This window comes from Myotis daubentonii, chromosome 15 (assembly GCF_963259705.1).
Source record: "Myotis daubentonii chromosome 15, mMyoDau2.1, whole genome shotgun sequence".
NCBI lineage: Eukaryota > Metazoa > Chordata > Mammalia > Chiroptera > Vespertilionidae > Myotis > Myotis daubentonii.
The window spans coordinates 26,280,003-26,347,266 of record NC_081854.1 but is presented as its reverse complement, the minus strand read 5'-3'; the positions used below and the strand labels follow the sequence as shown (position 1 = coordinate 26,347,266).

General features: G+C 50.9%; 5 protein-coding genes and 1 long non-coding RNA gene across 21 annotated transcripts in view; 2 read left to right on the top strand and 4 right to left on the bottom strand.

Moving 5' to 3' along the window:
* DMKN (dermokine) overlaps positions 1 to 6,987 on the bottom strand; it is a 14,405-nt gene extending 7,418 nt beyond the window's left edge. For 2 of the 6 annotated variants that reach the window (XM_059666828.1, XM_059666829.1), the window contains exons 1-11: positions 6,456 to 6,985; positions 5,962 to 6,177; positions 5,820 to 5,879; positions 5,505 to 5,555; positions 5,109 to 5,351; positions 3,950 to 4,012; positions 3,663 to 3,713; positions 1,636 to 1,689; positions 717 to 767; positions 552 to 596; positions 297 to 344 (exon numbers count right to left, since the gene is read on the bottom strand). In XM_059666828.1, the coding sequence (XP_059522811.1) occupies positions 297 to 344; positions 552 to 596; positions 717 to 767; positions 1,636 to 1,689; positions 3,663 to 3,713; positions 3,950 to 4,012; positions 5,109 to 5,351; positions 5,505 to 5,555; positions 5,820 to 5,879; positions 5,962 to 6,177; positions 6,456 to 6,761 (1,188 nt within the window). In that variant the 5' untranslated portion in view covers positions 6,762 to 6,985. Of the gene's footprint in view, positions 1 to 296; positions 345 to 551; positions 597 to 716; positions 768 to 1,635; positions 1,690 to 3,662; positions 3,714 to 3,949; positions 4,013 to 5,108; positions 5,352 to 5,504; positions 5,556 to 5,819; positions 5,880 to 5,961; positions 6,178 to 6,455 lie in introns of all 6 variants that reach the window. The other 4 variants (XM_059666825.1, XM_059666827.1, XM_059666830.1 and 1 more) reach the window with 3 other exon arrangements.
* Positions 6,988 to 14,240: 7,253 nt separating this feature from the next.
* Positions 14,241 to 19,030, bottom strand: SBSN (suprabasin). 3 transcript variants are annotated; one of them, XM_059666819.1, is made up of 5 exons: positions 18,521 to 19,030; positions 16,945 to 18,358; positions 15,466 to 15,531; positions 15,313 to 15,357; positions 14,241 to 14,421 (listed from the first exon to the last, which is right to left on the bottom strand). In XM_059666819.1, exons 1-5 carry the CDS (start codon positions 18,967 to 18,969, stop codon positions 14,398 to 14,400), a joined length of 1,998 nt encoding a protein of 665 aa, XP_059522802.1. In that variant the 5' UTR covers positions 18,970 to 19,030; the 3' UTR covers positions 14,241 to 14,397. The 3 variants fall into 3 exon arrangements, with proteins under 3 accessions (XP_059522802.1, XP_059522803.1, XP_059522801.1); XM_059666820.1 differs by having other exon boundaries at positions 16,945 to 17,190; positions 18,595 to 19,020; XM_059666818.1 differs by having other exon boundaries at positions 16,945 to 19,028.
* A 351-nt stretch (positions 19,031 to 19,381) lies between these two features.
* LOC132216997 (uncharacterized) lies at positions 19,382 to 34,316 on the bottom strand. Of its 8 annotated transcripts, none has more exons than XR_009448830.1 (8): positions 34,175 to 34,316; positions 33,817 to 33,932; positions 33,071 to 33,212; positions 31,909 to 32,258; positions 31,300 to 31,589; positions 28,792 to 28,856; positions 26,605 to 28,192; positions 25,356 to 26,366 (listed from the first exon to the last, which is right to left on the bottom strand). It is a non-coding gene; the product is annotated as an uncharacterized LOC132216997 (long non-coding RNA). The 8 variants fall into 8 exon arrangements; XR_009448832.1 differs by having other exon boundaries at positions 31,465 to 31,589; XR_009448829.1 differs by lacking the exons at positions 25,356 to 26,366; positions 26,605 to 28,192; positions 28,792 to 28,856 and adding exons at positions 19,382 to 19,478; positions 19,509 to 21,488.
* On the top strand, positions 23,908 to 34,175 carry GAPDHS (glyceraldehyde-3-phosphate dehydrogenase, spermatogenic). Its single transcript, XM_059666824.1, has 11 exons — positions 23,908 to 24,276; positions 26,804 to 27,011; positions 27,805 to 27,901; positions 28,061 to 28,167; positions 31,230 to 31,320; positions 31,416 to 31,534; positions 31,942 to 32,023; positions 32,325 to 32,476; positions 32,636 to 32,798; positions 33,838 to 33,935; positions 34,014 to 34,175. The coding sequence occupies exons 1-11, from the start codon at positions 24,210 to 24,212 to the stop codon at positions 34,084 to 34,086; spliced, it is 1,257 nt and encodes a 418-aa protein (XP_059522807.1). The 5' UTR covers positions 23,908 to 24,209; the 3' UTR covers positions 34,087 to 34,175.
* Positions 34,317 to 34,354: 38 nt separating the features above from the next.
* Positions 34,355 to 36,118, top strand: TMEM147 (transmembrane protein 147). Of its 2 annotated transcripts, XM_059666822.1 has the most exons (7): positions 34,355 to 34,548; positions 34,619 to 34,688; positions 35,122 to 35,181; positions 35,267 to 35,403; positions 35,541 to 35,625; positions 35,715 to 35,836; positions 35,920 to 36,118. In XM_059666822.1, the coding sequence occupies exons 1-7, from the start codon at positions 34,472 to 34,474 to the stop codon at positions 36,041 to 36,043; spliced, it is 675 nt and encodes a 224-aa protein (XP_059522805.1). In that variant the 5' UTR covers positions 34,355 to 34,471; the 3' UTR covers positions 36,044 to 36,118. The 2 variants fall into 2 exon arrangements, with proteins under 2 accessions (XP_059522805.1, XP_059522806.1); XM_059666823.1 differs by lacking the exon at positions 34,619 to 34,688 and having other exon boundaries at positions 34,409 to 34,548.
* Positions 36,119 to 39,013: 2,895 nt separating this feature from the next.
* ATP4A (ATPase H+/K+ transporting subunit alpha) lies at positions 39,014 to 52,611 on the bottom strand. Its single transcript, XM_059666817.1, has 22 exons — positions 52,524 to 52,611; positions 52,281 to 52,421; positions 52,134 to 52,193; positions 51,382 to 51,585; positions 50,077 to 50,190; positions 49,590 to 49,842; positions 49,030 to 49,298; positions 47,970 to 48,168; positions 47,488 to 47,597; positions 47,271 to 47,405; positions 46,459 to 46,651; positions 45,591 to 45,766; positions 44,388 to 44,524; positions 44,150 to 44,300; positions 43,886 to 44,054; positions 43,640 to 43,794; positions 42,174 to 42,297; positions 41,624 to 41,769; positions 40,212 to 40,345; positions 39,760 to 39,861; positions 39,577 to 39,668; positions 39,014 to 39,413 (listed from the first exon to the last, which is right to left on the bottom strand). Exons 1-22 carry the CDS (start codon positions 52,533 to 52,535, stop codon positions 39,385 to 39,387), a joined length of 3,105 nt encoding a protein of 1,034 aa, XP_059522800.1. The 5' UTR covers positions 52,536 to 52,611; the 3' UTR covers positions 39,014 to 39,384.
* Between the last annotated feature and the right edge of the window lie 14,653 nt (positions 52,612 to 67,264).

Here is a 67,264-nt window from a genome sequence, read left to right as displayed (position 1 = left end):
TCTCCCACTAACCTCCAGGTCTCGGAGGGGAAACTGAGGTTTAGACCTGTGCAAGTCTGCATGTTAGTATATGAAAGAGGCCCATTCATTTCTCATCCTCAATACCCAACTGTTTGCAAAGTCTCCCTCTCTTCATATCTCAGCTGTTCTTCCTCCTTGTTTTCGTTCTTTTTTTTAGCACTAGCCAAAATGCTCTTCATGGCCATCATCATTATTTCACCTGGCTCAGAGGTTTAGCTTTCTTCTCTATATTCCTCTCCCACAAAGATCATATGACATGGCCTTCCAGCCCTTACCTTGTTTATGGCATCCCAGTTAATGAAACCCAGCTTGGCTTTAAAGTTCTGCAGAGAAGAGACAAAAAAGAAAAAAGGCGACTGGTCAAATTGGATCATAATAATGTAATTGGCTTGGAGCCTCAGGACAAGAGAGGTCAAGGACCACCACTGACAGTAGTTATAGAAAGAGGACTTTATCCTGTGAGGTCAAGGGGACAGGATTTTGGCTTTCCAAAAGAGAATGAATGAGCAGAGCAGTCTTGCTGAACTCACCTTCCAGAAAGTGTCGAAGTTGAAGGGCCCAGAAGTCTGAGAGTTCTAAGGAACCAATGAGAAATGGGATGAGAGTAAGAACACACTTCGTGAGCAAGAGGCAGGGGCAGGAGCTATGGATGTCTGGAGGGTCCTGGCTTAAGGTGGGGTGATGCCTCCACTCACCAAGTTATCGATTCCACCGACAGCTTCACCTCCCCCACTGGACCCTTGCCCCTGGGTGGGGAAAGGGGACTGATGTTCAAGGCTCATGCATCTTGTTATGCATACCACCCATCAGCCTGCTCCTGGCCCACTCATCTTTGCCTTTGCTCAAGCACCATGAACCCTCTGTAAAGCCACCTCTCTTCTTTACACAGCACCTAAGAACCCCACCTCCAGAAAGCCATCCTGGAATGACTCATTATTTGCTGCCTAGCATAACCATACCCGCTTCCTAATATATAGCCTCACTGGGTGCCAAGCACTATGCCTTATCCTGCCATGTCCTTTGTGGAGATGTCTCCATTTGACAGATGAAGAAACTGACACTCAGAGCTGTGCAGCAGCTTGCCTCAGACCTATCTCCATGCCAGAGTTCAGTGTCTGAATCCTAAGCCCCCCTGGTTGGGATATGATGCCGAAAGCTCTGCAGTAGCTGTGGGGATGAAAAAGTTGGGCTTCACAGTGCCCATTTTATCCAAGAGGAAGGCCAGACTCACACAGGTCAACTGACTTGCCTGATCACAGATGACAAGTGATCTCCCATTTCTAACTCAAAGTTCACTGCCTTTATGCTTCTCAACACTGCCTTCTAAGTATGATTTTTAAAATCCCCCTTAGCTAGCCATTCTTCTGTTATTTTAATCTGGTTTTTTTCCCCTCACAGGGTAATAGGATTGTGATTGCAGTTGTAAAAAGGGAGAGAATGGGTGAATCAAGGAGAATGACAGGGATCGTGGACTGCTGTTGATCTCCTGGCAGTCACCTGACAGATTCAGAGAAGCTGGCATGAAGAAACTGACAGTTCCCTTTCTTTTCCCAAGCCCTTTGCATTCTATCCCCACACTCCACCATCCCTTCTCCTAAAGACATCCCTGCTCACCTGATAATTGCCTTGGGAGTTCCCAAGGAGGCGACTACCTTCCCTGCTTATTCCCTGAGGAGAGAGAAAACGGAGAAGAGTTGGTGGGGAGGCAGGCAGGATGAGAGGTGAGAAGTAGGTAAAGGATTCCTGAATCGGGGGACTGAGGCAGGAGCAGGGCGGAGTCCTTCCCAGGACCCCAAGAGAGGCCCTTCTCTCTGGGTAGCTCTATCTTTCCTGGCAAATCTTGTTTCACCCCCTGGTGGATGGGGCTACTTCTCACTTAGGATGCTCATTGGTACCACCACCATCTGTTTCTATTCAGTCTGCCAGTTGTCCACAGTTCAGTGGGAATAGCCTTTGCCACCAAGTAGGACCCCGCCAGGCTGCTGTACTAAATTAATTCACAATGCAGGCTGGGCTGATGTTTTGCTTTAGTCAGGAAGGTGATGCCCGCTGGAAGAGTCCCTGGGAGATGAGCGGCACAGAAGTCAACTGCTAGTCTCATCCTATGGCAGAGGTCAGCTCCTTTTGAGTTCTGCTTTCACTGTTTGGTATGGATCCCAGACCCATTGGCCCCTCTTCATTCCCAGAGCTAAAATCTAGACCAGGCTGGGAGGTGGGACTGTCTGCCCTGTGAGTATTGCCGCTGCCACAGTCCCTACTCTCCTCACCCTGATGTCGCCAAGCCTCTGGGGCCTCTGAAGCCCTGAGGGACAAGACAGTGAGACCCAGGTGATTGTTTTACCAGGTCCATCCCTGCAAATTCATATGTGATTTAATATGATTCCTCTCAAAATCCTAATGGAAATCTCTTTGGAACTCGTCAAAATCATCTTGAAGTTCATTTGGAAGAATAGATGCCTAACAATTGGTAAGAAAACACTGGAAAAGATGAGAGCAAAGGGACTTGTACTGGCAGATATTAATGTACTATAAAGCTACCATGAATAAAACTGTGGCTCCTGTCCCAGAACAGATCAACCGATTAATAGAACCCCCAGAAGCTCCCCCCAAATATTAAGGTATATATACATGATGTTTTAAATCAGTGGTAGAAATGATTCAATACAGGGCTGGGAATACCAGTTATGTTTTGGGGGGGGGAAGCTTATTTAGACCTCACAGTTTCCTCCCTCTGTTTTTATCTGCTTGCCCCCTACAGCAGCTCACAGATCAGATTCGAAGTGTAGGGCCTGCCTAGTTGGATCCAGGAGCGGACTAGACAGAATACACCAGAAGACCGCCCCGGTGGATTAAAGAGTTAAGTTTAACAATGAAACTATAGAAGTGTTAGTAATGCTAGAAGAAAATAAAGACCTTTATTTTCAAGAGAAGACACCATAGAAAAACAGACTTTGGTATGTAAAAAACTAGAAATAGAGTAACAAACTGGGAGACGTTTTCTTGAAACCTGTCTACCCATAAAAGATTACTATCCCCAATATTTTAGGAGCTCTTCAGAGAGCCTTGTCAATGTAGCATCATAGGGTCATGCTCCTCGCCCTGCAGGCGACACACCAGGTGTTGCTGCTCTGCACCAGCCTCCCCCAGAGCTTGTTAGAAGCCAGGATCTTGGCAACACCCCAGAGCTGAAGCAGAACCCGCTTTTTCACAAGACCTCCGGGCCATTCGTGGGCACCTTGGTGTAGCACTTCCTCTGTCAGTGCTGCAAGTTCTGACCGGAAAGCCCAAATTTCCAGAATAACTAGGAGGAGGATGCATGCAAACCAATGTCAAAGGGGTTAGCAAATTGTGTTCACTAGCCAGGTATAGGACATTTGAAACATTTATGTTTCTAAAAGGACTGGTCTTCAGGTGACTTTCACAGCCCTGTCTGTGGGGGTATGTCCCATAAGGATTTGCAATGAATTATTCCTTTGGAGATTGTTAGTAATTTTATGTGCTTGGTCTCTGCCCCTAAATTGTAATTCCCCACAGACATGGTTGGGGTGAAGATAAGCATTAGGAGTGGAGAGCAGAGCTGGGTTACAAGGAGTGGCACAGCGGCAGTGATGAACTGTGGTAACCACAAGTTTGGCTCTCACCTGACCCCCAGATCCTCCGGACACTCGGACTCCATTTCCTGGGTTGTCACACTGTGGGTGAGAGAAAGAGAAGACTTCCTCTCAGTCTTTACGCAGACGCCAATTCCAACCCTCAAGTTGCAGTCTTTTAGCCCCGAGGTTCACACACGTCAGCCCCACCCCAGCAGCAGTCCACCCCATTCTCAGCCCCAGCAGTCACTCTCCCACCATCCACGGGGCCTCCTCTTTTCCTTCCCACAGTTTCAGTTTCAGGGAGATTCATGCAGGTGCAAACCGTAGACACTCACCTCGGGTTTATTTCCACCACCACTTCCTCCGCTGCTTCCTGAGGAAGAGCTGCTACTGTGTTCCTGCAAGGGAAAGCAAGAGTCCATCTGGTGTCGTCAAGGTACTTGGAAGGGACCAAACAATTCACAGCCAAGTTAACCCCCTCCGCCTGCCCTCCGTCTTCAGCCAGTCGTTCACTGAGGGAAGTTATGGGAGCACAGGGAAGACCAGGTGTGGCCAAATGCATTTGGGAATGTGGGATAATCGGGGGATTCCGAGCTGTTGCTCCCACTTCCCACCACATGCCAGGGGTGGAAGGCCTCTGGAGCCTAACTGCACAAAAGTCCCCTGACACCTGAGGGCAGGCTGGCCTCGTGCTGCCCTGCCCCGTCTCTCCTCTCCCCTGCCCTCTCCTGGAACCTAGAAAGGGGAAATGGCCACTGTGAGGGAGCCTGATCAATATGCCTAGAATTTTCTATGGGAAAATCAGATGGGGCAAAAGCCAGCAGTACAAAGAGCAGTGAATTAAAGCAGCTCATGTGATCTGGCTTGTTCTAGTTGCCTCCCTCCTCTTGCCCGACACCTTTCCCAGACTCCGAAGGAAGCCAGTAGTGTTCTCTCTCTTCAGGCGCCCCTCCTGGAGATCCCTCCTAGTCCAGCTGACAGGTTGTGGTCCCTTCCTGGTCCTTTCACCATCAGGGAGGGGCCTCGTGTGCAGCATCTGTATTAGTTCGCCTGTGCCACAGCCCTGTAGTGCCTTAAGTCTCCACGTGTGCAGGCTTGCCCCCATTCTCCCGGCCGGGAGCATCCCTGACAAGTATTATGTTGTTCCGTGCCCACCTCTCTTCTTCCACTCGTCACCCCCAGCGGTAGTCAGATTTCCAAGTGGCCACAACTGCAGGAGTAGGGGTTAGACAGGAGAGAGAAGATCCCCACCGTCATGGAGCAGAGATAAGGGACAGAGTGAGCAGAAGTAGGGAGGGCACCTCTTCTGCAAGCCTGCTTGGCGGGGCTGGGAAGGTGGGAAACAAAGTGAAGGAGCCACAGGATGACACTGCCAGTGACGCCACCCACCCCAGGCTGGCAGCGTTCAGGAAGGCCTTGGAGCGCATCTCCTCGGCCGGGACCTCCACGGGCCTCAGCCTCATCTCTGCCTTTCAGCATAGGAGCAGAACTCACCCAGTTGCCCCCAGAACTGCTGCCGCTGCTGCCACCATTGCCGCTGCTGCCACCACCACTGCTGCCACCGCCGCTGTTGCCGTAGCTGCCACCGCCGCTGCTGCCACCGTTGCTGCCGCCGCTGCTGCCACTGCCGCCACTGCTGCCACTGCTGCCACTGCTGCCACTGCCGCCACTGCCGCCGCTACTGCCACTGCTGCCACCGCTGTTGCTGCCACCACCGCTGCTGCCGCCACTGCTTCCCTGAGGGACCAGAGCGAGGACTAAAGGTGAGAACACCAAGATTGCTTCCCTCCATCCCCTTGCTCTCTTGCTCAGGCATATTCCTGCCCAGTCTGAGGAAAGAGAGTCCTGTTTTCTCCCTGTGCCCAATGCTTCAGGTGGCCCGCCTCTTACCCAAGAGTTGCTAGAGCTTCCACTTGAGCCAGAGGGCGGAGGGTTGGTGCACTGCAGAAGAAAGGGGACAGGTGGGTTGTGAGGTTTCAGTTAGGGCCATCGCCACGCCAGGCTCTCCTTCCTCATGTGGCTCGGCTTTCTTTCCCAACGTGTTCCTCCCCCATCCATCGCATTGACATCCCGCTCTCCCTTGCCTCCTCTCACACTCATCTCTCCCTGGCCAATCTGCCTCCCCATCTTTTTTTCCTCTTTGTCTCTCCTACTTTCTGCCACATGCACCCAGACACCCTCTCCTCCCCCGACTCGTCCTCTTACCTCCGTATTTGGGTTGCTGTTGCCCCTCGCTGAGCCATAACCAGGTTGGGCCACAGCTCCCTGCAGGGAGGATGAGACTAAGTATGAGAGTGTGGGCCTGAAGGGGAGAAGGTACAGGATCAGGGCTGGGTGCTTACTTTACCTGAGTGTTGGGTCCCAAGTTGTATGGCCCTCCATTGCCTCCTTGGCCCCAGGAGCTTCCCTGAGAGTTGGTTCCGAAGCTGCCACCTGAGCCTCCAGCATGTCCACGGATCCAGGGATTGCCTGGGCCTTCGGGATTGCCCTGGCTGTGGGCTCCAAGGCCACCCTGAGAACCAAAGGTGCCCTGGCCTCCAGATGGAGGCTGGCCATTGGTTCCCTGCAAGGACAACATGCATGCACTTAGTGTGTGTGACCTTATCACTCATGATGGGGCAAGGCAGGCAGAGCAACTAAGATAGAGAGGAGCCAGAGCAGGGCAGAAGGAGAGGCAGGGAGAGACCCCAAGGTGGTAGAGAAAGGATGCATAGCATGGACGGAAATTGCCCCAGACGGCCACAAGTAAGACTCCTTCACCTTTCCATTGATTCCCAAGATTCTCAACCCAGCTTCCTACAGCCTCCCGTTCCCACACCGAGCTTCCTTCCAGCCACTCACCCAAGCACCGTTGCTGCCAGGCATCCCCTGCCAGGAGCTGTGAGCAGCATCTATTCCATGTCGAATAATGTTCTCAGCCTGTCTGCCAGCCTCACTCCCAGTGTTTCCGAGAGCATGGGCTGCCTCTCCGGCCCCTTGGCCAATGGCCTCCCTGATTCCATGACTAATGGCATCTCCTGCCGCATGTCCAACGGCTTCCCCAAAACCTGCTTCAGCGCTTGCCCCTCCACTTAACAATGGGCCAGCCTCCCCACTGCCCAGGTACAGGGCCAGCAGGAGGCAGGCCAGGGACCCCTGTAACTTCATCTCTGCCTCACTCCTTCTCCCTCCTAAGTGTCTTTTTCCCACCCAAGTTTCCTTCTGTTGGCCCTTTCTCTTCTCTGTGTCCGTGTGCCCTCCTCTGTTCTCTTTTTCCTTCTGACTTCTTGTTCTCACTCCTTCTAGGTCTGCAGCCTCCTCTCTCCTTTCCCAGACTCCCCTGCCTTCCCAGAGGCCTCCTCCCTGCCACTACTCCTTATACTGCAGCTTGGGAGAAGGTGACAGGGCTGGGCAGCCCGGAGTCCCTCCTCCCAGTGACTCAGGGCCAGACACTGATAGGGTAATGAGCTGTAATTGTGAGTCTGAAAGTCTATGTTGAAACAGAGAGGGAGCCCATGCATCAGGGAGGGAGGGAGAAATGGAATGAGATGGCTGCAAAGTGTTTCAGTTTCCCAACCCCAGGAATTTGGGGCGCAGGGTGGGGATGGGGGCACCTGAGGAGATAGTCTGTTGGTGTCTCCTAGAGGTGGTAGGTGGAGGGAAATTACAGGCCGGGTCCTACCAGTGGGGCAAGGATACGAAACTCAGTGGGAAAGGGGACAGGTGAGTTAGGTGTCAGCTAGCCTAGGTCGGGGGCATCAGAATAGAGTCAGGTGACTTTCTCTCAGTTTCAATTAGCCTTTGCCTCTCCCATTTCCCTTCTCCCCCAGGCTGCCATCTAAAGGTGCCTGCCCTCACCCTCTTCCACAACTCCAAAGAGCCTGGGAGCTATGAGACTGGCCTGAGGTTTCAGTAGAGACCCCAGGCCTCTGGGAAGGAAGTGGCCACGACCCTGAGAGTGGTCATTAGGGTGTCTCAGTTAGCATCCTGGTGGCTCTTGGCTAAGAAAGCTGGGTGTGGAGCAGGGGAGCTGGGCGGGCCAGCCACCCCCAGGGAATGAGTGGGAGGGAAAGACCTTGGGAGGGAGCGGCTGACCCAAGCACCCATCCTGTTTACCTATTACGGAAGGGACACGTGTGTGAGTTCATGGCCTCCTGGGAGGGCTAGGACTGCACCAGCTCACCCCACCCACCCCCCGCCTCCCCCCAGGGACCAGGATGACTCTGGAAAGGGAGGAGGGGTCAGCACAAGGGCAGGAACTCTATGTCAGCAGCATGATGCTCTGCGGGTCCCAGCTCAGGATGTGGAACTTGGTCAGGTCTCATCCCTGCTTAGCAAGCATGGCTGCCTCTGTACTCCCAGGAGTCCAGGCCCTCCCACTTGCCACTGCCTTGTATCACCACGACTCATAGCCCAGTTAGGAGGGGTCAGTTTCCATCTGCCTTTCTCAATGTCTCCCAGTTAGTCTCTCTCTCCACCCCAGCACCCACACCCCAACTTGTAACATTCAACACCTCTTACCATGTGAAAACAATCCCTGCCTATCCTCAGCAGCTCCTACCTCCCTGTTACTCCATCTCTGACTCTTCAATGATGATAATAAATGTGGTGGTAATAATAATAATAATAATAATAATAATAATAATAATAATAATTGCAGCTCCAATCTACCAAGGGCTTTCTATGTGTCCAGCACTGGACTAAACACTTTAAGGCTCAGACAGCCCTGGAGGTCAGTCTTATTATTACCCCATTTAGAGATGGAGAAGTTGGGGTTCAGAGAGGACATGTGAATGTGTGGTAGAGCAAAACCCAAGCCCAGCCTGCCTCTCTCCTAAGCCCTGATCCCCAGCATTTTCTGTCACCTCAGTATTTCAGACTTCCCCCTGCTTTTCAAAGCCCTCATTCTTCCCTGGATAAAATTGGTTTTGGTTTTGCCCTGGCATCTTGTGGGGCGAAGGGAGCAGGAGTAAATCTGAGGCCTCCAGAATTGGTGATGGAGACCCCAGTCCTGAGCCTGCTGCTTCCACTGGCCGAGGACAGGACGTTGGCAGGCAGCAGAGTGCCCACTGACTCAGAGTCCTTGCCACACTTCCCTCGTGGGACACACCTTCACAATGGCATATATCTGCCCTCTCCCTTCTTTATTGCTAAGACTTTTCTTTAAGCTAGCTTACTTTCTTAATTTTAAGAGAATATTTTATATTGCTGCTGGAAGTAGAAAGCCAGAATCACTTGCCCAGAAATAGAAAGTACCAGAAAAACATAGAGAGAAGCAAACAATGGTATTGCATTATAGATGGCTGCAGTTTCTGCATCCTCTTTATTAGCAAGTCTGAGAGATGTTTTAAGGCGCACCAGCACAGAAACTGAGTCTTTCTCTTTAACAAATCAGAAAGCTTCAAAGAAAATGAGAAACGCGTTTCTCACTGAGTGTTTCAGAGTGATCTAAAGCCATGTTCACAGACCACCTAAATTTTCCCCTACAACCAGCAGGTTCATGTTCCACCTTCTGAGAAAAACTGCCTCAGACATCTCTGTACCTGAGCAGTCATCTCAAATCAGTCTTAAGGCATAGTTATTATATACCCAGCCCAATAGATGATGTGGTGCTTTCACATGCATGATCTCATTTAATCCTCACTATAACCTCAGGAAGGAGGTTATTCCCATTTTACAGATGAGGTAACTGAGGTCTAGAGTTTTAAACACATACACAGGATCATATGTGAAAAGATTATGGTAAAATGGAGTTGTCAGAATTTTACCCAAGTCTGTTGGACTCCAAACAGCTTTGACCCTACATCACCATGCCTCCCATGTTTTATATATGATAGCATTCACAAAGCTGTCATGCCCACATCATGTCCACGACCCTCTGATTTCATCTTTTCTCTCTCGTTCACCACTTTATTCATTCAACAAGTATTTATTGAGCACCTACCCTGTGCCATGCCTATTCTAGGCATGTAACAAGATCATCAAAATCTCTTTCCTTAGGGAGCTCACATTCATTGTGGGGGAATTTGGACAATAAACCTCTCAGGTGGTGATGAACACTATGAAGGAAAACACAGTGGAGTGAGGGAATAGAGAAGACAGAATGGGTATTTTAAATAGGGTGGTCAGGAAAGGGCTCTTTGAGGTGTCACCAATGAGCTGAAACCCAAAGGAAGTGAGAAACTGAGCCAGGTGGATATCTGGGGATAGTGTATCCCAAGCAAGGAAATGGTTGTGCAGAGGCTTTGAGGCTGAAGCAGGGGGAATGGGAGGAGTTTAAATCAAAGAGGTAACCATTTTTTAAATTTAACTTATTGGGGTGACATTGGTTAATAAGATCATATAGATTTCAAGTGTACATTTCTATGGTACATGATTTATATAATGCATTGTGTGCCCGCCACCCAAAGTCAAAGTATCTTCTGTCACCATATATTTGGCCCCCTTTACCTTTTACTACCCCCCCCACCTCTTCCCTCTGGTAACCACCATACTGTTGTCTGTGTCTATGAGTTTCAGTTTTATATCCCACATAATGAGTGAAATCATATGGTTCTTAGCTTTTTGTGACTGACTTATTTTGCTTAGCATAATACTCTCAAAGTCCATCCATGTTGTCACAAATGTCAATATTTCATCTTCTTTATGGCTGAGTAGTACCACATCTTCTTTATCCAGTCCCCTATTGAAGGACACTTGGGTTGTCTCCTTGTCTTGGCCACCGTGAATAATGCTGCAATGAACATAGGGGTGCATATATCTTTGCAAATAAATGTTGTCAAGTTTTTCGGGTAGATACCCAAGAAGAGGGATTTTGGGGTCATGTGGTAACTCTGTTCTTGATTTTTTGAGGAACCACCAGACTGCTTTCCATAATGGTTATACCAGTTTACATTCCCACCAGCAGTGAATGAGGGTTCCCTTTTCTCCACAACCTCTCCCACACTCATTATTACCTGTCTTGGTGATCATAGCCATTCTAACAGGCACAAGGTGGTATCTCATTGTAGTTTTGATTTTCATCTTCCTAATAGCTACTGATGTTGAGCATCTTTTTGTATATCTGTGAGGCATTTGTATGTCTTCTTGGAAGAGGTGTCTGTTCAAGTCCTCTGCCCATTTTTTAATTGGATTGCTTGTTTGGTGTTGTATGCGTTCTTTATATACTTTGTGAAGAAGTAACCATTGTGAAGACTTTGGCTTTTATCTGACTGAGATGGAACCAGCTGAGGGCTTGGAACTGAGGAAGGCTGTGATCTGACTTGGGTGTGAACAGGGCTCCTCTGGGGAACAGACTGTTGTGGGGAGAGAGGAGTACAGAGATCAGGGAAGGGGCTTGAGGGGGCAGGTTTGGAGGTTGAACTCAAGTATAGAGAGGAGAGGGGGCCTTGGGTCTGGACAGTGTTTCTGCTCCCTCCTAGGGGGTCCTAGGCCTCCAACTAGCACCTACTGGATCATCTCTTCCACAGTGTCTGTCCTGGAGTCTAGGTTGAAATTCTAGGTTCACCACTTACTAGCCATCTGTATAGCAATTTTAATCATCTGTATAGCCATTTCCTTCTCTGTAAGAGAGGTGAATGTGAGGGTTAAATGAGGTAATAATGCAAAGAGCATAGAGCAGTGCCCGGCACACAAGAGCACTCAATATATGTTGGGCGTGTTACCATTGTTGTTGTAATGCTTTCTTGACAGTTGTTTAATTTTGAGACATACACATGCACTTCCTGAAAGAGCCAAATATAGAAACTTATTTTTAAAGAGGACTTACTTTGAAGCAGCCCACTCCCCAAGGGTCCCAGGGAAGCATGCCACCTCACTAGCAGAGATCACCAGCAGGGAAGTGCTCTTGAAGAGAGCCCGCCATCACCACTTACTAGCTGGGTGGCCTCAGGCAACTCTCTCCCTTCCCTGAACCTCAACTTTATCATCTGTAAGGGGATAATCATGGTACCTGCCTCATGAGAGGTTGTGAGGCTGGAATGAATCACGTCTGTAAGTGCTTAGCATAGACATAGTAAGCACCCAATAAAGATGGCTGCCCGGTCCCACCCAAAGTCCTCTCCTTGTTCTTCCACATCTGCAGAAACTGGCACCTCCTGTCTTTGTTACTCCCCAGCCTGGCTCCACCTTCCTGTCTCAGGTGCCTCATTCTTGCTCACACTTATTCCAAGGCCTTTCCCAAGTCTTCTCAAGACTTCCCTCTACCAGTTGCCAGCCATGTGTGCCTAGCCTGACCTTTCCTTTTAAACCTCTTAGTCTAGAGGGAAAATGGATATGAAATAAGTAAATACAGGTGTCCCCCCAAAAAAAACATATATATTGAAACAGCTGATTGCTCAATTTTGAGAATGAAATGTATTTTGATAAACATTGCCTTTATAATTATTCAAAGTGTGTGTACACATTTTGGGGGGACACCCTCTATATAACTACAAATTGTCGTATGTGCTATGAAGAAAAAAAATCAGTGTACCATGAGAAAGAATAACAAAGGGGGTCTTTTGTTCAGATTGTGTGGTCAAGGTAGCTGAGACCTAAAGAGCGAGGAGGAACTAACATAGGGGACAAAAGGGACATGGAGGTTTTTACCTCTAATTCTCCTTCACCTTTTTCACCTATGCCCCCACCCCTCTCTCCTCTGGTAGCTATCAATTTGTCCTTTGTACCTATGTGTGTTTCTGTTTTGTTTGTTCATTTGTTCTGCTTTTTGGATTCCACATGTATTGAAGTTTTATGGTATTTGTTCTTCTCTGACGTATTTCACTTAGCATAATGCCTTCTAGGTCAGGTCCATTCATGGTGTTGCAAACAGTCAACTATACTTTAATTTAAAAGGGGGGAGCATATAGAGAATATTCCTAGCAGAGTGAACAGCATGCAAGGCCTCGAGGCAAGAATGTGCCATGCTCCTTTTACTCTTCAAAACCAGCTACGATCTTCTTTTCCAGAAGCCTCCCAGTGTTGACTCCCAGTACATAATGATTTACCCCATACCTCTTTGGCAAATATATTCAGCAAGAAAATGTGCATACAAATAAAATCAGTGCAAGTTTTTACTTTATGACAGGGTGATTCCCTTGAGTATTCCCTTTCCAGAAGGGAGTCCTCCAGTCCATATGAAACAATGTCCAGCACAGAGTAGTCTTTCAGTAATGTGTGCTATGAATGAATGCTTCTCTTTTAAAAAATGCAGGAAATAGATGTCTGAAATTTACTTTGAAATGCATAAAAAATGTATTGATAGATGCCTAGATGGAGAGATGTGTGTGATTGATGGATGTGTGATAAAGCAAGCATAGAAAAATGTTAGTGGTAAAATCTAAATAGTGGGTATGCAGGTGTCCACTCTAAAGTTCTTCATCTTTGTGCTAAATTAGAAACATTTTCAATATAAAGTGTCAGGAACATCACCTTTATCGTGCACACCCTCCCTGGTGTGTTATTTGTTCTTACTGCTGCATTGCCTTGCATTTGTTTTCATATTCTGTTTCTATGCCTTGTCTCCTCAGGAAGCCTGTAAATTACAGGGCAGAACACTGTCTCTTTTTTTTTCTTTTTCTTTTGGTCCCACCATTGATGGAATTTTGATGCTGGGAGCCATGTTTACAGTCCTCTTCTGCAAACAAGCATCCTTGTTTATAGAGGAGGAAATTAATGGCCCCTGTGGGGGCACAGGATCCTGATTGGAATGCAGGTCTCTCAGCAGGTTCTGGCAATAGGAAGGCCTGCTGCTTTCTCATGGGCCACCCAGGGCAAGTGCTCTGCACCTCTGAGCCTCAGTTTCCTCGTCCATACAATGGGGATCATAAGAGGACTTATGCCTTTGGGTTGGGGGAAGTTTAAATGGTTACAGAGCATGAGCACTCGTCACAGTAAGTGCTCAATAGGTAGTAGCTCTATGATGACTCCACAGGCTTTGGTCATCACAGATCTGAAAGCTGGGCCTCCTCCGTCACCATTCCTGCCTCTGTGAAGAAGCTCTCCCTCCTGCCACCAGTGTGCCTTTCCCCTGAACCTTTGGCCTTCCTCCCAGAGAGGGGACCTCCCAAATGCATGTCTTTCCTCTCTCCTTATTCACCGATTCCCATAGCTACTGATGCCAAACAAGGGAAGACCTCTTTGTTTAGAATATCCCTTGTAGCTGTTAGGCTGTTTCTCCCTCCAAATACTAGTCATGTTCTTAACCTGTGCAAGCCTCTACATGCTTCTCAATAAAATGGGGCAATAACAGTACCTCTTACCTAACTGGTTGGGAGACTTCAGTGATGTCATGCATGTAAAGCACCCGTCAGGGAGCCTAGCAGGCCTAACTGCATAATAAGTCCAAGTAATCGTTGTTATTCCTTTGGCGCAACATCCCCTGAATGAGGATGCTGAGATGGCTTCTGCCATCTCTTCCCTGGTTTCCGCCCCCACTACTGGCCTGAAGTGGCTCTCCTTCATGATGCTCCTCCCAGTGCTGACCACGAACCTTGCACATGAATGGAACTCGGTTTGTCTCTCTAACCGCCTTCTTAGATCTGATCAGCCTGAAATCTCCAGCTCAACCTGTCCTGTACATCAGACCCCCAGCTCTCAGAATAGAAGCAAGAAGAGAAAAGACAAGCCTCCCCTCACATCCCTCCTTAGGAAGCATGTGGACCATAATGAGAGTATGTTGTGTCATGTTTATTCACAAATCTCAGTACAGTTCCCTCAAGGGACGCCCGAAATCTGCCCGCCCCCCATCCCTAGCTCCTCCAAGTCATTTCAGCTGATATGCCAACAGGAAAGCCAGTCTGCTCAGCAAGGCCAGTGCATCAGTTTAGGGAATGATGTCGGCGACGCTCTGGAAGAGAAAAGGAGATAGGGAGTGAATGCAGGGTATGCAGTCATAAGGGCAGTGAGACCTTTGCCCTCATATCCTTCCCTAGAGAAATGAGAGGGAGACTGGCTACTTTGGCCCAGTAATTGCCTATGTTCTTGAGAATATCTTAAGGAAGGTAGCACCTAGATTGAGAAAGAACAGGGAGCCAGTACTCCCGGGCAGAGATGCCAAGAGGGGGGACTCTGTAAGAACTGAGAAGCCTTGTCTGCTTTGCCTCAGAGAATCCCCTGCCACCCCATAGCCCAGGAATAAGCAAGGTGTGCCTTTGGATTCCAGGAGCAGTCTAAAGAGCTGTTTGTTACACACCCTTAGCCTTCCGCCCAGCCTCAGGCAGCTGAGGTACTCAATCCAAAGAGTACAGCTAGGACTTTACTTTGGATGAGGATCCCATGGGAGTCTTGATTCAGGGAAAGGACAGAGCTACAGTTCCCACCACCCAGCATATTGCTGTAAGACAGCAGGGATGCATAGCAGGGGTGTTTACAGTAGGTTGAGGTAGGGAGGGAGTCACAGAGGAAATGATGAGGAGAGATGGTGGGCACATGGAGGGGATGGTTCCAGCCACCCCTCTCTCCCTGGCTCATAGATGCACATGTGCCACTGGAGGTCTTTTCTGCCAGCTTGTGTTTGCTTCAGTGGGAATGAAAAACACCCAAGAGGTAAACGCAGGATGCAAAGGGTAAGGAGCAGGTGAAGAAAGGGACAAGCAGGGCTGGGAAATGGGTTGCATAGTCTCTGAAAGGCTGAGAGTCTGTCCACAGTGAAGTTGTCTATGAGCAGGCAATGGGAAGGGCAATGTACAAACATCTCCCAAGACAGAGAGCAGAAATCTAAAACCATGTGGGCACTTACCCTCCATAGAGCTGGAAAGTTGATGAAGGGCTTGTTGACCGAAGCCTGGAATTCAAAGACAAGAGGGTCAGTGCCCATCATCCACCCCAACACCATCTTGGGAGGGCCTCCATTCCCCCACTTCCAAGTCTATGCTTTGCTCGTGAGACTTACTCCAGATGTTAATGTTGTGGTTGCGCCCCCTCCGTGATGGCCGGTGGATCCGCCTGGGTGACCGCCCTGTTGACAAAGCCCAGACCATCATTACAACCCCTCAATCCCTGAGGGTCTCCCAAGTTCCTTTTCCCCAGTTACCTGCTGCCCCCTAGGGTGACTAACCCACTATCCCTCACTGTCCAGAAAGAAACCCAAAAGCCTTGTTGCTGTGGTAATTCTGTAAGAGATGGGGAGAAAAGCCAGTAAGGATGTCTGCCCCTACTGACTACTCTTCCCCCCATTCCCTTTTATTTTAGTTAATGAGATGCTTTCAGTCCCTGAGAAGTGGCCTGGCTAGAAAGGGAACCCAGAAGACCCACACAAATGCCAAGACCATAGTTAACCTCAGCCTTGACCTCAACTCTATCCCCTTCACACACACTTGAGCCTGATCCCTAACTCAGGTTGATCCCTATCTTCAATCCTGTCCCCAGATACTCAGCAGTGCCACTCTGCTGCTGCTGCCGGCCTGGAGCCGTATCACAAACCTCCCTCTCCTGGTCTCTACATGGTGAATCCTGCTGTCTGTCTCAGAGCCTACCATGCATGCTTTCTACATAGACCCTTCCTCCCCACCCACATCCCTGGCTCCCTGCCTGGAAGCCAATGTGGTTATAGGCTTTGAGGCCTGGGCCAGTCCCTCAAGATAGTATCCCAAAGCCTCCTCATGGAGATTAGAGTGGAGAATTGAAGCAGGCAGGGGACTGCCTTCTATTGCCAAGCTCCTTCCTTGGTACCTGTTCAGCTAAGCATAGTGCTGCTTGCCTCTCCTGTCCTCCAGTAACTGTTCCCTCTACCTAAATGGGGATCAGAAACCCTCCAGGAGACCTATTCTGATGAGGCATGTGAAGAAGAGGAAGAACCCGGGCCTGTGATTTGCCGAAGATGTGTGCTAGCCACAGGACCCTGGCAAATCCCCTTAAACCTCACTGAGCTCCAGTTCTCTCATCTGAGAATCAGGGAGTCAAGACAGCCTCCTCGCCCTGACAACCTCAAAGGCTCGTTATGAAAATTAAACAAAAAAGGGCTTATCTCCAAAGCTATTCCTCATGTTCACACTCATATTCTGCCTTTTCTCAATACCCATCTGCTCCCACAGTCACAGATACTGGCTCAGTAATTGGTTCCTGTTCCCCAGGAGCGGCTTCATGTTCCTCCCTCCAGTCCTCCTCAACTAGGAGGGCAGCTCCCGGAGGCGGGGCTGGGTCACATTCACACTATCTGGTTTAAAGCTTTGCAGATAAGACAGCTTGATCCATCTGACCATCTGACCACCAGCTCCTTTGTAAAGAAGGAGAGGAAGGAGGGCACGGTTATATAGCTGCCTAAGCTTCTTTCACCACATGAAGGTTACCTGGGCTCCCCAAATGTCTTAAAGGTTTAACCTCTCCCTCCCCCAGCCCCCTTCTCCCCATTTCCCCACCCCTGTTCACCTACATTCAGCAGCTGGTTGGCCTCCTTGCCGTCTTGGTTGACCCCATAATGAGCATTCTGCTGCAACCTGTCCACCTCCTTCCCGGCCTGGCCAGCAGCATGGTGGACACCTTGGCCAAGTTTCTCCGCTTCCTTTCCAGCCTGGCCAGCAGCGTGGTTGACCCCTTGGCCAAATTTCTCTGCCTCCTTCCCGGCCTGGTTGACCCCATCGTAGACCCCGTGGACTACTTTGTCTGCCTCCTTTCCGGCCTGTTCAACAGCATGGTGAACTCCCTGGCCAAACTGATCCACCTCCTTCCCAGCCTGGTTGACTCCATTGTGAACCCCTTGGACCACTTTTTCCCCCTCTTTCCCAGCCTGCCCTGCTGCATGGTGGACCCCCTGACCAAACTTCTCTGCCTCCTTCCAGGCCTCACTAACCTCATGGTGGACCCCATGGCCAAACTGTTCCACCTCCTTCCCAGCCTGGTTGACTCCATTGTGGACCCCTTGGACCACTTTTTCCCCCTCTTTCCCAGCCTGCCCTGCTGCATGGTGGACCCCCTGACCAAACTTCTCTGCCTCCTTCCAGGCCTCATTAACCTCATGGTGGACCCCATGGCCAAACTGTTCCACCTCCTTCCCAGCCTGGTTGACCCCAGGATGGACACCTTGGACTATTTTGTCTCCCTCCTTTTCAGCCTGTCCTGTGGCATAATGAGCATCCTGCCCAAACCACCCCACCTCCTTCCCAGCCTGGTTCACCCCATGATGGACCCCTTGGACTATTTTGTCTCCTCCTTTCCCAGCCTGCCCAATAGCATGGTGGACCCCCTGGCCAAACTTCTCAGTCTCCTTCCAGGCCTCACCAATCCCATGATGAACCCCCTGGCCAAACTTCTCAGTCTCCTTCCAGGCCTCACCAATCCCATGGTGGACCCCCTGGCCAAACTTGTCTGCTTCCTTCCAGGCCTCACCAATCCCATGATGGACCCCCTGGCCAAACCTCCCTGCCTCATTCCCAGCCTGCCCAGCGGCATGGTGGAGCCCCTGGCCAAACCTCCCTGCCTCATTCCCAGCCTGCCCAGCGGCATGGTGGAGCCCCTGGCCAAACCTCCCTGCCTCATTCCCAGCCTGCCCAGCGGCATGGTGGACCCCCTGGCCAAACTTGTCTGTTTCCTTCCAGGCCTCACCAATCCCATGATGGACCCCCTGGCCAAACCTCCCTGCCTCATTCCCAGCCTGCCCAGCGGCATGGTGGACCCCCTGGCCAAACTTGTCTGTTTCCTTCCAGGCCTCACCAATCCCATGATGGACCCCCTGGCCAAACCTCCCTGCCTCGTTCCCAGCCTGTCCAGTGGCATGGTGGAGCCCCTGGCCAAACCTCCCTGCCTCGTTCCCAGCCTGCCCAGCGGCATGGTGGAGCCCCTGGCCAAACCTCCCTGCCTCGTTCCCAGCCTGTCCAGTGGCATGGTGGAGCCCCTGGCCAAACCTCCCTGCCTCATTCCCAGCCTGCCCAGCGGCATGGTGGACCCCCTGGCCAAACTTGTCTGCTTCCTTCCAGGCCTCACCAATCCCATGATGAACCCCCTGGCCAAACCTCCCTGCCTCACTTCCCGCCTGGTTGACCCCATGATGGACCCCCTGAATCACTTTGTCTGCCTCCTTCCCAACCTGTCCAGCAGCGTTGTTGACCCCATGGATAAACTTCTCTGCTTCCTTTCCTGCTTGTCCGACGCCATTGTTGGTACCATGGGCTACCTTGTCCAAGCCGTGGTTGAGCCCCTGGATGTCCTTGTCCAGCTCCTTGCCGGCCTGGCTCCCCATGTTGCTAAGTCCATTAAAAACTTTCTCCACTTCCCTTCCAGCTTGAGTGATGCCATTATTGATGCCTTCCAGGGCCTTGCCCACCTCTCTCTCTGCATTGCTCAGCCCTCGGTTGATCCCTTCAATGACCTTCTCAATGGGGTCATCACTGGCTGCCCATCCAGGCAGGGCCCCCAAAAGCAGTAGGAGGGAGCAGGAACTGATCAAACTGGCAAGATGCATATTGTTGGGAGGGTGGGGAGGATGCAGAGAGGAACCAGTGAAGACGAGCTGCTATTTATCTTCTGCTTCCCTCCCTCTTCTCCACCCTTCATGACTCAATTACCCCCGTGAGGCACTGACTTGGTCTCCAGTCAAGGAGGTATTTCCCAGGGAGATTTGAGGTTGAGCAATGAAGAGGAGGAGGAAGAGAAGGTGAGTCATGAATAAAGAATACTCACATGGCATCTTTGCTCCCTGCCCCGTCCAGGCCCTCCACCCCAGAGCCTAGATGTCTGCCCTTCCAACTACCTCCTCTTTTCATTCCTCACCCACTAGCCAGGCCTCCGCTCTCCCAACCCCACCTTCAGTAACCCCCCATCTCTGGCTCCTCAGCTTCTTCACTCCTCTCAGGGGATCAAGGATCCAGCTTCCCAGCATTGAGATTCTAGAAAGATAAGAGGTACAGTCAGGGGGACGTGAGCACTTTCAGGGAGATGAGGAAATCATCAGACCTTGTTCCTGTTGACCCACTCCACACACACACACACACACACACACACACACACACACACACACGCACTTTACTACGCTTCAGCCACACAGGACTTCCCCCTGGCCTTCAAAACCACCCAGTTCATTCCTGCCGTTGGCCTTGCCCTTGTTGTTCCCCCTAGTCCTGAAACACACCAAGCCCATCCCTGCCTAAGGGCCTTTTCCCTTGCTAGTCTGTCTGGTATCAGTACTTAGATCTTCACATGGCAAGTTCCTCCTCATTCTGCTTTTGGCTCAAATATTACCTTCTCAAAAACTTTCCTGGCCGCCCCCCAGTTATACTCTGTAATATCATCCTTTGGTTTTTATAGCACTTAATTGATCCAAAACTACCTTTTTTATTGTCTGTCCCTCGTATCAGATTATAAACATCCAGAGGACAGGGCTTTGTCTGTGTTAGTTACTGCTATATCCCCAACGTCTAGAACATTGCCTGGAGTTCAGTAGATATTTATAAATTGGACAAATGGATGGATTAGAAGAAGCCAAAGGAAGGATAGGCTTAAGTCTGAGTCTCAGAGGGTGCTGGGGGGGAAGGGTGCCTGGGTCCCCAGAGTAGCCTAGAGTCCCTTGGGAAAGGTTGCAGATTTTGGAGCCAGGATCACATTCTCATCACAGAACCCTAGCCTCCTGCCTCCCAGCCCTTGGGCAAGGGCAGGGGGCTGATTGCCAGGAGCTGGGACAGGACGCAGTGCCTCCTGAAAAGCCGGTTAAGGCAGCCATGGGGAGGGGCTGGAGACCCAGAACAGCAGGAGACTGTCAGCCAGAACCTGGGCTGGGGGCCAGGAGCTCATTCTTCCTGACCTCCTCCCCCTGGAGACTCATAAGTCCCAACCTGAAGCCCAGGTGCCGGCATGGCAGCGTGTCGGAGGAAGAGACTGCTAAGAGGTGGCCTCCGTGTGAAGAGAGGTGTCAGGAGGAAGCACAGGCAGCGGTTTGCAGATCTGTGGCAGAATACCTATCTGGAGCTAGTTTAGAGGGAGACAGACCAGAAGGACAAGAGCCAGTGGGTGGGTACAGTTGGGTGAAGGGGTGTAAGATATTTGGGTTTTTGTGCCAAGGGGAGAGACTGAGAGAGGGGGTGGAGGTGGGATTGCAAGTGGGAAGGCCAGGCAGGAAGGAATGTGCAGGGTGTGAGCAAGTGGGGGTGGCAGAGTTATGTGTGTGGGTGCCCAGGTGTGGTGAGAATCTGCAAGTGTGTTGGGTCTTTGCTGAAACAAGGACAACACGGCCCACTTCCCTTGGTAGACCCAGGTTCCACCCCAGATCCTGGACACTTGGCTCTATCCAGAACCAGGCATCCGAGACCCAGAGGCCCAGGAGCTTCTGCCTTCTCTGTGCTCTGCCTATAGAGGGTGACTAATTGTGCCACCTTTCCATGCTTGAGTTCATCGTAGGTTTCCAAGTTTCACGCTCCAGGAACAAAGCCAAATCCCTGGGCAACCTCAGGTGTGGCTTTTCTGTCCAGTGCCTAAATGAGGGAGTTTCCCGTGCCAGGAGATTGCTGGGTGGGGAGCTCCAGAATCCTAATCCTCCCTGAGATTGACAGGTGGGGTTTCTCCATTTGTCTTTCCACCCCTCTCTCTGCCCTACCCTACCATCTTCTGTCAGCCTCAGGCCCCCTCCTCAGTGCTCCATTCCCATTGGCCACTATTTGGTTTGGATTTTGGCATCTATCTCTGTGAGACTGGCCTGCCATCCTCTGCTGATTTTGGCTACATGGCTGTGTTGCTTTCCTAGAATGAGGGGTGGAGCTTTCAGTCATGGAGCCATCACAGCTCCCCCAAAGAACTCCCAAGAAGTTCGCCATGAAAGTACACAGTGTGCATGCCAATCCACAGGGCCTCTGAACATGCACCCTGCCCGGAGCCTCTCTGCACAGGAGCTGCCGCAGGCTTCCCAGCTCTGGTTAGGATCTGCAACATTTCCTATAGTCTGGCAAATACTTGTTCCTGGTACTCTGGCAGATCTTGTCATAAAATCAGGATCTGAAAAAAAAAAATCAGGATCTGAATCAGCCTTTGGGATCTTAACTCTTTGTCTCTTGTTATTGACCTACTCAGATCTGCCATTTCTTTTTGTACCGATTTTGGTCCTTTATATTCTCTAAGAAATATTTTAATTTCATCAAGCGTTTCATATTTATTATTGTAAAGTTGTACAAAATCGGTCCCTTTTCAGTCCTGGCTTTATTTGTATGGTCTTTCCACCCCTCTTGATCATACATGTAAAGTTCGCCCCCCCTTTGTTTAATCACTACTTTTTTTTATTGAGGTCTCCCTATCTGTATGTACACCCAATTTAGTAGATTCATTCCCACCTCTCCCAGGCCATCCAAGCAGGAAGGTCTCACCCTCACCCTATCCCATGGCAGTTGCTTTCCCATGGAGGGTTGGGGAAGAGGTCATATCATTGTGCCCCTTCTTGTTTCCACACCTCTTTCTGGGATGGTGACTCCTTCCTGGCTCCAACCCCCACACCCCTAAGTCTTGGTCACAGTTGTGTGTCAACTGGCCCTGCAGGTGCCTGCCTGTGAGTCACAGGTGTGCAAGCAAGCCCCCACCCACAGTGCTTTAGGGGAAGGGGACCATCTGTCCTTTGGTTCTTCCCCAAACGTTTGTGGAAGCTTGCTTTGTTCCAGGCACAGTTCTAGGTGCTGGAGGCCCAGGGGTGAACAAAATAAACAAGAATGCATGCCTTGTGGGAGACAATGAACAAGTAAATCATAACTAGGTCATGACAAACTACAATTCAGTGGTTCTCAACCTTCTGGCCCTTTAAACACAGTTCCTCATGTTGTGACCCAACCATAAAATTGTTTTCGTTGCTGCTTCATAACTGTCATGTTGCTACTGTTATGAATTGTAATGTAAATATCTGATATGCAGGATGGTCTTAGGCGACCCCTGTGAAAGCGTCGTTCGACCGCCAAAGGGGTTGCGACCCACAGGTTGAGAACTGCTGAACTACATGAAAAGCCACAAGGAAAAGAATGGGGTTTAGAGACATCTGCTGTGAGTGAAGTGTGGTAGCAACCATCTCAGGTGGAAATTATAGTTTAACTTTAACCCTGCTGTTTGGCTTATGTACCTATTTGCTTTGTTTAACATGGACAATTTTGATTTTCTGAATTATATAAATCATCCCATTCAATTAAATGTCTTATTGATTGTAATGTGAATATCCCATGGGTTGTGGTCATACTGGTCTTAGAAAGCACATTTTTCCTTCACCTGGGAAGGACAGCACAGTTATACCAAGGTCAGAGGGCTCTAGTCCAGGGGTGGGCAAACTTTTTGACTCGAGGGCCACAATGGGTTCTTAAACTGGACCGGAGGGCCGGAACAAAAGCATGGATGGAGTGTTTGTGTGAACTAATATAAATTCAAAGTAAACATCATTACATAAAAGGGTACGGTCTTTTTTTTTTTAGTTTTATTCATTTCAAACGGGCCGTAGTTTGCCCACGGCTGCTCTAGACCCAAAACTGTAATTTAGATAAACCCAGGTTACCCAAGGGCTCTAGATAATGTGTTTATAACATGCTGTTTAAACTGCTTTTTGCAAACTAGGTTTTGCAAACCCGAGGGCTCTAAATAATGTATTTCTGTCAATTCAGTGACCCCGAGACCCAAAACTATAATTAACATGCTTAATTCTGCTTCTGTAAACTGCTTTTTGCGGGCCAGGTTCCTCATTCCAAACCCTGGGATGTAATCAATACCTTTGTGATTTTTTGCCTATATAACCTTGGAGCTGCCACCATCTTGTTACTATGAGATTTGGGGAATAGCCCCTCATAGTCCCGGACTGCAATAAATGTGACTCTTTAATTCGAGTTCTTGAGGCGTCCTTCTGTGATTCGCGGGGTACATTACAACATGAGGAAAATAAAAGAATAGCATAACCTTTGAGTAGTTTTAGACATTGGAACATCTAACCTAGGATGGGAAGTTAAACAGGCTTCCTGAAGAGTGAGTACATTGAGGGGGTGAGGCTGATGGGAGGTAGTGACTGAGAAAGAAGAGAACTTTAGATGGGGAGTCAGGAGGATCTCTTTTAAAGGGTAACACCTGCCCTGACCCCTGGCCAGTGTGGCTCAGTTGGTTGAGCATCATCCAGTGCACCAAAAGGTCACTGGTTTGGTTCTCTGTCAGGGCACATGCCCAGGTTGTGGGCTTGATGCCCTGTAGGGATGTGTGCAAGACAACCTATTGATATTTCTCTCTCCCTCTACTTTCCTTTCTCTCTAAAATCAATAAAAACATGTCTTTTTTAAAATAAATAAAAATAAAGGGCAACACCTGAGGGAAACCAAGAGGCAGCCAGCTGAGGGGAGGCCTCCGCAGAGCTTCCAGGCATAAAGGAACAGCTGGGGTAACTATGGGGAACGGGGTGTATGTCAAGGAACAGCAGGGAGCCAGTGTGCTTAGGGAGAGGGAAGGGTTTTGAGGACCGGTGTAAAAAGTTGGATTCCATTCTAGACGCCAGCGGCGGCATTGGAATGGTGGTGCACGGTGCGCAGACAGCACACCTCCCCGGGGATGGGATGGGCCCTTTTCGCCACCGCCTCTGTGACATCACTGGACTGTGACGTCACGGCAGAAAGCTCGTGCCCCACTAGCCCCGCGCCCCGCGTCGCAGTAACATCGTCGCAGTAACATCGCCGCGAGTCCCTGGGCAGCCAGGCCATGAAATTTTAGGAGGCCATGCGGAAGCGCGACATCGTCCTCACCAATGTCACCGTGGTCCAGCTGCTACGACAGCCATGCCCCGGTGAGGGAGTAGGCGGAGCCCGCTGGGGAGGTTGGGGGGAGGGAAGAGGGGGTACAGCGCCCGCTGGGTCGGAGCCCCCTCATAGAGCGTCCGCAAAAGAGGGTCAGAAGGCGCGCTCTGGCCGACGGGCTCTACCATCCGGGCCGCTTTCCTCCCACCCTCCAGCCACCCCTCCCCAGTCGGCCACCAGAGTTTGCTGCCAAGTGGTTTTCATGGCGATAGTGGAAGGGAGGATGGGCTGGGCGCCTCGCGCGCGCGTGGTAGAAGGATAGAAGCAGGGGCCGGGACGGAACCTGGGGCCGAGTTTATGAGGGGGCATCTCTGAGGACAGCCGCTGGGTTGAGAAGCTCGGCGAGGGAGGTTTCACCTAAAATTGACGCTCCCGTCGACCAGGGCGGAAGGGCCGCCGGGAGTTGGTGGGCTCCCTCCGTGTTGCACCCAGCGGGGATACTTGCCCCTCCCAGGGCTGTGCCCAGCGCTTCACAGGCGTGCACTTACTGACGCCTCGCAACCACATAGCGAGGTCAGCGTATGTACCGTCCGCTTGTGAAGGAGCGCAAACCGCTTCCCGTGGGTCTCTCACTGGAATCGTGAGTTGGGACTCGGAGTCCCGCTCGCGGCCACTGGGCAGCCCTACTTGACCCAGTCGGAAGTCGCGCGCACACACTCCAACCCAAGGAACCCAGGTCTTCGGGAGGCCACCGTGTCCCCTCCGGGCCTCCTCACTGACCGAGGGGAGTGGGGGTGAGAAACAGCCAGGAAGCTCCTCCCCAAGGGGCTGGGCGTGGCCAGAACCCGCTGCCTGCTGCAGGTGCCCGGCTCTGTGCCCTCTGTGCCCTTGGGCCTCGGCTTTCCCTTTGTCAAGTGGATTTGTAGCATCTGTCTCACAGGATTCTGAGCCCATAAACTAGAGCTCAGCACAGCACCGGGCGTCACCTGTGACAGTGTTTCACCTACGGAAGCTCCGCTGGGCTCCTCCCCGCTCAGTGCAGCAGCTTTTCTCCAGCCCCGGTCCCGCACCCCTAGAATGGAGGGGAAGGCTAGGCGACGTTGGGAGAGTTTAGGTAGAGTAGATTCATCCCTACTCTTAATCCAGATGGACAAATCTCCTGTTATAGCAGGAACAGAACCCCAAGGAATGCAAACATCCTAAGGTCACCAATAATCACAGGGCCTCTGCCACCAATAAAGACTAATACTTTTATGAACTTGTACTAACTGCAAACACCCACAGCCCAGCCTCAGGCCACAAGGTCTGTGGCAGCCAGAGAGGTCAGGGAGACAACAGGCCAGCTGGCCGCTGGCTCCCAGCCACACCACCTCCCAGGTGCTTTTGATTCTAGTAGTGCCAAAGCCATCTCCCACCTTCATCCTCGGGCCTCTCCATCCCCTTCTCTCCCCCTTTCCTCATGAATACGGAGTATCAGACTTCCTCCCCTGTATAAAAATCAGCACTACTGGACCTTGAGATCTCACTGCGTCCTCCCAAAAGCCCCCAAGGAGAGGGTCGGATGTGATGACAGGAAACTTGCGCAAGGCCAGATGCCAAAGTAGCCGAGGCAGGGATGACAACTGTGCCTGATCCCCAGTATGAAGCCCTCTGCCGGGCAGATCCCTGACTGCTCTCTCCACATCTCCCCTCCTCTCAAGTCTTTACCTGGAGCTCAGATGGCACACCTCCAAGCACAGATGTTCAAATATGCTGTAAGGGAGTGGGAGTATGTTTAGAGAACCGGGAGCTGATAAAGATCTCCATTTGTTTCATGTTCTGGTATATCTGTATTTCCTAAACTTTTCTGAGGGTAAGAATCACCTGAAGTGCTCCTTCGAAACACTTGAGCCTCAAAACAGACCTACTGAGTCAGATTTCCCTCGGAGGCACTTTCTGGATGATGCTTATCAGAACATTTTGGGGACCAGTGGGCTACATGAATTATCAGACCATTTGGGAAAAGGCCTTTGAAATACTAATGTATGTGGAATGTTCCCAGACTATTGTCATAAGCGCTACATATATTATTACTTCATTTAATCCTCACAGTGACCCTCTGAGAGTACTATTATCTCCATTTTAGAAAGGAGGAAACTGACTCAGTGTCATCCCAAGCAACTGTTTTTTTTGTTTTTTTAATATTTTATTGATTTTTTACAGAGAGGAAGGGAGAGAGATAGAGAGTCAGAAACATCGATGAGAGAGAAACATCGACCAGCTGCCTCCTGCACATCTCCTACTGGGGATATGCCCGCAACCAAGGTACATGCCCTTGACCGGAATCGAACCTGGGACCTTTCAGTCCACAGGCTGACGCTCTATCCACTGAGCCAAACCGGTTTCGGCCATCCCAAGCAACTGTTAAAGATACACAGTACCCACTGAATTAGAATTACCAGGGAAGGCCCTGGCATTGATATCTTAAAGCAAGCCCATCCTCTGTTCATTTTGTGGATCAGGTAAGTTTGGGAAACACAGCTCATTTTCTCTCACTGTGATGGTGCAGTTCATTGCCACCCCCACTCCTTCCAACAGTAACCAGACCACCACCGCCGCCGCCACCACCCAAAGTTGAGCCAGAGCCAGAGCCAGAGCCAGAGCCAGTGGTAGAGCCAGACCCAGAACCAGAGCCAGAGCCTATCAAGGAGGAAGCCCCACCTCCTCCACCTCCACCACCTCCTCCACCTCCTCCTCCACCTCAGAAAGTTCCTGTGGTTCGGGAACTGACTGTTGGCATCAATGGGTGAGTCAGCCCTGGCCTCTGAGCCTTCCTGAAGCCATAGGGCCCAGGCATTCCTCCAGTTACTGAATAGGGCATCTCCACATTTCACACCATCAGTGCTTTCACTCTGTCCACCTTGGAGAAGGGGGGGGGGGGGGGAGTAGACAGGGCTTTGTCCCCTAAGAGAGCTCACATTCTGGTGGGAAAACATCAAATAAGGAACATTTGTTTGGTGATGTGTGAATGAACAGTATGAAGTATAGTAAGACTGGAGAGGCCAGTGTTAGCTGGGGTGTCAGGAAAGACCTCTGGGAGATGACACTGGAGTGAGGCCTGAGTGGCAGCTGTGCAGCAAGCAATGGCTTGGGGGCACAGGTGGCAGCACAGTATGCAAAGGACAGGCAGGAATTCAGTGCTGGTGTGGAGCAAGCAAGGCAGAAGAGGAAGGAGTGTTGGAAAGCAGATGGGCCTCGTAAGCCATGGTAAGGAATTTGGATCTAGTTTTACTGATAGAGCTGTAGAGGCTTTCAGGCCAAGAGACGTAATCGGGCCTGAAGTTCTTTAAGATCCATCCAACTACACGATTAGGAATGGGGTAAAGAATGGCTGGGTGAGGAAGCAGGCAAATCAGTTAAGCTGGTGAGATCATGAGCAAGATAATAGCTGCCTGCAGAGGGTTGGCTGCCTTCTTCCCCGAGACCGAGTCGTCCCACCCAGTCCCCTTGAGGAGCCTCCTGCTGCCCCCTTCTTTCCTTCCCCTCCTCTGCCTGCTGGCTGAGGATTCTGAAGACAACCCCAAACCCGTCCTGGACAGATTTGGACGTATCGGTCGCCTGGTGCTGCGAGCCTGCATGCAGAAAGGCGTTAAGGTGGTGGCAGTGAATGATCCATTCATTGACCCGGAATACATGGTGAGTAGTAGGTAAAGGGTAGAATCGGGGGTTCAGGGGTGCTCTCTGGGAGGTTCTCAGGTGCAATATGAAACCTTCACCAAGGCAGGGATTCCTTAGGGATGCTTGCTCCCCCACCCCTGCCACCCCAAAGATCAGGAGCCATTCTGTCTCCCACAGGTGTACATGTTTAAGTATGACTCCACTCATGGCCGATACAAGGGGACTGTGGAATACAAGAATGGACGGCTGGTTGTGGATAAACAGGAGATCAGTGTCTTCCAGTGGTAAGGGCAGCTGTCTGATGCATGCCTGCAACACATTAATGGAGGGAGTGTAAAGATGACATGAATGGGATCCCAGCCTCTCCTTGGGATTCATAACCCCTCAGCATGTATGTCTCCCAGTACTGGTTGGAAGAGGGGGGTCTCAGAGAAGTCTGTGACTGCTAAAATGGTTAGGAAGCACTAACTTAGAAAGATGCCCCACTCTACTCAGGAATACTTTTGATTTAATGCACATTTACAAGTTTTCGCACAGGCATAGCAATTCAACATGTCTAAAACTCACCTCTTGATTCTCCATCAACCCCCAAACCTATTCATCTCCCTTCCCACGAGGCAACATCGACATATGGCCAAGTGCTTCTACTCAGTTCCTACACAACAACCACAGAGGCCTTTTTAAAATGTCAACTGGGCCCGACATCGCCATCTGGCCAAGCGCTTCTACTCAGTTCCTACACAGCAACCACAGAGGCCTTTTTAAAATGTCAACTAGGCCGTTACTCCCCTACTTAAACCCTCCCGCCACCCCAAAAATAAAATCCCAGCTCCTGCTAGGGCCCCACAAGCACTATGAGCCCTACGCCTGAGCCTTCTAATATATCCTCAGCCACACTGGCCATCCACCTCTTGGCCCCATTTCACATAGTTATTGATGTTAATTTTCCTCCATATAAAGATATGTCCAGAATCTGCAAATCAAAAGCATTATTAGATGTTTAATATGCTCCAAAGACACCAAGAAAACTAAAAAATTATAAAACGGAAAACAGTCTACTTCATATTTCTAATGTAAACTATTGGCCACTGCTGGCCCCAATTTGACATACACTTGTGCTTGCATGTTCACAAGCCTTCCCAGCGCTCCTCCCAGCAGGTCCACTCCAGCCCCTCTCATTTACTGGGGTGTAGGGAGTGTGAATAAAAGAGGGACAAGGAAGGCTTGTGGTTAGGTGGTCAGGGTTGGGAAGGAGGGGATGGAGGTGGGGACTGGAACATCAGTGAGAGAAGCTTCTTGACCCAAGTTTGAAATCATAACCAAAAACAATTCCGGCACAGAGGTCATGACTTAGACATACCATGTCCTCTCCTTCAACCTGGGCACCATCATTCCTGCCACTTGCAGCATTCTCCCCCATTGTGCACCCCTACTCAGGTTCTGCGTTGTCAGGTCACTGCAGTGGTTATTCCACCCACCACCCCACTCTGTCACTGCACTGTGGGTGTTTTCCAGGCACAAAAGTGATGTTGCTTTTGTGTGTACTTTATACCCTGCTCAACCCTTTCTAGACAGGCGACCTTGGGCTAAGGAAGTGAATTTCCTTGAGCCTGTTTCTTCATGTAACTGATGGGGATGGGGATCAGATCCACGGCAGACAGCACAGCCAGTTAACAGGCATGTGGAGAGCACTGCGAAGGGCATTTTCCCACAAGGCCTCCTTGCAGGAAGAATCCTGTCAGTTTGTCACCACTATTGCTTTGGCACCTATAGTGCAGGTCCTGGCTCTGGGTAAACTCACAACTTCCTTGAAGAATGAGTGAGTGGAATCCTCAAAACAAGACCCTGGGCAGGAAGGCAGGGCCCGACAGTCTAGGGAAAAGGGCTGGGGTCTCCTGAGGTGCCAACTTAACAACTGTTGCAGAGGAGTTTGAGTTACCCTCCCTCCCCAAATGAGAAGGCAGGAGATGGGGGGCCTCAGAGAAGAGGTCATTGAGCCAAATCATGAAAAGTGTGACCTGACAGAGCAGGTGACCAGGAAAAGAGAGCCATGTGTGGTGGCCCAGGGAGAGGAAGCTACTCATTTGTTCCTTTAATCTGGTAAGCAGCCAGTACAGATCCTAGGACCAGCCTGCCTATACTTCCAGCCAGCTCTCTCTCCTACCCCTTCACCTCTGCCCTGGCTTCTCTACAAAATGCCAATAAGGCATTTAACCCTCAGGGTGTAAGCGTTAAATGATTCAGTGAAGGCAAAGCACTTAGAACATGGGCACGTGGCAGGTGTTCAGTAAACATGCGTAGGATGGCTAATAAAAAATAACCCTACAAACACTGTCTGAACCCCTTTGGAGGGAGCAGGCTCAATGACAAAGGAAACAGACACAACCCTTTTGCCACAAAGCGGTCTAAAAGATGAGACAGATGCTAACAAAAAATCACAAAAGTGAATACTGCAGTTGTGATAAGTCCTGTGAAGAAGACTCATATACAAACCAAGTAGAAAACAGCAATATTTGTTTCAAATGCAAACGTTAAACTATCAAGTAAAAATATAAATTTATAAATTAAAATTTATATTTTTTTGGAAACCAAAAAAGCCTTGACCTTTCTGATGTAAAACACTAACCACTGCTGACCCAGGGTAGCCTGAGGCTACAGTTACACCCGTGCCCCTATTGCTCCCAGGATGTAGTTCCTGTCTTCAGGGACTTGCTCAGCCTCTGGCAGCAGGCTCCCGGTTGCAGAAGCTGAGTGCTAGAGACAAGAGGCAAGGAGGGCCATGGTGAGGTTGTGAGGACAGGGAATCAGAAGCAGTGCAGCAGGCCTCGCCCTTCTGGAGTCTACATTCTAGGCATAGAAAGGGCCTGACCTGGTTGGCAGTAGTCAGGGGTGGTCCCCTGGAGACAGAGGGTGAATGAGCCTGAGTAGGGAAGGTGGCAACTTGTATATACTGGGGCATAGCAGAGGAAGGGCAGTCAAGGTAAGTGGCCAACAAGAGCTGCTCGAAATGTATCAAGATAGGAACTGCAGGGCTGGGAGAGTCAGATCTCCTGCCTCAGAATCTTTGCACTTGGTCTGGAAAGCTTTTCCCCCAAGTGGCCATATATCTGTCCTCACCTCCTCCAATTCTTTACCTCAGCCTCCCTCCTCAGCAAAATGCCAACAGGCAAGACTAGCAGGGTCAAATCCACCTGGGATAACCATGTATGTGTGGGGTGGGGAGAACAGATGGTTACAGGCCAGGTGGGAAGGTGTCTAGTCAGCCTTTCAAACAGTAAAGGCCAGGCACTATGAAGGCAAGGCCATGCAAGGGAGGCTGATACACAGCCCTGCCACCTCTCCATAGCAAGCAGCCCAAAGAGATCCCCTGGAAGTCTGTCGGAAGCCCCTTTGTAGTGGAGTCCACAGGAGTGTACCTGTCCCAAGAGGAAGCTTCCGTAAGTGGGGAGAAGTGGGCGGGGCTGGCCAGGGGGGGTGACACTCAAAGCATCTCATCAGTTCATGACACCAGTGCTCCTTCCTCCTTCCCTAGAGCCACATCCAGGCGGGTGCCTTACGTGTGGTCATCAGCGCACCCTCACCAGATGCACCCATGTTTGTCATGGGGGTGAATGAAAAGGACTATAATCCTGATTCCATGAAAGTTGTCAGGTAACGGGCAGCAACATCCAGAAGTGGGTGGGTGATGTCCAGAGAACATGCCAGCCTGTGATGGGAAGGGATCAGGCTCAGCCTCCCCCTCCCCCAACCGCCACTCCCACTGGTGCTGCTTTCACATCCCCATCTGCTTCTCCCTCCCAAAGTCTTAACAGCCACCATGTTAACATCCCCCTGGACCTGTTAAAAATGCACAACTTCTGGAGAACATGCTTGGGGAGCTTCCCCCAGCTGCACCTCCAGCGCCTCCTTCAGTCTAAAGGCATCCCCAATGATCTTTCTCATCCCCATCCTGACTTTTCACAAATCCGAGCCTCTGAGCATCTCCCCAAAATGAGGTAAGGGTGGAAGGTGGCTCTGACACTCACCTCACAGTTCCCCTGCATACTGGGCTGTTTCAGCAATGCATCCTGCACCACCAACTGCCTGGCCCCCCTTGCCAAGGTCGTCCATGAGCGATTCGGGATTGTGGAAGGACTGATGGTGAGTTGGGGCGAGGGCTGGGCAGGATGGATGGCAGGGAACCTGTACCGCTTCCTCTCGGGATTAGTGTGTGACTTTAATAGAAAGAGACTGGTTTCAAGAGGAAAGGCCCGCCAGTGGTAGAGTCTTTTAAATTCTGTGTAACTCTCGGCAAGGCTGAACCCCAGCTTGCAGGTGCCCCTCCAGTGGTCTGTGGTGGCCCCACAACCTCCACACCTGGCTCATCACTTCAGACCTAAAATAAAGAGGCACAGGAACTTAGGAGCAGGAAGGCCTCACCTCAGCCCTCTTCTTCCCCAAGACCACAGTCCATTCCTACACGGCCACCCAGAAGACAGTGGATGGGCCATCAAAGAAGGCCTGGCGAGACGGACGAGGAGCTCACCAGAACATCATCCCAGCCTCTACAGGGGCTGCCAAGGCCGTGGGCAAAGTCATCCCAGACCTCAAAGGGTATGAGGGCAGAAAGCTGCAACCAGGGTGGGAGGCACACCCTGGGAAGAGCAGACGGGCCCCCATCCTTGAGGTATCTAATGAGAGGAAGGTGGAGGGGAGGGGGTAGATGGAGAAGTCCTTGGGTTCTGACTTCCACCTCCATGTGCGACTGTCCAGGAAGCTGACAGGAATGGCGTTCCGGGTACCAACCCCAGACGTGTCTGTCGTGGACCTGACCTGCCGCCTAGCCCGGCCTACCACATACTCGGCCATCAAGGATGCCGTAAAAGCGGCAGCCAAGGGGCCAATGGCTGGCATACTTGCCTACACGGAGGACGAGGTAGGGACTGAGGAGAAGAGACCCTGGGAGGAGCCCGCTGGGGGGAGAGCGTGACTTCCCACTTGCCAAGGAGCTGCTCACAACGAATCCAGATAGGAACTGCAGGGCTGGGAGTCAGCTCTCCTGCCTCAGCATCTTTGCACTTGCTGCTCCTTGGGTCTGGAAAGCTTTTCCCCCAAGTGGCCATACATCTGTCCTCACCTCCTCCAACTCTTTACCTCAGCCTCCCTCCCTCCTCAGCAAGGTGTTCTTTTTGTGGCCCCTTTCTTCACCTGAAATTCCATTTCAGTCACTGCTGGTCCTGCGAGCACGTGCACTCCAAGAAGGCAAGGACCTGGGGACTATCCTTTCACTTCCATAGCTCCAGCCATCTTCTCAGGGCCTGGCACACAGCAGATGCTCAATACATGCTTCCTGAACAAGACAAAATATACCATTTTTCAACACTTGCTCAGGGCAGGCCATGGGCAGGCACCTTCCCTGTGAAAAACAGATGCCACTGTCCCTGTGTTCCCAGTAGTATCATCTCTGGTGCTGTCTCCCTGGTTTAGCTCCTTGCAAGGCCACCCTCACACAGCCACCAGGGCCTCTTGTTTTAATGGAATCAGATCACACCCGCCTCCCTCCCCCCTGCAGAAAACCTTCCTGTGGCCTTCCACCACACCGGGGCCACAACCCTCCGCCTCTGCGCTGCAGCTCCTCCTGCCTCAGCTCTGCTGAGGGCCTGAGTCAGCCAGACCCAGCCTGGGGCCTCCACCTGGGGCCTCTGTGCCAGCCCGTTCCAAGTGCCTGAATTTCCCCAGGAAATGGTATTTATTGGTGCGGCATCAGGGTGTTCGTGGTCTGTGTCCTCTGGCCGGTCCCCCACCAGCAAAGCCCCCAGGTGCCGCCTTCATATCCCATCCCCACAGCCTGGACACAGCAGGACTCCATCAGAGGTCGTAGACGGATGCATAGCCAATATGCCTGAGTCAGAACCTGGCCTCCTGGAGGTCTCTGCTCTGCGACCCAAACTTACCTCAGAAATTCTGGCACCCAGGTTGTCTCTACGGACTTTATCGGCGACACCCACTCGTCCGTCTTCGATGCTAAAGCCGGCATCGCGCTCAACGACAACTTCGTGAAGCTCATTTCCTGGTACGGGGGGAGGGGTCAGAGGGCGCGGGGAGCTGGGGGAACGGGGCGGGGCCCGCTGACCCTCGACGCCCTCCCCAGGTACGACAATGAATACGGTTACAGTCACCGGGTGGTGGACCTCCTCCGGTACATGTTCAGCCGAGACAAGTGAAGCGCGACAGCCCCTCCACTCCCCCGTGCTCCCTGCCCAGAACCTCACCTCCCGCGGGCCGCCGGTGAAATAAACACAGCGTGCTCACAGCTGGCCCGTGTCTCTGCGCCGCTCCCGGGGGCCCGGCCCCGCAGCCTCCCGCGGCCGGCGCGCGCGGGCCGAGCGCCTCCCCTGGGCGCCGACTCCCCGAGGGCAGACCGGCCCGCGCAGGCGCCGGCGGCCGCGCTCCGCGCCGGGGCGCAGCTCGTGACGTCATGCGCCCGCGCCCTGGACTCCGCTCCCAGAAGGCCGCGCGGGCCGCGGCGGAGGCCGGGGCGCCCGGCGCGGGCTCAGGCGTCTGGAGGGTGAGGTAGCTACCTGCGCTGCGGCGGGCGGGGGCGGCGCCATGACCTTGTTTCACTTCGGGAACTGCTTCGCGCTGGCCTACTTCCCCTACTTCATCACCTACAAGTGCAGCGGCCTGTGAGTGCGGGGCGGCCGCGGGGCGGGGCGGGGCGCGGGCCGGGCGAGCCCTCACCGCCCGCTCCTGCAGGTCCGAGTACAATGCCTTCTGGAAGTGCGTCCAGGCTGGGGTCACCTACCTCTTCGTGCAGCTGTGCAAGGTGAGGGCGCCCACAGCCGCTCGTCTGGCCCCAGGCTCGCAGACCCAGCTGCCCGATGGCGCGGTGTGGTCCTCGGCTCTCCCCATAGAAGATGGCCCTGGGAGGGTGGGACCTGAGGAGACGCTCCAAGCAGCTCTTGCATAGCTGATTTTGTAAGATTGAGAAACTCGGTTATATGGTGTGAAGGGGGTTTGTATGGTTAAGAGCCACCAACCACCACCGGGTGCTGCAAATGCTGCTGGTGGCCGCCAGCCCAGCACCTCCAGGTCTGACCCTGTGATCACCACAGAAAAGCTTCCAGGCCTCTTTCCGACATCTCCACAGGTCCTGTCATCTTGCCCCCTCATCTGGTGGTCCCTCTCCATATGGGAACCCCAGAACCACGCACACTAACTTCCCACACCTTGAGGTGACCTCTGTTTTCTGTTCTCAGATGTTGTTCCTGGCCACTTTCTTTCCCACCTGGGAAGGCGGCATCTATGACTTCATTGGGGTGAGTGGGGCGAGAAAGGGGGGAGGGAGTGCAGAAGTAAGGCCCCCCGGCATCTGTACTTACTCGACCTTAACCCGACCCACAGGAGTTCATGAAGGCCAGCGTGGATGTGGCAGACCTAGTAGGCCTCAACCTTGTCATGTCTCGGAATGCCGGCAAAGGGGAGTACAAGATTATGGTTGCTGCCCTGGGCTGGGCCACTGCAGAGCTCATTATGTCCCGGTGTGTGCAGCAGCCCGAAGCCCAGATTCCTGAGAAAGGACACCTGGGTTTCAGAGAGGTTCTGGAGGGTGGGGGCTCAGATTCTGGGTGCTGAGAGTTTCTGGGTACTGGAGAATCCTTCCCTTTGCCTTTTTCAGTTGCATCCCCCTCTGGGTTGGAGCCCGGGGCATTGAATTTGACTGGAAATACATCCAGATGAGCATTGATTCCAACATCAGTCTGGTAGGCAGTGCTACTGCCCCATACACACCCTTCTGTTGGTGGCAGTACTTCTCCCCAATACTTGGCCCTGACTTCCTGCCTCCCTTCAGGTCCATTACATCATTGCATCTGCCCAGGTGTGGATGATAACACGCTACGATCTGTACCACACTTTCCGGCCAGCTGTCCTCCTGCTGATGTTTCTCAGCGTCTATAAGGCCTTTGTCATGGAGTGAGTTGGGTGGGATTCAAGGATGGGTCCCAAAGGGGCTGGATGATCTGTTTTCCTTCTTTCATTGTGATGTTTCCCCACAGGACCTTCGTCCACCTTTGTTCCTTGGGCAGCTGGACGGCACTTCTGGCCCGAGCAGTAGTGACAGGGCTGCTGGCCCTCAGCACCCTGGCCTTGTATGTTGCTGTTGTCAACGCGCACTCCTAAGCTTGGGTCCCAGGCATTCACATACCTTTTCCTTGTCTCCAGGTTTTAGTGAATTAAACAGTATTTGGGAAGTTGTTTCCGCCTACATCTCTCTCTGGAGCTGTCTGCCAATACCACACTCACCTATGTCCCAGAGGCCCTTGTTCTGGCTTGGGAGCCAGGTAGACAGCCTGGCTCTGACTTGTCCTATGTTCCTATAGCCATTCCTCAGCTCTTTGTTTTTCCAGAGTAGACTGAAGGCCTTGACATATATAATATTTGAGCAGTGGCAAATTAGAGAACAGGCGATAGAGGGAAGCTGGAATCCAAAGTTCTTGGGGGCTTCTCACAGCCTTAACCTGGCCCTCTTACCATATGGGCCCTTCCCTCACTGGTCACCTCCGAGACCCCTGTCCCTAATCCACCCTTTGATCCACCCTTTATATGGCAGCCAAGGGGATCTATCTGAAACCCAGTCTCACTAATTCATCCTCATTACAACCATCTAGAGCAGCGGTTCTCAACCTGTGGGTTGCAACCCCTTTGGCGGTCGAACGGCCCTTTCACAGGGGTCGCCTAAGACCATCCTGCATGTCAGATATTTACATTACGATTCATAACAGCAAAATTACAGTTATGAAGTAGCAACGAAAATAATTTTATGGTTGGGTCACAACATGAGGAGCTGTATTTAAAGGGCCCGAAGGTTTAGAACCACTGATCTAGAGCTCCCCATTGCACCCTGGACCGTTGGGGCAGACTTCTGTGATTCTGAGTTCCTCAGTTCTGTTGCCCTCAGACAAAATCCTGGTCTGAGTCTTCTTAGGGTAGAGTTCAGAGACCACTGAAGCCAAGCAGAGCATTTGAACCCCTAAATTTGGATATTGACCTGGATGCCACCCTTCCCACCCCAACCTTTTCTTGATTCAGTGGGGTCAGCTCCCTGTCCTATTTCTGACCCCCCTGAGGGATATCAAAGGCAGAACTTTGAATTTCATGTTTCAGCTCCACCTTGATGCAAATCCTGCCACCCAGGAAAGTGCTCCCCAGCCCTGGTTTTCCCAGTGGAGTCCCCCAGGGTGTGAGACAGGCAGTTGCCCCCTCCCTCACTCTACCAATGGAGGTCCTGCCATAATGTTATTTAACCCTGGGCCTAGGAAAGCATCATGCACAGCTGCTCAGCTCTGCTATGGCAGTCTTAGTGTTTTCAGAGGGAACATACAACCACTATCTAGCCCCATCCCCTTGCCCCTAGTCAAGACAGAGTCCACAGGTATCTTGGGAAGGAATGGGGAAGTGATTGATTGGTCACCCTGACTTTGACTTGAAAAGGGATTAGAGCAGGCACTCTCCCAGTCCAGGTAGGTGGATATGTAATGGAGTCACTTTCTCACCTTTATCCCATGCACCACCTAGCTCTTGACACGTGTTGGGGCAAACGAAGTTTGCAGAAATTATTCAACTATTTGCTGAGCAGGGACTCCCAGGCCCCGCTTCTGGTGGCTGTCTATGAATTAATCCCAGCTTCCATGGGATACAGACAGACCAGAGTGGTTGGGGCTAAGGTTGTGGGGGAGGGGGTAGCACAGGCCAGAGGAATCAGGGCTGTGATGGGTGAAGCTTGGCCGGAGTGGTAGGACTGATGAGCTAAAATAGTCATTAGAGCTGTGATGGTAAAACAGTGGTGGTCCAAAGGAGCCAGCTGACCCAGACAGGGGAGGAGGAGGGGGTGGGGCAGGATGGGCTCCCTGGAAGAGCTGAGACCTGAAAGATGAGTTAGTGAGGCAAAGAGGAGAAAACAGGTGTCAAGGCCTGTATAAAGGTCTTGAAGTCAGGGCCTTCCCTTTCCATCAGACCTAACTGGTTGGAACAAGTCCAAGGGGACTTGTGAGACATAAGTCAGGGTCTGGATCCCAAAAGGCTCTGAGGGTTGGGCTGAGGAATTGACCAGGGACAGTGGGGAACCAGGGAGAGTTCTATGTGAGGGGAAGACAGGGTCAGATTTGGCTTTGGGAAGATTTCTGTGGCCACTGTGGGTGGGGAGACTGAGGCCAGAAAATCAGGACTGGACCAGGACAGGGATGGCGGAAGTAGGAGAGTGGCTATAGGCAGAGTGGAGGTGGTGACCAACAGCCTGTTTTTTTCTGTGTGGTGGGGGGATTGTGGAAATGACAGACGAGAAAGGCGTGAAGAGCCCTTCCCAAGGTCTCATCACATTTTCCTAGGGGGAGGAACCTACTGATGGGACAGTGGATGGGAGCAGGTTTGGAGGGTGATACAGAGACCAGTGGGTCCTCTCAGACATGCCTGGGGAAGCTAGAGACAGATGCGGGTAACACTGCAGAGACAACTGAGATGTGGGCAGGAGTACTGTGATGAAGAGGAGGGAGAAGCCAGGGGCCTAGCCAGAGACACTCATTAGAGAAAGGGGAAAAGAGACAAGAAAGAGTGTGGCCAGAGGGAGGTGGAGGGCCCGGGATGGGAATTTCTGGCAGTTGGAAGCTGAACTTTTAGTGAGGGTGTAAGGAGGAGCCTGTGAGTTTAATCCCAGGAGTAGGTTGGGATGCCCATTGCTTTGCAAAGGAATGAACAAGTGGAGTCAGAGTGGAGACACCTGTGGAGACTGGAGGGCGGGGACAGCCTGAGGTGGAAAAGATTTTGACACCCTGTGTCAAGGAGTCTCCCCAGAGGGAGAGTGGGTGCTGAGAAAGAGAGCCCAGAGCCAGTGTTTAGGTTGTGGAGTGATTAGAGTGCTCTGGGGGGTTCCTGTGGTCACATCCAACTCACCTTTAAGTGCTTTAACCCTAGGCAAAGAAATGGGACTTTATTTTCCCAAGGAAGGGTTATTGAGTGCCTACTGTGTGCCAGGCTGTGTTTGAGGAACTGGAGATACAGCCCTGAACAAATATCCCCTAAGTTGTAGGATTGTGGGACCAGAGGGGCTCATGAAAACCACTTAAGACAGTGCCACACCAAATTAAAAAGCAGTCACTGTGAGCTGGTTTATTACTATTACGCAGACACAAGTGTGTTTTAAAGAAGAGCCCCCAGGCACCCCACCTCACAGGAGCTACTAGCTCCTCCCCATCAAACCTCCCCCCTCAGATGGGGGCTTCCCCGGGCCAGCTTGGAGGACTGGGCCTAGAGACTTCCTCCAAGAAGTTGGGCCCCTTTTGGATGGGGAAGGGCAGTAGGGAGGGTCCCTTCCAGGTTGGGGTGCCATGGGCTACACAGGAACAGACACAGGTCAGGCTAGGACTCTTGCTCGCTCAGGTGTTTTGGTGACTGTCCAGACAGTCCCATGAGTCTTGCCCCAACCTGTCTGTGGTAGAGGCAGGGATGACTTGAAGACAGCAGTCCCTCTAATAGTAGAGTTCCTGGTCCCACCAGCCTGGGAGAGAAAACAAAGACTCAGTGTTGAGGGGTCAGGAGGTGGGGCCAGGGTCTCAGAGGTTGTGGCAGTTTGATTTGGAGGTCAAGTGTGAAGGTCAGGTCGGACAGCTGCTCTGAGAACATTTGAGCCCCCAACCCCCAGACCTCCAATCTCCACTCACTCCCTGGGCAACAGCGAACTCCAAGTTTCCGGAGCTCATCATAGACGAAGATGAGGAGGCCAAAGGGCATGGGGACCAGCCACCACTGGAACCTGAAAGCACAGGGGAGATGACAAGGTGAGGGCCATCCCCAGTCTGTGTCCCACATGCCCATCCCTCTGCTCACACCTCATGACCCCTCACCGAATGGGCATGAAGTTGAAGATGTTGGGCATTCCCGGGCAGTAGCACAGGAAGCAGCCGATGCAGATCTGGAACACGATGGCCAGCACCAGGATCTTGTTCCTGCGGGTGGCACAGGGTAGAACAGGCTCAGACTGCCGGACTCAGGACAAAGCCTTTAGGAACTGGGGGTCAGATGCCATTAGCAGCAGGGAGATGTTCTAAACATTTAACACAGGAGTGGTCTGCCCCTCCGCAACAGTGCTGGCCTATCAGCATCATCCCTTTAGTTGATGAAACATGGAGGGGCCAGTTGAAAGGCACATGGTGGGAGCTACTGACCAGCTATCGATAAGGAATATTAGCACCTGGCACATGTGTACATTCGGTGCTGGTGTTCGCTGACTGCAGTAAGCCCTGGTCAGGACATGATGAAAGTTGGGACTAGGGCTTGAGGACAGGGCTGGGGACACCTGAAGAAGCCCTGCTGGAAGGCAGAGAGGCGGCGTGTCTTTCGAATGAGAACGTCAGCGATCTGGCACATCTCGATGCTGATGAAGAACACGGTGTAGCAAGTGTACTGCTGGTACAGGCGCTGCCCAAATGTCTGGAACGGGGAACAAAAGCAGCCTGAGCCCAAAGGGAGAGCCTCTGCAGCCAGCCTGGTACACAGGGGCTGGGGCCAGGGACCCTTAACTGCCCTTTCCCCTGCATCAGAGCCTACGATGGGAGGAAAGGAGAAGCACAGAATCTGCTAGGTTTGTAGGACCCCACAGTGTGAGGCGCAGAAACGGTCTAGCAGAGCTTGGGTGTCAGTGCATGGGTAGGTGACAGGTCATCCAATTGCTTTCATAATGAAAGAAGGAAGGGAGAATTTCCTGGCACCCGAAATAAGGGACCTAGGGAAAAGGAACTGGAATCCCACGGCAGGATTTGCAAAGTCCTGTGATTCCAGGGCCCAGGCAGATGGCAAATATAAGTGAAGTGGACCAGGTAGGCCTATGGGGAACAGCACTTAAAGGGGCAGTCACTATTCAGTTCATTTCTTCAATATAACTTTTTAATACCAGCTCATTGTGTGGGGAACACTTCCTATGCTGCAGGTTCCAAGTGTTTCACATGTTTTATCTCATTTAATCCAATATTCCCATGAGGTAGATTGGTGGTACTCAAACTTCAGTGTGCACCAGAACCCCAGAAGGGCTGGTTAAAACAGATTCCAGGCCTGCCCCCAAAGTTTCTGACCCCAGACGTCTGAGGTAGGAGCTGATCATTTGCATTTCAAATAAGTTCCTATGTGATGCTGATGCTGCTGGTCTAGGGGCCACACTGAACATCACTGAGGTAGACTTCAGTGTTCTCTCCACCTTAGAGGTGAGAAAATGGGCACAGTGAGTCAAAGCAACTTGCCCAGGGTTACACCACAGTGAGGAACATGGTATACTATATGAATCTAACGCAGTCTGGCTCCTAAGGTCTACATTCTTAACCATGGCAGTAAATGTTTAAGGGAAATAACCTGATCTGTAACTCTACAGGACAAGCTAAACACATCTGCCAATCAGGTCTGACCTCTGTGCTCCAGACCTTCATTAAAGTCAGCCACAAATGCATATGCTCTGTGTTAGTGCTACAGGGAAAATAACAGAATAGGGGCTTGGTTCCACACCTGAGATGATGTGTTACTGTCAGGGCAGGGAGAGGACCCATCTGCAGCTGGGATCATCAGAAGCAAGAGTTTAGAGCAAGATACAGTAAAGAAAGGCCCTCTGCCCCAAAACTGGCAGGGAGTCTGGGTGTCTGGGATGCTCTGGCTGAGCTCAGTTTGCATGTGTACCTCACACTAGATTGGTGGCATTGGAAATAAGGGAGTCATGGGACTCACCCACTCCTGGCCATAGCTGTCCTGCAGATCTTGTAGGTGGTGGTTCTCCCATTGTGGCCGCAGCCCCACGCACAGCAGTGGGAACCAGCCCTCCTGGGCCATGGCCGTGAAGTAGTCAGTGAAGCCAGCAAATGACTGGATGGCACCTGGGAGAGGCAGGGAGACAGATGGAAACACAGAGTCAGGGACACAGAAATGATGACATGAGAATGACAGGAGCAGACATGGAGAGACAGACACAGAGACAAGGCCCCAGGAGATTGACAAGGACACTAAAGACAGCACAGACAGTGACAGAGACACCAGAGAACTCAAAATTGCCAGAAGAAGGCAACAACCCAGAGACAGGATCATAGAGAACAGAGGCAGAGACGGGACACAGGGGATCATAGAAACCATTATGTACAGATAAAACTCAGAATGACAGAGACCCAGGATCAAATGCAGACACCAAAATCCAGAACAAGCCAGAGCCTCAGTTAGAGACCTCAAGGCAGGTGAGCAGCCCTGTAGGAGAGCCCCAGGCTTCCCAGCCCCATGGGTAACTCACCGATCTGGAAGTAGGAGTAGGCAGCCAGGGGCTCGTTGACTAATCGGTCACGCTTCGGGTTCCGTGGCCGCAGATGCATGATGTCACTCTCAGCCTTCTCATAAGCCAGGGACACAGATGGGAACTGTCCAGATGCAGAAGCAACCTGGGTTAGGGGTTTTCCTGGGCCCCAGTCCCCTACTCTCTGGAGCTCTCCTCCCCCTTGCCGGTGAGCAGGGATAGGACTGAGGTTAGGAGGTAAGACCTGCAGTGACTACACAGCCACACCTGCCTGAACAGCCTGGGTCCAGCTGGCCCCTGTCAGGAGTGTTGGCATATCTACTCCACATCTGTGTCCACATATGTCCTGCTGTCCATCTCTATCAGAACATGTGCATTTGTCTACACTATTAGTCTCTCCCCATTTCTGTATCTGTCTCCTCCCTTGCTGCTGCCTCCTCCTTCTCTGTCTCTGTTTTTTACTCTGGGGTACTCTAGTCTTGGGCCTCTCTCTTTTCTTCTCTTACTTTGTTTCTTTGTCCCCGTCTCTGGTATCTTTCTCTGTGGCTGTGTCTCTGCTTTTGTCACTCTGTGTCCCTGCTTCTATGTCTGTCACTATCTTTGTTTCTCTGTATCCAGGGGTGGGGAATGTCCGGCCCGTGGCCATATGAGGCTCACAAAATCATTTGGTCTGGCCCTGCCAAGGCAACCTTATGCAGGACTCAAAATCCAATAAGTCTAGGAGCTTTTTTCATAGCAACATAACTTGTATTAAGTAAATTATATTAAGCAAATAATGTTGTAAATATCCAAATGGATCTTGGCAGGAAAAAACATGCTCTACCCCATATGTGTGTGACTACAGAGTGGCAGCAGGGTGTACTGATCAAGAGCACAGGCTCTGGGGCATCTGACTGCCTGGCCTCATATCCCCGCTGTGCCACTTATTAGCTGTGTAACCTGGGGCAAGTTACTCAACCTACCTATGCCCAATGAGCTCATCAGTAAAACAAGGGTGATAAATAAAGCCCATGTCATAGAGTGGCTATGAGGAAAAAGTAAATTAATGTGTGCCTCGTCCAGACTAGGCACTATGTAAGTTGTTGAATAAACATGTCAATATGGCCAGCCTCTGGCTACATTTGTGGCTCTTTCATATCTGTCTGTCTGAGTCTATCTGATGGTATCTATTTGCCCGTACCTATTGAGAGATGTCTGTCTATGATCCAAGTTTAGCCAGACATCTGTATCTGTTAATACTTTTGTTTATCTGAGTATCTGTATCTGAGTCCATGTGTGTCCATGGGTTATGTCCATGGGTTTTGTCCATACCTACCTAAGCATTTACCTGTGTGTAGTTCTGTCTGTGTCTACCTTCCTGCCTGTCTATCTCCAAGAGTGAATGTGGTGGTCTCTACCCATCATGCCTAACTATGGACATACGTCTATGGCCACGTGTGGGAGGAGGCATGGGGCTATAAACTCACGATGTCAGTGCAGAGTTCTATGAAGAGGATAGTGATGCACCCGAGGGGCAAGGGCACGCTGACGGTGATGTAAATGAGGTATGGCGTCAGTTCAGGGATGTTCTTGGTCAATGTGTAAGCGATGGACTTCTTCAGATTGTCGAAGATCAGTCGGCCTATGAGAGTACAGGAGGTACCTCAGCCTCCTCGCAGAACACTTCCTCCTGTGCCCATACTGCCTGCCCCTATCCCTGACCCAGCCCGGACCCTGCTCCACGCCCGTCACAATGGAGGCAAAGTTGTCATCCAGCAGGATCATGTCAGCTGCATTTTTGGCAGCATCTGAGCCAGCAATGCCCATGGCCACACCAATGTCTGCCTTCTTCAGGGCTGGGGAGTCATTGACACCATCCCCTGTCACAGCCACGATTGCACCCTGCAGGAAATGGGTGGAGGTGGGCAGGTGGTCAGTGAAAGGCCAGCCCAGGGCCAGCCCAGCCCTTCTGCCCACCTCCATCAGCAAGGTCGCACCAGTCGCTGGCAGCTCTCCACAATCACTAGCTTCTGCTGGGGACTCGTACGAGCAAACACCATCTCAGGGTGGGTGCGCAGCACCTCGACCAGCTCTGATGGGTCCATGTCCTTCAGCTGCATGCCATTGATCACACAGGCACGGGCATCCCTGGGGAGGAAGGTGGGAGGGCATCACTGGGCCCTCAGCCTGGGTAGGGCATGGGAAGATCCATGGGGAGGGCTGAAGGGGGCTTACTTCCGATTAACCTGCTCTACAGGCACACGGAGACGAGCAGCGATGTCCTCCACTGTCTCACTGCCTTCAGAGATGATGCCCACACTGGCCGCAATAGCCTTGGCTGTGATGGGGTGGTCACCTGTCACCATAATCACCTGTGGAAAGGACCAGCAGACCCTTGACTCCTTCATATCAGCCCATTCTTGCTGTCTTTCCTAGTGATATACTCATTCATTTATTCAACCAATTGTGACCACCTGCTATGTGCCTTGGAAGTAGCAGAGACAAAACAGACAAAAATCCCTGTCTTCGTGGAGTGACATTGTGGTGTGAGAGACAGAACATTTTTTAATTAGAAATGAACGATATACCATGTTAAAAGGAGGGGGAATTAAACTGGGCAAAGGGGATAGCAAGTGTTGGGTAAAAAAAAGGGGGGGGTTCAATTTTAAGTGTGTCCAGAGAAAGCCTCGTCAAGAAGGTGACATTTGAGCAGACACCTGAAAGAGGTGAGAGTTGGCCACATAGAAATCTGGGGGAAGAGTGTTTCCGGCAAAGGAAACAGCCAGTGCAAAATGAGAGAGGTGAAAACATGGCTGAACTATTGGAGGAACAACAGTCAGGCCAAGATGACTGGAGAGGAGTGAACAAGAGGTAGAGAACTAAGGAATGGGCTTCGAAAAGTAACTGTGCTCAGGTCTACAGGGTCTTCTAGACCATGGGAAAAACTTGGGAGTGATGCTTGCTCAGCATTGGCTCTCCCGCCCTTGCTTTGTCTTTGGGGAATCACTCCTCCCCCCAGCTTCTAGTTGAGGTCTCTGGCCAAGGTATTCTATCCCCCAGCCACAGTGACTGCTCAGGGATGAACATGTGACCCAGTCTAGTGCAACTGCAAAAGAGGCACAGAAAGAGTGGGCGGCTAAACAGGTAAGTTGGAGCTGCTGGGGGATGGTCATGTTTGTCTACCAAAATGGAGGGACTGCTTGAGAATAAAGCCAGCAGAGAGAAAAGGAGAGCTGGCACATGAAGGCAAATTCCTAATGACACTGAACACTTGCATGCAGCTATATCTGAAGCTTCATTACCAAGAAGTTTTAGTTTCATGAACCAATATATTCCCTTTTTGATTCAAGCTATTTTCAGATAACACAGGGTTCCTCATCCCCAAATACTGCCATCTTCCGTTCTTGCCCCTGCCTGGTCCTTTCCCAAGTGGCATACCCGAATGCCTGCTGTGCGGCACTTGAGCACAGCATCAGGGACAGTGGCCCGGGGCGGGTCTATCATGGACACAAGTCCCGCAAAGCACAGACCACTGGTTGGAAAGTTCATGGCCTCCACGTCGAAGGCATAGCCAGGCGGGTAGTCCTTCTCACTCAGGTAGAGCTGGCAGAAGCCTGATCAGAAAATAGGAAGAGTCAGAGAAAAAGTCCTGAGTGGACCCTTTGCTAGCAAGGCCAGGCCCCTTGCACCAAGCACCCGTGATGCCTGACCCTGTGCTGCACCCTTCATTCACATTATCTGAATCCATCCTCACACCCACCCTGTGAGCCTACTAGGATCCTCCTCTTACAGATGAAAAAACAGGCTTAGATAGGGGGACAATTCCTGCCAGTCATTGCACAGCAAGTGAAATGAAAACTCCAGAATTAGACCACAGGTCTGTGCCTTCCAGGGCCGAGGAAGGGGTTAGGAAAGTTTAAGGAGTCAGGACAAGGATTGGGGAAAGTCTTGAGCTGAGGCAGGGATTGGGGAAGGTCAAAGGGTCAAGAGGAGGACTCTGAAAGGTGGAGGTGAAAGCAAAGGCAGATCATCAATTGGGGCAAGAGCTAGGAAAACCAATGGGTCAAAGGTCGGGTCAGGATAGGGAAGGTCCAAGTGAGGACAGGTCTGGAGAGGCTGAGTCAAGGTAGGAATTGGGCATAGGCAGAGATCAGGAGTGAAATAGGGGAAAACAAAGGTGAGTGTGTAGACTGGGGCAGGTCAGCAGTCAGCCAGGAAAGGGCAGGGAGGATTGGCCTCGCTCTGGCTCTGTGCTAGCTTCTTGCACACCAGTTTTCCCCTCACTACCCCGCCCTGGCCCTCTCACCCAGCACGCGCTCGCCCAGGCCTCCCAGGCTGAGGTAGGCCGTCTGGAAGGCCTCACGCCATTGCTCGTCCAGGGGCAGCTCCTGGCCCTTGATGAGGATGGAGCTACAGCGCTCCAGCACACGCTCAGGGGCGCCCTTCATCACCAACACGTGCCGCGGGTCCCGGGGGTCCTCCAGGGTGTGGATGGACAGCTGCGGGCGATCAGCGGATGGGGTAGTGGGCAGGGTGGAGAGGGAAGGGGGCGGGGCTGACCGAAGAGCCTTAGGGTGACTAGGCAGTGATGGCGAAACTATGACACACGAACTCATTTTTTTGGTTGATTTTCCTTTGTTAAATGGCATTTAAATATATAAAATAAATATCAAAAATATAAGTCTTTCTTTTACTATGGTTGCAAATATCAAAAAATTTCTATATGTGACACGGCACCAGAGTTAAGTTAGGGTTTTTCAAAATGCTGACACGCTGAGCTCAAAAGGTTCCCCATCGCTGACTGGTAGGGGCTGGGCAGGTCCTCGCTAGAGGCCGAGGTTTGGGGAGCGGCTGTAGTTACGGGCCTGGGTGCCGGGAATGGACTGATTGAGCGCCGGAGTTGGTCCGGCACCTGTCAGCAAAGAGCAGGTGAAGAGCCCGCGGCTAAGGGCTGGGCGTGGCCTGGCCATCGGTGGGCTTTGGAGGTGGGCGAGAAGGGAGCCGGGCAAGAGGGAGGGGACAGCGAAGCCCGGCCGCAGGCCAGCCCCGAATGTGGGTGGAGACCTCAGTGAGCCGGGCTTGGGCTGGCAGTGGGGGCCGGCCAGGGTGGGCTCGCACCTGGAACTTGTTGGTGGAGTTGAAGGGGATCTCGCAGACTTTGGGGAAGCGTTCTCGGTAGCCCATGGCGTTGCCCAGCGTCAGCTCCGAGAACTTCAGCAGCGCCGTCTCTGATGCGTCCCCGATCACGATGCGCTGGGAGCGGAGGGCGTCAGGTGCGCGCCGGGCTGTCCCAGGCTCCCGGCTCCCCTTATCCCCCAAGTCGCCCGGCTCTCACCTTTGGCACGGGCACCGCGTCCTGGCCCGACTTGAAGGCAGCTCGGTTGCACAGGGTGAGCACGCGGCACAGCGCCCGCCATGTCTCCGAGGACTGGTCAAACGTCTGCCCTGGAGGACAGACGTCCAGGCTGGGGCCGCGAGGCAACTATACCAGACTGTACCAGACACAGAGCGGCGGCTCTCCCACATCACAACCGAACCCCCCTCCCCCAATTTAGGACAGGATTCCCCTCTCCAGACCTGTGTGGGACCCAAACCCTCCCTCATACCCCAAGACGGAGCCTTCTCTTCAGACCCAGTGTGGAGTCTCCTTTGAGAGTCCCCTGAGACTCCATACCAAGCCCCGCCCTGGACTCTGGGCCCATCTGGAGGAGTTCCTCTCCATGAATGCATAGCCCTCCCAGGTTCTCTTCAGTAACCTCCGAGCTCCCATCTAAGCCTCCCTCCTGCTTCAGGCCCTGTCTCTTCGAACTCCCAAACCTGACTGGTCTTCCGTGGTGTCAGCTGAGTGGATGTGGTTGTCAAACCACAGATGGGACACAGTCATGCGGTTCTGAGTGAGGGTCCCCGTCTTGTCAGAGCAGATCACTGATGTGGAGCCCAGTGTCTCCACTGCTTCCAGGTTCTTCACTACACAGTTCTTGCTGGCCAGCCTCTTGGCTGTCAGAGACAGGCAGACCTGGGTGAAGATGAGAAAAGCCACCTGGAGACCAGTCTTTGCTTCCAGGCCCACTTCCCTCCTCTTGGCATTGGGGATCCCTTACCCCAGCCACAGTACTGATTATGCAGCATTCCCCCACAAAACCCAGGCTTTCTCTTGCCTACACCCTTTTGTTCAACCTGTGCTTCCTACTTGGGATGCCTCCCTAATTCACCCAGATAAACAGAGCCAGGCCCCTCTGTAAGCTGCCCTAGCCGAGGTTCTGTAAGTTCACTTATCAACACAATTAAAATGAGAAATGTGGCTAGTGTCGTTCAGAGCATTGGCCTGTGCACTGGAGGGTCACAGGTTCAATTCACAGTCAAGAGCATGCACCTGGGATGCAGGTTTGATCCCAGCAGCAGCCAGTGCAGGAGGCAACCAATTGACACATCAATGTTTCTCTCTCTCTCCCCCCTCAACCCCCATATCTCTCTCCTCTTCCTTCCACTCTCTCTAAAGCAATGGAAAAAAATATATACTCAGATGAGGATTAACAAATAAACAAAATAAGAAAATGAACATTCCCTCAGCCTCCTCTGAACTGACTGTTGAAGGTTGTCCACGCCCTCAAGCCTCAGCCTCCTTCAGTCAAGGACCCTGCCTTTTCATCTCTGAGTCCTTAGCATGTGGCACAGGACATGGCCCACAGAAGCCTCAGGAATGTTTGCTGACTGGATGGATAGGTGGAGGGATGGGGGGTGGGAGGGAAAGATGGATGATGAGAAGGTGGGTGGGAGGAGGGGAGGTGAATAAATAGATAGATAGGAAGATGGGAGATGGTGGAGGGAAGCCTGGATGAATGGACAGATGGACCGCCCTTCTGCCTCCCCAACTCACCGTGACAGTGGCCAGCAGCCCCTCCGGTACATAGGCTACCACAATGGCCATGAAAAAGACCATGGCCCGCAGGAAGGTGTAGCCAATGCACATGGCCACCACAAAAAATGTGGCACCAAAGAGGATGGCTAAGCCTGCAATGATGTCCACAAAATGTTCAATCTCGATAGCGATGGGTGTTTTCTCATTTTCTACTCCAGATGCCAGTGATGCGATGCGCCCAATGATGGTACGGTCACCCGTGTTCACCACCAGGCCCTGTGCTGTGCCTGCAGTGGGGCCAAGAGGGTGACTCAGGGCTGGGAGGGCAGCAGTGGGGCGTGCACAGCAGTGTGAACTGAAGGAGGGGGCTGTAATGTAAGGCAGTGGAGGCAGTGTGACCTGGGAAGAGAGTAGCAGTAACAGGAGCTAGAGAGGTAGTATGACTTAAAGAGGTGGCGGTCATGTGAAATGGGAGGCAGTGTGTCTCAGAAGGTAGCAGAAGAAGGGCAATGGAGGTAGGGATAGGGAGTGCTGAGGCAGCGTGGTCAGCTGGGTGGGCAGGCAAGGGCCTCACGGACCCTCGAGGCACATGGTGGAGAAGAAGGCGATGTTGCGGGTCTCCAGTGGGCTCTCGTGTGTACACTCAGGGGAGCGGGTCTGTGGCTCCGACTCTCCCGTCAGCGAGGAGTTGTCCACCTTGCAGCCCTGGGCTTGGAGGATGCGGATGTCGGCGGGCACTCGGTCGCCACCTTTCATCTCCACCAGGTCACCTACCACAAGCTGATCTGCGTTGATCTGGAACTTGTCCCCATCTCGGATCACAGTTGCTTGCTGTGGGGCAGGGACACCAGAGTTGTGGATAACGGGTGAGATTGGAAGTTGCTGAGTGCAATGGAGTTGTGGGGAGGTGAACAGGGGGTGAGTTGAGGACCTATAGGGACAGATGGAGGCCAAGGGCAAAGGGCAGGCTGGGCCTAAAGGGAGGGGCCACAAAGATGCCAGGAGCCTGCCTGCGCTGGTGTGGAGTCTCTGGAATCTGAAGTGGTGAAGGCCTGTGGGACCCACCTGGGGCACAAGGTTCTTGAAGCTGGCAATGATGTTGGTGCTCTTAAATTCCTGATAGTAGCCGAAGCAGCCGGTGACCACAACCACAGCAATGAGAGCCAGTGCCAAGTACAGCTGGGGGCGGAGGTGAGGGAGTCAGCTTATGAGTAGAGGCTGGAAGCTCCCTGTACAAGGCCACCAGTCTGTACCCTGGTCCCCTGGTGTTCTTAGGGTCACTTCCACCAGGATTTTCCCCACCTACTGGGACCCTTATGCACTATTCCCTGTAGCTTTTGTTTCCCATCCTCATATTCCTCATATCCACCTTAAACGGCTCCAAATTCTCATTGTCTTGTGTATCCCATACTCTCTGGCCCCTGAATCTTAGGTCTCTCATGTCTCCGTAGCCTATGACTTGTGCTCCATGTCACCAAATACCTTGGTCATATGGGTCCCCTTTTCCTGTGTTCTCCAATCTTGCATTCCACATGTCCTCTGCCATGTGTCTCCTCACAGTCCCACAGCCTATATTTCCTGTGCTCCACGTTTCCTATTCTGTTTTCATAATCTGCCTGGCATCACCTGTGTCCCCTGGGCACAATAGTTCCTGTGGCCCGTGGCCCGTATCCATGTGTCTGTGTGCTGTCAATCTTCTGCTTCATATTCCGTGAACTTCACGATCAAGAGTCTCAGGTTCCAAATTCCAAGTTTCTATGCCCAGTGTCTTCCATGTCTATGTAATTCTGAGTCCCCATCCTATGTCACATTCAATGTCACATGTCCCTAAATCTCCATGTCTCTTGTTCTGACCCCTGTCATATATCTAATGTCCTCTTGTCCTCCATCTCAATAGTCTCTGTGTCTGTGTTTCCCTGTCTGATGTCTTATGTCTCTCCATGTACTGTGTCTTGAATCTTTTTGTTGTTGTTGTTTTGTTTTGTTTTTTTGTTTTTTTAATTAAATCTTTATTGTTCAGATTATTACATTTGTTTCTAAATCTTTTGTCCCTTATTCCCAATGTCCCCTGTGCCCTCTGTCCTTCATCTGTCCCATGTCCTCCATTTCCCCAGCCCCAACTTTTAAGTATTGCATTTCTTTGCCTTTGTATCCCCACCTATGTCCTCCACATTTGAGACACATTATCTGCCGTGTCTCCTGTGATCTTGGGTCTGTCAATCCCCACCTCCATGAGCATGTCTTGGAGCTGCATTTCTGTGTCTCTGCATCCCCACCCTATGTCCCTGGTGTCCTGAGTCTCATGCTTAATGTTCTCTGTCCTCCAGGACCCCATGTCCAGTGTCTGTCCCCCTAGTACCCGACACTCACATTGTCGTCAGTGGTGAGGTCACCCTCACTGGCTTGGATGCCAAAGGCAATGAGGCAGATGGCAGCAGCCACCCACATGAGGCACTGCAGACCACCTGCCAACTGCCGTGCGAACTTGACGTACTCTGGGGTACCCTTTGGTGGCCGCAGCGCGTTGGGCCCATCCCGCAGCAGCAGCTCCGCGGCCAAGCTGGCAGACAGGCCCTGGGGACAGGGGGGTGGCAGTGGCTGCTAAGGGCTTTCCTCTCCCCTACACTCTTCTGTCTCTCCTTCCCCTGTTTCCCTCCCTCTGCCCCCCCCTCATCTGCCTTGTGACTCTTTCTCTCCTTCCTTCCTTCCTTCTTCCTTCCTTCCTTCCTTCCTTCCTTCCTTTCTTTCTTTCTTTCTTTCTTTCTTTCTTTCTTTCTTTCTTTCTTTCTTTCTTTCTTTCTTTCTTTCTTTCTTTCTTTCTTTCTTTCTTTCCTTCTTTCTCTATCTTTGTCTCTGTTCCTGTCCCTTTCCCCTTCCACACTTTATGTCTCTCTCTCTCTCAACTTTCTGTCTCTGTATTCCTGTTGCCTCTACCCTGTTTCTCTTTCTTGCCCATCTCTCTGCCTCTTTCTTTGTTGCTCTTTATCTGCTTCTTTTCTCTCCTCTCCTCTCCTCCTCTCTCTCCCTCTCTCTGTCTCTCTCTCTCTGATGCATTTTTCCTTTTTCTCTCTCTTCACCTTTACCCATCTCTTCACCCACTGCTCCCTCTGCCCCCAGCTCACCTTGGTCGCACTGGTCTGATATTTCTGTTCCAGCTCCGCTACTGACAGCTGGTGGTCATTCTGTGTGGTGGGGGCAGGACATTCACTGTCCAGCTCTCACTGGCCCTCACCCCAGTCCCCTACCCAGCCCTTCAGCCCCATGCTCACAATCTCCATCTCCTTCTTCATGTTCTCCAGCTTCTCCTTTCTCTTGCCCCCTCCACTGCCCGCCTTCTTCTTGCTCAGCTTGGCTGCCATGTCCCCATCAGGGCCAGGACCCAGCTCTACTGAGTACAACTCGTAATTCTCCTGGGGGCAGGGGGAGAGGGCAGGCATCAGATCCCACCAGAACCCCTGCCTCCAACCTCCAACCCTCCCCACCCCCAACCCCTGGTCCCAGACCCCACTCACTGCCTTTCCCATGATTTCCAGTGCAGCTGCCCTCCTTTGCCAATACAGAGCCTGGATCTGGACCAGCCCAGATATACCCAGGGAAGGAGGAGGTGGGGCAGGACGGCCTGATTACAGCTGATTACAGGGCTCCTTGGGGTGACCTCTAGGCCTGGGCAGCTCAGGCATTCCTTACTGGGCTGCCCAACCTGCCCAGACCCCATCACAACCTGCCACTGAGGTCAGGGACTCAATAGGAATATCCATAGTAACAAGAAAATAGCAAACATATATTCCAGGAACTGTACTGAGTGCTTTCGTGTGCTAACTTAACCTCACAACAACCCTTTGAAGTGAGAACTATTTTTACTTTGCCTTATACATGGGGAAACTGAGGCACAAAGGGGTGAAGTCACATTCTCACGGTTCCCAAGATAGGGTGTGAAAGAGCCAGAACTCAGAATCAAATAGGTTGGTTGCAGAGTGTCCATTTTTAGAACATACTGCTTGTGCCACACCTGGAGGGGGAGGGTGCTCCCAACAGTCACTACACTGGCTGTCCTTTAGGGAGTACTTACTGTGTGGGGGGCTTCCCCCAGGTGCTTTGTGCAAATGTTTCATTAGCTCCTCTTTACAGCCCTATAAAGTTATGTTCCATTGTACATATGAGGAAACTGAGGCACAGAGAGGTTAAGAACTTTGGCCTAAGGTTGTAACAAGTATCAGGAACAGGATTCCAGCCTACGTGGGACCCTGGAGCCTGGTTTTCATAAGGGATCAGCAATGGAAAACCCAAAACTTCACAACTACAGTGCAAGGTATGCCCAGGCACTACACACATGTAACCTCATGGATCCTTGCAATAAAGCCCTGTGAAGATGCCACTATTATTCCCATTGTGCAGAGAGGGAAACTGAGGCTCAGAGAGGTTCAAGGAGGATTCCTAGAGGTACTCCACACATCCAGCTTTAGCCATCACACCTTTCAATTATTACCTTGTCTCCACCCCAACTTGCCCAGATGGGGAAACCAAGGGTCCTGGATTGATGTTGTACTTGGTGCTTGGTGCTTGGTGCCAGGTTTAGGTCTGGGGACTTCCAATCCCCCAGGCAGGGACCTCTGTGGGCACCAATGAGAGGCTGGACTGGTTGCCTGGTGGGTCCTTGATATCTCATGCTTGGGCCTCAGGGGTGAACGTTTCTCCAGGGGCAAGGGTGCCTTTATCTGATAACGTAATTGCCTTGGTGATGCCCTTCTCCTCTGGGGCAGGTCACATAAGAAAGTCAAAGCTGTTAAGCAGTCCCAGCTCCTTCCCATACCCGCCCCCACAAGCTGGTGATCCCCAGTCTGCCACAGGAAACCCCAAAAGAGAGGCAGATCACAGTCACATTGACTGCCCCTTACAATGTGTCCACTTGCCCACTGGCGTTCATCTCTCTGGGACACACATGTAAAATAGTTTGTGTCATTCCCTTGCTTACAACCCTCCAGGGGCTTTCCTGTTCTCTCAGAATAAACACCACAATCATTCCTATGAGATCTGGCTCCAGCTCACCTCTCCTGGCTCAGTGGCCTCCTTGCTGCACTTATAAGAGACCATGGTCATTCCTGCCCCAGGGCCTTTGCACCTGCAGCCTTTTCAGCCTGCTACTCTTCCTTAGATATCTGCATGGCTCTTTCTCACCGGCAGCTCTCAGCTCAAATGCCATCTCTTCAGAGAGTCCTTACTTGTATATTGCACTCCCATCAGGCTCCAGCCACTCGCCCTGCTTAATTCACACCCCTTATCCCAACATGACATTGTATTGTACTTTTATTTGTTTGGTGACGACCTTGTTGTACTAGAAGGAAGACCAGCCTAGGTTGTGTTTGCTGATATCCACATAACACTGGGAACATTCCCTGGACACACAAATATTTCTGAGCGTTGAGCAGGATCCGTCTCACCAAGGGGGTTGGGAATGTTCATAAACTAACCTGGTGCACAGGTAGGGTCCTTGGAATCTTCTCAGGTGCCCTTCCTGTCTCCAGCCCTGCCACCCTGGCCCCCAGCCCACTACCCCCAAAGTACCCAGAACCTGAGGCAGATAATGGGGTTGTGTCTGCGCAGATTAGGGAACCCCACGACCTATGTCACAGATGCAGAGACTGAGGCACTATTAAGAGAAGTGAGCTTGAAGCCCCTGCAGGCAGACAGGGCAGGGGTCCAGTGGAAAACAAAGGCAGGTGGAACATACGCAGGGGCAGACACAGCAGTTTGAGTAGCCTAACCACAGGAACCAAACAAGCAGAAATCATAAAATATTTCTGGGCTCAAAGCGGGAGGCATGGGAAACCAAGGGAGGGCCTGTAGCAACAAGCTGTACGAACACATAGAAACAGAAAGTTCAGCACAGGAACAGAGAAAGCACACACAGAAACAGGGAAAGTTCAGGCCCGTTGCTGGACAAGAACAATTGAGGGAATCAATCAGGTGACGACACAGGTAGACATAGAGCAGGCTTGTGGCAAATATATGTCCCTGGACTACCAGGCTTTAACGGGCAGCCCATTACTGGGTCGCCCTCCCCTTGCGGGGAGTCTGAATCTGCTTAGAATAAATTTTCCGCACTTTTGCTTAAATCTTCTGGTCCGTGGAGCTCATTCTTCGGTGTCATGAGACACGACCCCGGGAAAACACCTGGGCTCACGGTTCCGGCCATCACTACCACTGGCAGCACATGGCTGACCTGTGATATTGTGCAAACCTTTGTCAAAACTCAGAGACCGTCCTTCTCTGGACTCTGTCTCATTTGTTTTATTTCTCACTTATTAGTTTTATTATTTTATGTTAATTTCCAATTTTTTATTTCAAACCTATACGTTACAGGAATATTAACCTTCACCTAGATTTAATGATTTTACCACATTTGTACTATAAGATAGATAAGTAGATAGATAGATAGATAGATAGATAGATAGATAGATAGATAGATAGATGGATATAGAGATATATTTTTAAGTTTTGGTTGAATCATTTGAGAGTAAGTTGGAGACAGGATGCTATCCATAAATACTCAGGCATGTATCTCCTGTGAATTAGGACACTCTCTTGCATAACCACAGTTCAATGACTAAATTCAGAAATTAACACTGATGTGACATTATTAACTAATTTAGAGAATTTATTTGAATTTCCCATTTTCCCATTCATGTCCTTTTCTTGGTCCAGGATCTAATCCAGGACTACACTTCACATTTAGTTGTCATGCCTCTGAGTCTCCTTCAATCTGTGACATTTTCTCAGTCTTTCCTGTCTTTTATGACCTTGACATTTTGAAAGAGTGTCAGTTATTATGTAGAATTCCCTCAGTTGGGTTTTGCGGATGGTTCCTCATGATGAGATTCAGGTTGTGCACTTTTGGTCAGAACATATGGTGACGTGTGCCCTTCACAGAGCATTTTGTCAGGACAAACCTCATTTTTGATTCTGGAAGAAGGTGGACATTTGGGGTTATCAAGAGTCTTTAGGCCGTAACCCGTTTGGCTCAGTGGATAGAGCGTCGGCCTGCAGACTGAAGGGTCCCAGGTTCGATTCCGGTCAAGGGCATGTACCTTGGTTGCGGACACATCCCCAGTAGGAGGTGTGCAGGAGGCGGCTGATCGATGTTTCTCTCTCATCGATGTTTCTGACTCTCTGTCTCTCTCCCTTCCTCTCTGTAAAAAATCAATAAAATATATATTTTTTTTTAAAAAAAGAGTCTTTAGGGAATGACCACAGGGCTATTCTATGATGTCTTTATTTTCTATTGAAATAGAACTTTTCTATTGTCACAGCCACTCTGGCACTCCGCTGTGCTGATGATTAAAGTAATAAACAGCCACTGCCTGAGCCCCCAGACCTCCCACACCCAACCACCTCCAGGGGCAGCCCAACCTTGCTCCAGCCCCAAGGCCTGTCTACTCTGACCGGTCAGTGCCCACCCCGTTGATGGTTAAATATTTTTACCAGCCCCTTTGACTGCACGGCCTTCCAATGCTATCAAGTCCTGTATCTTTGGGAGGGGGTGGGGGTTCTTTACTTGTGCATTTATTCTTTCATTATTGTCCAAGCAATTCAAGCCGTGTCTGGGGATGGACACAGGCTGTTACCCACAGGCAGAATCTGGGTAAAGCGAGGGGTGTGCCAACATCTTTGGCACCCTGAAGCAGACCCCAAGTGGGCAGTGCCATGCCATCTCAGGCTGATGGGCAACTCCCAACATGACCTGGGGTCATTCTCACAAGAATGTCACAAGTGTGACATGACCATTTAGCAGAGTGCTGCACGATTTCTCTGAGGCTGGGCGCATGGATCATTAAAGACTTTTGAGAACAACAAACAGCCAGAATTTTAAAAACATTCTCTTTTTCCTGAGAAAGACAGGGCAGAGGACATACTATTAAATGGTGATTTACTAGTATTGAGTGAGTTTTAAGGGGAATTTGAACGAGTCTCCTGGAATCCTAATCAAACACACTTTAAGGATTCAGCCCTATGAGGCCCGATGCCATGTTGCCCTTTCATGCTTTAGGACTCAGCGCTCACCCTCCTCCCAGCCCCAGCCCCAACCCCCGCCTTCCGTTTTCCAAAAGTAGCTTGTCAAGACCTTGGCCATGCAGTTTCCTCTCTCTGAACATCCCCCCTGCATCCTCCCCCATCCAGCTGTTCCTCCTCTTTCCTGTTCTAGTGCAGATGCTTCTTCCTCTAGGAAACCTGGGACACCCACCTGGCTGGCCCACGTACCTCCCCTGGCCTGTCACAGACCCCAGGCTTCCACATTCCAGCTCTGACCACTCCCTGGCCACTCGCCTGTCACTATTGGGTGACATTTCATCCTCCCCCTGGACTCATGAGGACAGGATCCAGAATGTCTGGGCCCCAACCTTGCCCTGCACGGCCCAGCCCAGCCCAGGCTGTCCTCAGGGAGTATTTGCTAAGTGAAAGTGACTTTGGGTATGTGTTGGCCTCTCTGATAAGATAGTGGAATTAGAAATGTCCTTCACCTCCTGGTCAGGTTGCTCTCCACCCCACCCCCAGACCCTGGGAAGACTGAAGCTAGGGGCTGGGCAGGCAGGGCCCGACTCCCTCATCTATAAGCTAGCACAGGAGCAGGCAGAGGGAACAAGTGGGGGCCAAGGTCTGGCCCCAGCCTAGCTAAACTGGCAGCCAGATCCCCTGTGTCCTGCTCCTCTCCCACTTTTGTCCAGATGTGGAAAGGTCAACTATCCTCACAAAATTGCCAGACTATCCTCATCTAGGATCTTAAAGTTATATCCAGAATGCAACCGTCTCTCCCTTTTCCTCGGTCCCTCCTCTGGTTCAACCTCTCCTCATGGATAGCATAGCTGCCTCCTCCCCGGTCTCCTGCTCTGGTTCCCACCCCCACAGTTTGCTCCCCACACACAGACAGAGGGAGCTTGTGAACCCCAAGATCAAGTCAGGGCCCTCCAGGCTCAAAACCTCCCCAGGTACACCTCACTCCTGGTAAAAGCCAAGGCCTCGCATTCTCACCTAAGCCCTTAGTGATTTGCCCTGTTGCCTCCCTGACCTTACTTCCCAATCTCCACCTGACCTGCTCCATCCCAGCCACAGTGGCTCCCTGCTATGCCCCAGACACAGCAAACAGCCTCCTGCCTCCTGGCTTTTGCATTTGCTGTTTCCTCTCCTTGGAATGTTCTTCCCCCAGACTTCTTTTTGTTTGTTTGTTTGTTTGTTTGGGGGTCTTTTGTTGTTGTTGATGTTAATCCTCACCTGAGGATATTTTCCCATTGATTTTTAGAGAGAGTGAAAGGGAGGAAGGGAGGGAGGAGACAGAGAGAGAGACATTGATTGGTTGCCTCCCGCATGCAGGATTGAACCTGCAACCCAGGTACGTGCCCTTGACTGGGAATCAAACCCATAACCCTTTGGTGCATGGGCTGACACTCTAACCACTGAGATACACCAGCCAGGGCTTCCCTCAGATATCTTCATGGCTCCCTCTGACCCTTCATCAGATCTTTACACAAAGGTGCCTTCCCAGTGAGACTGCCTTGCCGAGTTAAAATTGTAGGCTGCAGTCTCCCTCCAGCTCTGTCCACCTCCTTTACCTTCTCCACTTTCCCCCCATAGTACTTACCACCCTCTGACATACTATGTATTTTTTCCTATTGGGTTGTGCGTGAATTTTCTGAATCCCAATAGAGTATGAACTCCATGAGGGCAGGGATTTTGTGTGATTTTTTTTTTGGAGGGTTTGTTTTTTGGTCTGACGTGTCCGTAGTACCTAAAATGACAAATAGTAGGCACTTAATGGACTTCCATTGACTGGATAAGTCTCAAGGTCCCTGGGATAGTTAGCACATACAGCAGTTGTCATGGCCACAAACACTAAGATGGACCAGGGTTCTGCCTTGGAATGATGTTCTTTGTCCAACACAGCCCCAACATAAATAGAGGGACAGGCACAATGACAGGAAGCTGGTAATAACAGCTGACCCTCCTTAGAACTCCCTGTGCCCAGCCGTGTTCCGTGCTTTATATGTATGAGCATGTTTTATCCTCACGATAACTTCATTTAAAAGGTACTGTTTTGTTGTTGCTGTTATTGTTTTTAATTGATTTCAGAGAGGAAGAGAGAGGGAGAGAGAGAAACATTATGATGAAAATCATTGACCAGCTGCCTCCTGCACCTCCCCGCCTGGGGATCGAGCCTGCAACCCAGGAATTTACCCTTGACTGGAATTGAACTCGGGACCCTTCAGTCCACAGGCCAACGCTCTACCCACTGAGCCAAACTGGCTAGGGTGGTACTGTTTTTATTCCTATTTGACTATGAAGAAACCGAAGTGCAGCCTGGCCAGCGTGGCTCAATGGTTGAGCATCGACCTATGAACCAGGAGGTCACGGTTCGATTCCTGGTCAGAGCACATGCTCAGGCTGTGAGCTCGATTCCCAGTGGGAGGCGTGCAGGAGATAGCCAGCCGGTCAATGATTCTCTCTCGGCATTGATGTTTCTATTTCTCTCTCCCTCTCCCTTACTCTCTGAAATGAATAAAAATATACTTAAAAGAAAAAAAAATAAAACAGGTGCAGAGAAGTTAAATGACTTGCCCAAGGTCACACAGCTAATAAGTGACAGAGCCAGGATTGGAACCAAGGCAGCCTGCTGGAGAGCCCTCACAGACCTTTGAATACACTGAGTCACACCAGGCACCATTTGACAACAGGCCTCTCGTTAAAGTTACCCTTCATTTAATTATTTACTGAGTGCTTATTGAGCAGATATTATTTGCCAAGCTTTTTGCTGAGCACTGGAATTTTCAGTGAGCAAAACAGTCATGGTCCTATCCATAGCGCTTGTGCGCTAAGGGGAGAGGTGAGCGGGACCACGCGGTCAGAGATCCTGAACACAACCGAAGGGCCGGCAGGTCGTCGCTCTGGATCCTGGATGGCTTTGCTTACATTCCTCCCCTTAGGAATGCTAGCACCATTTCATTTCTTTATTTTCCAAAAAAAAAAAATTAAAATATTTATGTTAATTAACTGACACACCAATAGTATATATTTTTACTATACTTTTTGGCTGAAAACTCCCAACTCATTTTATACTGCTTGTAGCATCTAGCAGTGTTTTTCAAGGGGGTACATTATTTTTTTATTGGTGTGACACTGGTTAATAAAATTATGTCACTTCACACCTGTCAGAATGCTATCATCAATAAATCAACAAACGAGTGTTGGCGAGAATGTGAAGAAAGGGGAAGCATCAGGCACTGTGGGCGGGAATGCAGGCTGGTGCAGCCACTGTGGGAGGCAGTGTGAAGTTTTCTCAAACAATTACAACTGTAACTGCCTTATTACCCAGAGATTCCACTTCTGAGAATATACCTCAAGAAACTAGAAACACCAATCAGAAAGAATATATGTTCCCCTGTGTTCATAGCAGCACAATTTACAGTAGCTAAGGTTTGGAAACAGCCTAAGTGCCCATCAGCAGATGAGTGGATTAAAAAGCTGTGGTATATCTACACAATGGAATACTACACTGTGGTAAAAAAGAAGGAACTCTTACCATTTGCAACAGCATGGATGGAACTGGAGAGCATTATGCTAAGAGAAATAAGCCAGTCGAGAAAGATAAATATCACATGATCATTCCACTCACTTGTGGAATATAATGAACAACATAAACTGATGAACAAAAACAGATCCAGAGACATAGGAGCATCAAACAGACCATCAAACCTCAGAGGGAAGGCAGGGGAAGGTGGGAGGAGTGGGTAAGAAATCAACCAAAGGACTTGTATGCATGCATATAAGCATAACCAATGGACACAGACAGTAGGGGGGTGAGGACATGTGCTGGGGGATGGGAGTGGCTGGGGAGAGGTCAGTGGAAGAAAAAAGGAGACATGTAATACTTTCAACAATAAAGAATTTATATTTAAAAAAAGAGAGAAATACCAGGAAAGTTTTTTTTTGTTGTTTGTTTTTTAATAATTCTTTATTGTTGAAAGTATTACATATATCCCTCAAGAAAATTTTTTTACTAAATACATCTACTTTCTGACTTCTGTGGTTTGTGTGTGTTTACACAATGTGGGTGTGGTGGGGAGTGTGTTCTGTTGATTGCACTGTTATTTCTGCTCTGGACCCATGCCTTTATAGGTGTGTGTTTGCCAGATTAATGTAGACAATAGAATGGGGCAGAACAATCTTGTTCAAATTGACCCTATTCCCATCTGAACTATTATATGTGTATCTCTTAAAATTCACTTACTTTTTAAAACAAATAAGTTGCTTTCAAAAGGAAACCTTAAAGCACTGAGGAATGGGGGGCTGGGGGGAGTATCTTTTGCTATAAACAGAAAATAAGCATAAAAATAAATACAGGGAAAACAAAACTACTAAATTATAGCCCCTTTCATCTGGCTGTTCTCCCTGTTCTCCCGCTGCCCACCACAGTGTCAACCATGAGATCTATTTTGTTTATACCTTGAAATATCCGTGGGTCCCAAGGTTTAGTTCTCAGCTCTCCTTTCATTTCACAGTATTTAGCACCCCTGGGCCATCTCCTTACATCCCACCTATTGCAAGTTCATAGGGGAGTGATAATGAAGTACCAAGTCCTCACAATTATGGTTGTTTTGAAGCATGAATCCAGGTCTCACTGTGGGGAGTCCCTTGTCTAGAGAGTACAGAAGTCTAACCGTGGGATCAGACTCGTAGGCCATAGTGTGGTTAGGACTAGTTATGATCAGGTTTAGCTACAAATAACAAAAACACAGAATGACAGTAGATCAGCACCGAGGCCAACCTACAGATAATGGCCTAACCCAGAAAATGAATGAGAACAGAGCTGGGTCCCTGGTCTGCTGGGAGCCCCCTGCCTCAAGACTTGTTCTGTGACAGAAAAGATTTCCTTTTGGTTTAAGCTGGTTTGAGACCCTTTTCTTGCAACTAAGAGCTTCCTAATGAACATAGACAGACTCCTGGAAGAAAATTTCTGGTGAAAGTATCTGAACATTTTTAAGGCCCTTGATAAATATCACCATCAGTTTGGAAAAAAAGTTTTACTAGTAGGCACTATTAGTCCTATGTAACAAACAGAAACATCAGAATTTAGGAATGAGTGGTGAGGCTGGGATTAGGACCAGATTTTTACACCAATTTCATTCTGCCAGTCATTTAAACTTATATATTTAGCTTTGCACTCAGTTTTGTTTTTACCCAGGTCACTAATAATTTATGCCCTTCATTTCTGAATAACTTTCTTTATATTACTTCTTTCATAATTTCCTGTGCTTCTCTCTCTTTTCTCTTTCTGTAACTTCTATTCCTCCTGTGATGATATCCACATGTTCTTAGCTTTTTCCTACCACTGTCCTTCTTGTTCCATTTTCTGGGAGATATTTTCAACTCCATTTCCCAAAAACTCTTGAAATTTTTATTTCTACTTTCATATTTCTCATTCCAATGAGGTATTTCTTGTTTTCTGTGTATTCCATTTTATGGCCTTCTATTCTTTTTAAAATATATATATATTTTTTATTGATTTCAGAGAAAAGGAGAGAGGGAGAGAGAGATAGAAACATCAATGATGAGAGAGAATCATTGATCGGCTGCTTCCTGCACACCCCCTACTGGGGATCGACCCCACAACCTGGGCACGTGCCCTTAACCGGAATCGAACTTGGGACCCTTCAGTTCTCAGGCTGATGCTCTATCCACTGAGCCAAACCGGCTAAGGCTGGCCTCCTATTTTTTATTCATGGATACTATATCATCTCTTCCTCTTTGAAGATATATTTTCCTTTTTAAAAAATACCCTTTTCTGCCCTCTGCATAATACATTTTCATATTCATTTGCTTTTTTAGTTCTTCCTTTGCTTCCTTTGAATTTCTTTGTTTAGGGCTCTTTGCTTTATTTATTAGGGATTTTCATAAATTACTTTTTCATATTTAAAATTTTTTAAAAATATATGTATTTTTAAGTTTTACAGAGGGGAAAGGAGAGGGAGAGGGAGATAGAAACATCAATTGGCTGCCTCCTGCACGTCCCCTACTGGGGATTGAGCCCGCAGCCCGGGCCTGTGCCCTGACCAGGAATCCAACTGGTGACCTCCTGGTGCATGAGACTGCACTAAACCAATTGAGCCACACCGGCCAGGTTTATTTTTTTCAGATTTTAAAGGGCATAAAATGTTGCCTGGAAAGCTTTGTGTATATGTTAGGAAGTTAGTAAGTTTAATTAAACTAAGCTTTACTGTAGTTTCATCAGGTAGGTTTTTGTCTGTCTGTGGCAGACCCCCAAAATGTCAGTGCTGGTAGGTGTTTTTCCCAGGTTGGCTGGTTTCCCCAGATAGGAATACTCCAATTTGCCACCAGGGGATACAAGCCTGGTCCCCCAAATCCTTGAAGGGGTGGGAGTAGGGAGGATAGGGAAGGATGTTAGGGAGCTCACCACTGATTATATCAATAGTCTCTTACTCCCGGAGGTCAGGTGATACTTCTGCCTCCCCCAAGCTAACTGACCCCTGTCCCCAAGGCCTGATCCGGGCTGTCTCGGCCTCTCCAGTCCAGTCTCTCGCCTTCTCTCTGTGTAGGGTGAAAAGTATTCTGGCAGGTGATTTAGGGAATCTAATTGCCCACTTTCAAGATTTTCCATCTGTGTTCCAGTTTTCACCACTGATCCCCATGCCTGCTCCACATTCAGCCCCAGAGCAGAACTTGGGCTGTGCCATTCCTGAGCCTCTCAAGGACACTTTTCTTCCTGCTGACCTCCTGCTTTGTGGCCTCAAACACCAGCTTTGTCCAGTGTGCTTAATCAACTGTAGCTCAAGTCTCAGTTCTCTGGCTCCCCAAATTTTACAAGCATTTCTTGTCCTCTTTGGTTCTCTTTGTCTTTATGGGTTTATGCCTTTTAAAAAATCCTTGGATTCTCACAGCCACTTGGCCTGGAGGTCAAATCACCTCCGGTATTGCCGACAACAATCAAGGCTTAACTACAACAAGACTGCGCACAAAGACCACTAGGGGGTGCACCAAGAAAGCATAAAAAATGCGGAGACAAAGAAACAGGACAAAACTGTCAATGGAGGATATTGAGTTCAGAACCACACTTTTAAGGTCTCTCAAGAACTGTCTAGAAGCCGCCAATAAATGTAGTGAGATCCTCAAGAAATCTAATGAGACCCTCGATGTTGTGATAAAGAACCAACTAGAAATTAAGCATACACTGACTGAAATAAAGAATATTATACAGACACCCAACAGCAGACCAGAGGAGCGCAAGAATCAAGTCAAAGATTCGAAATGCAAAGAAGCAAAAAACACCCAACCTGAAAAGCAAAATGAAAAAAGAATCCAAAAATACGAAGATAGTGTAAGGAGCCTCTGGGACAGCTTCAAGCGTACCAACATCCGAATTATAGGGGTGCCAGAAGATGAGAGAGAGCAAGATACTGAAAACCTATTTGAAGAAATAATGACAGAAAACTTCCCCCACCTGGTGAAAGAAATAGACTTACAGGTCCAGGAAGTGCAGAGAACCCCAAACAAAAGGAATCCAAAGAGGACCACACCAAGACACATCCTAATTAAAATGCCAAGAGCAAAAGACAAAGAGAGAATCTTAAAAGCAGCAAGAGAAAGAAACTCAGTTACCTACAAGGGAATACCCATATGACTGTCAGCTGATTTCTCAACAGAAACTTTGCAGGCCAGAAGGGAATGGCAAGAAATATTCAAAGTGATGAATACCAAGAACCTACAACCAAGATTACTTTATCCAGCAAAGCTATCATTCAGAACTGAAGGTCAGATAAAGAGCTTCACAGATAAGGAAAAGCTAAAGGAGTTCATCACCACCAAACCAGGATTATATGAAATGCTGAAAGGTATCCTTTAAGAAGAGGAAGAAGAAGAAAAAGGTAAAGATACAAGTTATGAACAACAAACATGCATCTATCAACAAGTGAATCTAAGAACCAAGTGAATAAATAATCTGGTGATCATAATAGAATCAGGGACATAGAAAGGGAATGGACTGACTATTCTTGGGAGGGAAAGGGGTGTGGGAGATGCGGGAAGAGACTGGACAAAAATCGTGCACCTATGGATGAGGACAGTGGGTGGGGAGTGAGGGCGGATGGTGGAGCGGGAACTGGGAGGAGGGGAGTTATGGGGGGAAAAAAGAGGAACAAATGTAATAATCTGAACAATAAAGATTTAATTAAAAAAAAAAAGAAATCATCTCAAAAAAAAATCCTTTACTGCTATTTGTGTTCAACATGCCATATAGAGTCAGAACTCATTCCTTTTATTTCCAACTAGAGGCCCAGTACACGAAATTTGTGCACAGGGGCAGGGGTCCCTTAGCCCGGCCTGCACCCTCTCCAATCTGGGACCCCTCAGGGAATGTCCAACTGCCTCTTGCAATCTGGGATCGCTGGCTCCTAACTGCTTGCCTGCCTACCTGCCTGATTGCTCCTAACTGCTTCCCTATCAGCCTGATTTCCCCTAACTGCCTCTGCCTTGCCCCACACCCAGAACCCAGGATTCCCTCCCCTGGCTGGCCGCAGGCACTCAGGACCAGGGCCAGTTTTGCCAGGGCTGGTTGCAGTCACAGGGGACCTTGGGCAGGCGGCTTTGCCCAGGACCGCAGGGGGGGCAGCTTATCCCTCTCCAGGGCTGCAGGCACAGGTGCAGCTGCTGGCACCTGGGACCACATGGTGGGTGGCTTGTCCCTCTCCCAGGCCACAGGCACAGATACAGCCGCTGGTGCCTGAGACCTCTGGGCTGGTGGCTTGTCCCTCTCTCAGGCTGCAGCCGCAGGTGCAGGCCCTGGATCCTGGGACTGTGGGGTGGGCAGCTTGCTCCTCTCCTGGGCCACAGCCCCAGCCACTAGCACCCGGGACCATGGAGCATGTGGCTTGTCCCTCTCCTGGGCCACAGCCTGGCTGGTCCCCATTCCTCTCTCCCCAGTGTTGAGTGTCTGAACATTTATGGTGTGATGGCGTGAGGGTGTGATGACCATTTGCATATTAGCTCTTTATTATATAGGACTAGTGGCCTGGTGCACGAAATTCATACACTCGAGGGTGGGGGTGGTCCCCCAGCCTGGCCTGTGCCCTCTCACAGTGTAGGAGCTCCACAATCAATCACCCCAAAGAGGTAGACCTTGCCCACCCATCCGGGGCTCCTCAATGGATTGCCCAAAGAGGTAGGCCACAGCTGGAGGTTCAGCCACTGTAGTGCACGTGGAGCCGCAGGACTCCCAGTGGAAGCCGCACAGAGCAGCCACCGGGACCCACCCCTGTGGCACGCACACAGCGTCAACCCCCGTCCAACCAGGTGATGGCTTGTGACGGCATGACAGCATCATGGCGTGAGGGCATGATGACCATCTAGGCTTTTATTAGTATAGACTAGAGGCCCGGTGCACAAAATTCGTGCACAGGGGGGTTGTCCCTCAGCCCGGCCTGCACCCTCTGCAATCTGGGACCCCTTGGGGGATGTCCAACTCACAATCCAGGACTGCTGGCTCCTAACCGCTTCTGCCTGACAGCCTGATTGCCCCCTAACTGCTCCCCTACTGGCCCAATCACCCCAACTGCCCTCCCCTGCTGGCCTGGTTGCCACCAACTGCCCTTCCCTGTCAGCCTGATCTCGCCCCCAACTGCCCTCCCCTGCAGGCCTGGTCACCCACAACTGCCCTCCCCTGCCAGCCATCAGGGTTGGGCCAGCGGGAGTAAGGGCTGAGGGCAATTGGCCAATGGGGATGGGTGGCCAACTGGGGCAGGGCCAGCCATGGGAAGGGGCAGTGGGCTGACAGGACCCACCCTAAATGGGGTGGGGGGGGCAATGGGGGATCAGCAGCAAGGGAGGGGCTGTGGGAGGTTGGCCGAATAGCCTCACCCCCAATTGGTGGGGGGAGGCGATCAGGGGCAAAGCTGGCTGGGGGAGGGGCCGTGGGCCGTTTGGGGTGGTGGGGGCCCATTGGGGATGGTGCCGGTTGTGGGGAGGGGCTGCAGGCAGTTGGCCGGCCAGCCCTGCCCCTGATCAGGGTTGGGGGGCCAATCTGGGGTGGGGCCAGGCAGGAGGAGGGGCTGCAAGAAATTGGCCAGCCGACCTGCCCCCTATTGGGGTAGGGGGGCAATCAGGGGTGGAGCCAGCCAGAGGAGGGGCAGTGGGCCAATCAGGGACAGGGTTGGCCAGGGGAGAGAGACATGGGGGGTGGCTGTCCGGCCACACCCCC

Excerpts from the sequence above, each read along its gene's own strand:
- SBSN (XM_059666818.1), bottom strand. The coding sequence starts at position 18,969 with ATGCATCTTGCCAGTTTGATCAGTTCCTGCTCCCTCCTACTGCTTTTG. Across the intron at positions 15,358-15,465 it reads CCACAACATTAACATCTGGA|GCTTCGGTCAACAAGCCCTT; the intron begins GTAAGTCTCACG and ends TTTGAATTCCAG. Across the intron at positions 14,422-15,312 it reads ACTTTCCAGCTCTATGGAGG|AGCGTCGCCGACATCATTCC; the intron begins GTAAGTGCCCAC and ends TTTCTCTTCCAG.
- TMEM147 (XM_059666822.1), top strand. The coding sequence starts at position 34,472 with ATGACCTTGTTTCACTTCGGGAACTGCTTCGCGCTGGCCTACTTCCCC. Across the intron at positions 34,549-34,618 it reads ACCTACAAGTGCAGCGGCCT|GTCCGAGTACAATGCCTTCT; the intron begins GTGAGTGCGGGG and ends CCGCTCCTGCAG. Across the intron at positions 34,689-35,121 it reads TCTTCGTGCAGCTGTGCAAG|ATGTTGTTCCTGGCCACTTT; the intron begins GTGAGGGCGCCC and ends TTCTGTTCTCAG.
- GAPDHS (XM_059666824.1), top strand. The coding sequence starts at position 24,210 with ATGCGGAAGCGCGACATCGTCCTCACCAATGTCACCGTGGTCCAGCTG. Across the intron at positions 31,535-31,941 it reads GATTCCATGAAAGTTGTCAG|CAATGCATCCTGCACCACCA; the intron begins GTAACGGGCAGC and ends GGGCTGTTTCAG. Across the intron at positions 32,024-32,324 it reads GGATTGTGGAAGGACTGATG|ACCACAGTCCATTCCTACAC; the intron begins GTGAGTTGGGGC and ends TTCTTCCCCAAG.
- ATP4A (XM_059666817.1), bottom strand. Across the intron at positions 46,652-47,270 it reads ACTCCACCAACAAGTTCCAG|CTGTCCATCCACACCCTGGA; the intron begins GTGCGAGCCCAC and ends GATCGCCCGCAG. Across the intron at positions 44,055-44,149 it reads TGGAGAGCTGCCAGCGACTG|GGTGCAATCGTGGCTGTGAC; the intron begins GTGCGACCTTGC and ends CATTTCCTGCAG.